This window comes from Cololabis saira, chromosome 1 (assembly GCF_033807715.1).
Source record: "Cololabis saira isolate AMF1-May2022 chromosome 1, fColSai1.1, whole genome shotgun sequence".
NCBI classification, from domain to species: domain Eukaryota; kingdom Metazoa; phylum Chordata; class Actinopteri; order Beloniformes; family Belonidae; genus Cololabis; species Cololabis saira.
The window spans coordinates 32,342,411-32,413,739 of NC_084587.1; the positions used below are offsets into that span (position 1 = coordinate 32,342,411).

At 40.6% G+C, this 71,329-nt stretch overlaps 3 protein-coding genes across 8 annotated transcripts; 2 read left to right on the forward strand and 1 right to left on the reverse strand.

Moving 5' to 3' along the window:
- The first annotated feature begins 221 nt into the window (after positions 1-221).
- Positions 222-12,628, forward strand: man2b1 (mannosidase, alpha, class 2B, member 1). The gene is made up of 23 exons (XM_061720646.1): positions 222-349; positions 976-1,078; positions 2,528-2,701; positions 2,780-2,973; positions 3,091-3,223; positions 3,305-3,450; positions 4,335-4,534; positions 4,645-4,765; positions 5,986-6,064; positions 6,325-6,434; positions 6,612-6,719; positions 6,945-7,061; positions 7,248-7,430; positions 7,598-7,695; positions 7,790-7,910; positions 8,016-8,134; positions 8,718-8,819; positions 9,008-9,095; positions 9,259-9,339; positions 10,270-10,494; positions 11,369-11,518; positions 11,611-11,713; positions 12,389-12,628. Exons 1-23 carry the CDS (start codon positions 239-241, stop codon positions 12,490-12,492), a joined length of 2,970 nt encoding a protein of 989 aa, XP_061576630.1. The 5' UTR covers positions 222-238; the 3' UTR covers positions 12,493-12,628.
- Positions 12,629-13,278: 650 nt separating this feature from the next.
- On the reverse strand, positions 13,279-32,598 carry trmt1 (tRNA methyltransferase 1). Its single transcript, XM_061731621.1, has 16 exons — positions 32,440-32,598; positions 30,739-31,087; positions 28,940-29,129; positions 25,127-25,314; positions 24,722-24,837; positions 23,936-24,048; positions 23,259-23,407; positions 20,353-20,436; positions 19,790-19,859; positions 19,429-19,563; positions 18,801-18,886; positions 16,985-17,093; positions 16,792-16,868; positions 16,454-16,573; positions 14,520-14,634; positions 13,279-13,573 (listed from the first exon to the last, which is right to left on the reverse strand). The coding sequence occupies exons 2-16, from the start codon at positions 31,074-31,076 to the stop codon at positions 13,496-13,498; spliced, it is 1,968 nt and encodes a 655-aa protein (XP_061587605.1). The 5' UTR covers positions 31,077-31,087; positions 32,440-32,598; the 3' UTR covers positions 13,279-13,495.
- Positions 32,599-35,295: 2,697 nt separating this feature from the next.
- On the forward strand, positions 35,296-58,463 carry nacc1b (nucleus accumbens associated 1, BEN and BTB (POZ) domain containing b). Of its 6 annotated transcripts, none has more exons than XM_061720642.1 (8): positions 35,296-35,554; positions 46,033-46,183; positions 47,091-47,333; positions 48,914-49,120; positions 51,590-52,043; positions 54,256-54,553; positions 54,992-55,089; positions 55,738-58,463. In XM_061720642.1, the coding sequence occupies exons 2-8, from the start codon at positions 46,058-46,060 to the stop codon at positions 56,067-56,069; spliced, it is 1,758 nt and encodes a 585-aa protein (XP_061576626.1). In that variant the 5' UTR covers positions 35,296-35,554; positions 46,033-46,057; the 3' UTR covers positions 56,070-58,463. The 6 variants fall into 6 exon arrangements, with proteins under 6 accessions (XP_061576626.1, XP_061576628.1, XP_061576629.1 ...); XM_061720644.1 differs by having other exon boundaries at positions 35,444-35,554; positions 51,593-52,043; XM_061720645.1 differs by lacking the exon at positions 35,296-35,554 and adding an exon at positions 36,663-36,780 and having other exon boundaries at positions 51,593-52,043.
- Positions 58,464-71,329: the final 12,866 nt, after the last annotated feature.

The following is a 71,329-nucleotide window of genomic DNA, read 5'->3' on the forward strand; positions in this document are numbered from 1 at the left end:
CAATAGGCATAGATTTACTTTAAATAAGATTTTCCTCTCGTTTTTCTCCATGTGGGAGGAAGTCATCTTACAGCAGATACACTCTTTGTTACGGTTTACGCGTTTGGCCAGAGGTTCTTGCCTGACAGCCCTCACTGAGGGTATAATAGGCAGTGCTTTTTATGTCGCTTGACAGTTTTCGTCACGTGACCAGCTCACGGAAGTCTGCTGTCATATGACTTTCAGTTTATTTTCCAACATGGCTTGCAAGGAGAAGACGTGCCTGGTCTTCCTCTTGTTTATCTTCAGCACAGTTTTAAGTTTTCCTCTCGGCCAGGAGAAGGAGGACTCCGTCACCTGCGGATACCAGGTTTCAACTTCCTTTACGGCTTCATGTTTTCTTATTTCTTCTAGTCAAAGCTCAAAATATTTTCAGGCGTGTTTGTTGTGTTTCAGGAAGCCTGAGAAATGTTTGTTTTTTTGTGTGTGTATACAGGACTGTCTCAGAAAATTAGAATATTGTGATAAAGTTCTTTATTTTCTGTAATGCAATTTAAAAAAACAAAAATGTCATACATTCTGGATTCATTACAAATCAACTGAAATATTGCAAGCCTTTTATTATTTTAATATTGCTGCTTATGGCTTACAGTTTAAGATTAAGATTCCCAAAATATTCTAATTTTTTGAGATAGGATATTTGAGTTTTCTTAAGCTGTAAGCCATGATCAGCAATATTAAAATAATAAAAGGCTTGCAATATTTAAGTTGATTTGTAATGAATCCAGAATGTATGACATTTTTGCATTACAGAAAATAAAGGACTTTATCACAATATTCTAATTTTCTGAGACAGTCCTGTATGCTTTTTCTTTTTGAACAGCAGAGTTTGGGTAGTGGTAGTGCAGAGGGGTGAATAGTTTGTGTTCATAGTGTCTGTGTTTGCATCTATAGTGTCTGTGTTTGTATCTATAATGTCTGTGTTTGCATCTATAGTCATGTCATGCCACAAAAGCCAACATGCTGAATGTCCACCTGGTCCCTCACACGCACGACGATGTAGGCTGGCTCAAGACTGTGGACCAGTACTTCTATGGAGGTTGGTAGTCCCATACACATCACACACAATTTTCCCTGATCCGTATTGGTAGTTTTTAAGTTTGAGACAAGCGCAGTTTGGCAGCAAGATTGATTTAGTGGATGTCAGCTGTCTGCTGCAGATCGAATGTTATTGAGCTTGTGCAAAGTACAACCTGACTGAAAGAAAACGTAAAGATCAGGTACCCTTTCCTCATTTTTCTGATTGGTCTTTACATGACGCAACTGTACTGTAGTCGTGCACTGGTACCAAAATAAATACAAGCATACATAATAATAATAAAGTCAACCTTGTCATCTCAATGCCGAAAGCCTGTATCTCTGTGGTATTGACAAAATGATTGTTGTTTCGCTGCCAAATAGATCCTGCAGCATTGTTGACGTGGTTTTGGGAACCTCTGTGTTTGATTATGGGACAGAAAACTTGAGTGAACAATTTGATTTGAATACCAAACACAAACCTCGACCTTTTTCAATCATTGACAATCGTTAAGTAGAGATTACGCCTGCTCGGACTCTGGGACGCCTCACAAAAACAGGAAAAAGGGGGGGTGATTGAGCACAGCAGTGACATGAAGGATGATACACCTGGCAATATGAACCAGCCCCTCTACTAAAACATTTTAATGAGCCCTAGCCAGTTTTCTATGAAACTATTACAAATTCACAGAAGACAAGAAGCATCAGATTATCAGAGATATTGCTAATAAGGCTTCTTTTAGTCATTGCCTCTAATGTCAAAATAACCAAACTACTCGACACTACAGCAACAAGCCGCCTGCTTTCAAAAGGACAAAAGGCCTTTATAATCTCTGTTACAAATACCAACCCTTCAGAAAACTACCCCACACCTTACGTAAAAAGCAGTATTCACAAGCAAACCAAAGCCGTTTTATGGTTTTACTACAACTGTGTGACGGCCTTGCACCTTTTACGCTGAGCTGCGCTCTGCACGTCTCACTATGTCAGCAGATATTGACTCTGCATGGTTAATTGTCTTATTTTACCATGTACAATTATCTTAACCAGAATAATGAATCAAATGTATGTATGTATGTATGTATGTATGTATGTATTCAGAATAATGAATCAAGACAGAACTGTCATCAAAGAGAAGGCAGAAACGGGTAAATCCAGTTGCATACACCTGCTACTTGTGTCACTTTATTATGTTGGGCTGTTTGGGGGACCCTTTGCAAGATTGTGTTTGAGGGGGGTTCCCTGTTTTGTGAAACTACGGTGTGATTGGGAAGTTTCGGAGGCTTTCAGAGCCTTCCATGGCATTAGTCTGGCCTCGTACCTTGGGGCCCCTGTAGTGGCCACCGGCGCCCTCTGCACCTTCCAAGTCTGCATGTAGGGACGAAATGTCACGTTCTGGTATACTGTAAAACCATGAATGTGTAAGCAAAATGATGATTAAGTGTCTGTATTTGTGTATATCTGTGCGTAGATCGTAACAACATCCAGCACGCCGGGGTTCAGTACATCCTGGACTCGGTGGTGGACCAGCTGATGAAGAATCCAGACAGGAGGTTCATCTACGTGGAGACTGCCTTCTTCTACCGCTGGTGGAAGCAGCAGACCTCTGACATGCAGCAGACAGTCAGACAGCTGGTTAATGAAGGTTCATGAAACGGTGCTGAATGTTGCGTTTATGCCGAGAGCTCTCGACTCCACGCTCACTAAACACTTGCGTCTGCAGGGCGTCTAGAGTTTGTGAACGGGGGCTGGTGTATGAGCGACGAGGCCGCCACCCACTACAGCGCCGTCATAGACCAGATGACGTTGGGCCTAAAGTTTCTTAACGACACATTTGGACTTTGCGGTCGCCCCCGTGTCGCCTGGCACATCGACCCCTTCGGCCATGCTCGTGAACACGCCTCCCTTTTTGCACAGGTACCCTTGGCGTTAAGCAAATCCTCATGTAATTCTAATCAGTATTTGAAGTGTTTATTGATTTAATCCGCAGAGAAACGGGCAACCTTCTCTCTTTTAACATGTGTGTGTTTCTAGATGGGCTACGACGGGTTCTTCTTTGGCCGTCTGGACTACCAGGACCGGGATCGCAGGAAGAAGAACAAGGAGCAGGAGCTTCTGTGGAGAGCCTCCGACAGCCTCCCGCCACCGCTGGCCGACCTCTTCACTGGTGACGTAACACTCTCACCACACCTTTTGTGAGCGGGAGCCCTTTTAAGTCCTGACACGACCTTCTCCACCTCACGGACAGGAATCCTTCCCAACGGGTACAACCCTCCCGAGGGATTTTGCTGGGACCAGCTCTGCGATGATGCACCAATCAGAGATGACCCCGACCTGGAGGACTATAATGTTGATGATGTGGTGAGGCGCTTCCTGTTCGCCACCAGCAATCAGGTTAGACCAATACTCACTTTTCAACTCGTCTGTCTTTGAACTTTATTTCCATGTAAATCCAGTGTGTTTGATAAGAACTGTATTTTTCCTCGAGGGTGTAGAAACAAGAATCTTTTAGTAATGTTAACTTACGTTTGTGTAGTTTATGGAACAAAGCATTTCAATAAAATATCCATCTCTGCTTAGTTTTATTGCCTTTTTGGAGAAGCGTTTACATTGTGATAAAGACGCCATACTTTATTGTATTCCTGCCCTCTCAACACCACTTAGTTCCCAATTAAATCTGCTATGAGTAGAGAGAGCCGTGTTATTGGGGAAAAACCCAATTTTTTTTAATTTACGCTAGAAAACAAACAAAACAAACAGACAAGCAAAACGGTAAAAACAACAAAATCAATGTTTGTGACCGTGTAAGTAGGTGTGTGCATGCGTGTGTGAATGCGTTTATATTAGCAAGCACGTGTGGTGTGTATGAGTATGATGGTTTTCTGGAATTATGGTTATTTTAGGAAAAACGACAGCAGCCACAAAAAAAATTAATTAATTAATAACTAATAAATAAAGTAAAAGAAGGGGGCAATCAATCAATTAAATAAGTAATGTAAAGTACTGTATAATAATACATATCTATCTTCATCAATATCCCAATCCTCTTTGAACATAGCAAAGCAGTAATAATGGCGATCTTTAAAAAAATACACATTCATTCAGAAAATGGAAAATAGGAAAATAAGTAACAATTATGATAATGATATGATTGATTGATAATCAATTAATAATACAATAATAACAATAATGACAGAAGTAATAACAGTAATATTCTATCAATTGTTTTAACAGGGGAAAACCTTTTTTAAAAGCATCTTTTCTCCTTCCCCGCTCAGGCTAAAGTGTATAAAACCAACCACCTCATCATGACCATGGGCTCAGACTTCCAGTATGAGAATGCCATTCTGTGGTACAAGAACCTGGACAAGCTGATTCGCTACGTGAACGCCCTGCAGGCAAATGGAAGCACAGTCAATGTGCTCTATTCCACTCCGTCCTGCTACCTCCAGGAGCTGCACCGAGCAAACCTCACCTGGTATTATGACCTTTTCTAATGAGGACAAATTGTCAAAACTGTTGCTGTACGAGGAGCCTTTTGCTGCTGTTGTTGACAAATGTCTGACATAAATAATCTTCTCTGTCCAGGCCTTTGAAGACGGACGATTTCTTCCCCTATGCAGATGATGCTCATGATTTCTGGACCGGCTACTTTACAAGCCGACCAGCACTGAAGCGTTACGAGAGGATCAGTAACAGTCACCTGCAGGTACTGAAAAGATCAGGAAAGGTGCAAATTTGCATGTATTGGGTGTAGTTTAACTTAAAACCCTTTTACTTTGTGGAATTGCTTCAGTTTCTTAAATGAATGGTACATTTGGATTTGACAGCATAACATCAGATAAACCATTTAACTACGTCAACAGAAGATCACATAGTCTCTAACTTTACCTGAGGAAACATGCTGAGTTTGCTGATTTCTGATCAGACAAAAGCAGAAGATTCACATGGTTTTAACCAGTTTTCTCTTGTTTTTTTGGCTCAGATACTCAGGGGATAAAAAAATGCTAAGTGGTGCTGCTCATTGTTGTGGCTAAAATCATGAATTGTTTTTTTTTTTTTTATATATTTAGTCATCGTGCCTTTTTCCGTACCTGTGGTGGTAACAATAATAATAATACATTGTATTTGTAAGATGCCTTTCTTGGCACTCAAGGTCTGCCGATCAACAATCAAAACATAGAAAACACAATTAAAACAGAAAACAGCAGAGTTTTCAGCAGAACATAAAAGACAGATATTATAATTCAAATATTCGTCTGAACAAGTAGGCTGAAACAGAGCCAACGTTCCAGACGTCAGGGGTAGGGACATCTAGAGACGAGGGGCAGAGGCTGCAGGCTCTAGACCCCGTGGTGGACGTGGACAGTCATGGAGGAGGCAGATCTGAGAGACCGGGTGGGGATAGACAGACAGACATGCATGAATATATGCATACATGAATATATGGATGCATGCACACATGCTTGCCTGCATACATACATACATGCATACATATATACATACATGAATATATAGATACATATATGCATACATACATGAATACATGCATACATGCATACATACGCACATGCATATATGCATACATTAAGAAATGGTCAGCCATTGCAAAATGTCATGTAATGTTCAGTTTCCTCCAGAATCAACAAACACAGGTTTTATCATTATTGGAGTGCTTGATGTTGCTGCAAAAGCTGAGAATTCTGTCCTTGCTAGTAATTCAGGACTGCTGGACGTCGCAGTACATCGTCACTGGCATTATTAGGCTTTTTAACACTATAACCCTCCACAAGGACGGACCCACCGGAAGATGATCAGACCTCGCAAGGGGGGAGTTTTCAAGAGTCAACAGCATTGCCCGTCTGCTGACAATAAATCAGCTGGGTTTGATTTATTTCATTTATATTTGCATTTTTCTTTATATCTCAGACGTGTAACCAGCTTGAAGTGCTTGGGGGTCCAGCTTCCAGGAAAGGACCTTTTGGAGAGGGTGACAGCCAAACCTTAAGTGAGACTATTTTTTTTTTTTTTTTTTACTAAAGGTATATGGTTGCTGTTGCAATAGCTTATTGTGTTTCCTCCTAATTTAAAATTAATTTTGAATTAAGGTAAATCTCCTTTTTTTTTTTTTTTTTTTTTTTTTTTTTTTTTTTTTTTTAAATCTTTCTTACGGTAATTAGTCATGTATGGGGTTATAGAGGCATTCCTTCTTAATAAATGTGACAGAAAATACTGTTGACTGACATGTATTTGTGCATGGACGTGCAGGGGAGGCCATGGCCGTGGCTCAGCACCACGACGCGGTGTCGGGTACAGCGAAGCAGCACGTCACCGACGACTACGCCAGGAGGTTAGCCGCGGGCTGGCAGCACTGTCAGGTATCCAAGCTGCAGCTCACTTTATCTTGCTCATATTTTCAGCTAGTGAAGTCGGGCAATCTTCCTGATGTGTATAAATATGTATAAATGTGTATAAAAAGTAATAATCATTTGGCTGATGCAACTATTTTATTTTAAAATAATTTTGAATCAACTTTCTTTGTCTGTTGTTTTCAGGTTTTGGTCAGTAACAGCCTGGCGTCTCTCAGTGGATCCTCTGCTGAACGCATCTACTGTGATCAGCTCAACGTCAGCGTGTGCCCTCTCACTGAATCCAGCAAAAAGGTGACGCGCTCATAACTGCATTTGATATATTCTTCATTTTGGAAACTGCGTTTCTAAAAGTCTTAACAGCTAAATGAGCAGTCCATGTTTTCTCTACATGCAGAGGACTTCAAACGTTTGCTGTTACTACATTTCAGTCTCTATCGTGTCCTCATCCGTCATCTGTCCTAAACATCCTTGTTTTAGTCTTAAAGATGATTTAGATTTCACTTTTTTGTTTTTCAGTTCTCAGTCAACGTGTACAACCCTCTTGCTCGGCCTGTCGTGTGGCCCGTCAGGCTGCCAGTCAATGGAACCGCTTACATCGTCACCGACGCTGGAGGCAAATCTGTGGACTCTCAGGTCTGTACGTGTTGTGGCCACATACAAAACACTGGTTTCGTGCTCATTTACAGGTTCCTACAGATTGTTTTAAATATTTATTCAATGGATTTTTTTTGTTGTCGGATTATATGAAAACAGGATGCATCATATTCAAAGCAAAGACGTATAACTACATGACAACTTATTTATTTCTGTACTACAAAGGTGGTTCCAGTGTCCAGAATGACCCAGGAAGTGAGGAGGAATCGGGGCTTTGCTGTGAATGACTTGGTGTTCCAGGTTCAAGCTCCTCCTCTGGGATACAGTATCTACTCGGTGTCGCTGCGTCAGGATGGAGGAGCAGCAGCCCGGCCCCAGCGCTCTGCCCCCACAGTGATGCAGAACAAGGTCTCACCAGAGCAGGATGACAGGCTCGCTTTATTTCTTACTTATAAAGTGGACGCATAAAACTTTGTATATTCTTTGTAATCCTTATTTTTTTTTCTCAAAGCTAAACAGCAGATTGCGTTGTTGTATTTATTTGTGTTCCTTATTTTTATGTCCATGTGCTACAGTTCCTGCGAGTGACCTTTGACCCAGACACCGGCCTCCTAAGCAGCCTCAGCAACCTGGAAACTTCACAGAGCATCAAACTAACACAGAATTTCTATTGGTTAGCGTTTCTAAAGAAGCAAAAACACTTTATGTTTTTGACCTTAAACCAACCAAATTACTATATTACTGTGTGTGCGTGTTGCATATCTAAGGTACAACGCCAGCGATGGTAAGAACTCTCAGAGCAGACAGCCGTCTGGAGCCTACATCTTCAGACCCAACTCCTCCGTGCCGATGGTTGTCAGCAGGGTGGCCAAGACGGAGAGCGTTCAGGTGACCGGGAGTTGAATCACTGCCGTGTGCTCTTTCGGTTTAGTAAACGTCATCTCGTGTCTTTTTTTAACTCAAAACTCCTTTGTAACTCCCCTGTAACTCCAGACGTCAGTGGTGCAGGAGGTGAGGCAGTGGTTCTCTCCGTGGGTGTCTCAGGTGGTCCGTCTCTACGCCGACAGCAGAGCTCTGGAGCTGGAGTGGACAGTCGGGCCTCTGCCCACAGAGTGAGTGTCAGGCGTTGGTAGCCTTGCAGTGTTTCATTCTTCCTGAAATCTGGTGAAATTAAAAGCAGCTGTCACCTGATTTATTTTTAATCTGTGACAGGGTACAGAAGTATGAAAAAGGATTTATTATATCTTATTAAGTGAATTGGACAGATTTGTTGATACCTCTAAAAATGACTGTAAATCATTGCATTATAGTCACGTTTTAAGCCGTTAAACCTTCATTTGTTTCACCTCTATGTTTCTAATCAGTGGTACAGCCGTGTTTGAGGCTGCTCTGTTGCTCTCGGTATAAGAATCTTCGAGTCTGAGCAGCACACTTGAACTTTCAAGACATTTTTGCCATCCTCGTGTGAGGAAGTCCATCCTCAGTCAGAGTCACAGGTTCTCCAAGGGGATGATGGCCCAAAACACGCAGCTGAGAATAGCTAATAAAAAAAATAATTGGACAATTTTTGGATGTTCTTCAATGAGTCCTTATCTTCATAAAGATACATAAAGATGGGTTATAGCTGACAGAAATGTCCAAGAATGAATCTGTTTTGTCTTAATTAAACATCACAGTGACCTTTCTGTCATCTAGGGACGACCTGGGGAAGGAAGTGATTACTCGTTTGGACACCGACATCAAAACCTCTGAACTTTTCTACACCGACTCCAACGGCAGAGAAGTGCTACAGAGGAAGTAAGCTGAAAAGCTCCTGAAGTTGTGGTTTAACTATTTGAAAATGTGGTGGATGCTACAATATTTGAAAAATCATTTGAACTAAAAAAACAACAAAAACAGAATCGGGTTGTTGTTGATCTGAATGTCTTTTCATTTGCTCACTGTTACACGGACCTCTGCTCAGAGTGTGGGTTTGTTTCTAACAGGAAGGATTTCCGCCCAACCTGGCAACTGAAGCAGTCAGAGCCCATTGCTGGAAACTACTATCCCATTAACTCTCGTGCTTTTATCAAGGTGTGCTTGCTTTTTTGTACCAAAAGGACTTTCCATTTTGATGAAGAGCTATGATTATTCTTTGGCTTTTCCTTCTCCAAAATGAACATTTCTTTCCCCATTTTTTCAGTATTTCATTAGCTTCTTAATACTTGTAGTTCACCGCCTGTGTCTGTGTCTTCAGGATGATGACAACCAACTCACTGTGATAACGGATCGCTCTCAAGGAGGAGGCAGCATCCAGAACGGCTCGCTGGAAATCATGGTGGGAAAAGTGTTCTGCGTTCTTTAAACAGCTGAAAATATGTTACTGGCGTCTGCAATTAAATATAGTCTCAATATATGGCAGCGATTTCAGTATCCAGGTGGATTGTGAGCATTTGAACTATTCAGACTTGTTGGGCAGTTGTTTGGGGGCACACAAAATGACTTATGGCTTATATAGCTAGGGATACAAAGTTCCTCGCATATCTTTCAAATGAGGGTGTGACATTTGCAAAATGAGAGTATGGGACAGTTATAACTGCAAAGTTCACAACAGTCCAGAACACTGGTGATAAAGTTCTGAAATGCTTCACATCATTGAACTGCTTTCTCTCGTATCAGCATGTATTTTATGGAGATTTGATCCTACATTTAGCAAGTAGAAAATACTGTTTTTAAAAGGGGGTTAAGAACTCAACATTTTGCTTTTGGTTCTACTCAATTCATAGCGTCTATTACAACCGAAGTTGTCTAGGTGCTTTCCAGAGACCCAGAGCAATTATTACATGAACAACGGCAGGTAAAAACTCCCCTAGTGGGAGAAAAACCTTAAGCCAAACAGTGGCAAGAAAAACTCCCCTTTAGGAGGGAAGAAACCTTGATCAGGACCTGGATAATAAGACTCTTTTGCCCATCATTAATAGGTTCCTCAGTGGAGTTTGTTGCTCTTCATACAACTTTTCACAACCAGACTAGTACATTTCAGTTTTTTTTTTTTTTTTTTTTAATCTTTCCTTGACGCGTCTATCTATAGAATCACAATGGCGTGGTAGTTGTGGGTCAGTAGCAGCTGTGGTTATGAAGAATACAAACAGAAAGCAGGATTGCGTTCTGAAAACTGGAGACTCATCTTCTATTTGCATGAGCTCAACCTTGACCAGACTGGTCCATTTTGTATGACTGCGTACACTTTCATGTCATTCCTCCTCAGCTGCACCGGCGGTTGTTGTATGACGATTACCGGGGTGTGGGCGAGCCCCTCAACGAAAGCTCTCACATCTACCCAGAGGGGCTGGTGGTCCGCGGCTGCCTCCTGCTGTCCCTCGACCGTCCGGCCAGCGCTGCTGATGTACATCGTCCACTGGCCCAGGAGGTCGTGCTGCAGCCACTTTTGTCATTTACTGACGGAGATCTGAGCCCAAACACGCGATTGGAGGTGAGTCGGGCTCGGCCTCAGTATTACCAGAACCTTTTCTTCATCCTTTACCAGTCTGGCCCGTTGCAGTGGGATTAGGGTTGCCACCCGTCCCGTAAAATACGGAATTGTCCTTTATTTGAGAAAAAAATGTTGCGTCCCGTATTGAACTAATACGGGACACGATTTGTACCGTATTTTCATTAACTTTTACACCATATTCTAGTTGAATTATTGAAATAAATGAACCTTTACACCATATTCTAGTTGAATTATTGAAATAAATTAACTTTTACACCATATTCTAGTTAAATTATTGAAATAAATTAACTTTTACACCATATTCTAGTTGAATTATTGAAATAAGTTAACTTTTACACCATATTCTAGTTGAATTATTGAAATAAATTAACTTTTACACCATATTCTAGTTGAATTATTGAAATAAGTTAACTTTTACACCATATTCTAGTTGAATTATTGAAATAAATTAACTTTTACACCATATTCTAGTTGAATTATTGAAATAAATTAACTTTTACACCATATTCTAGTTGAATTATTGAAATAAATTAACTTTTACACCATATTCTTCACCTGTAGGCTATATTACATTTGGGCTGATGTGGACATACATAGCATAGGAGGATATTTCAGTTGCTAGTATGGTTGTCTGTACAGTCATGCAAGTTCAATGCTATTAAAGCACTTTAAACTTTAAATCAAAGCATTTAGTTTTTTCATATAAAATAAACACATTTTTATTCAGTTTAGAAGTTTTGGGGCTCTTTTTTTGGCTCCTGCTCTGCTGAAATCAGGGCATCCCTTATTTCTATTTCTGAAAGGTGGCAACCCGAAGTGGGATGAAAGTAAATGTGCTGTCCTGTTTCTTCAGTTCTCAGCGCTGCAGGCTGCACTGCCCTCTGCTGTCCACCTCCTCACCCTCAGCCAGTGGGACAAGGAGACGCTGCTGCTGAGACTTGAGCATCAGTTCCAGAGCTGGGAGAGCAAACTTAACTCAAATCCTGTCACCGTCAACCTCCTGGTCCGATATTTTACAATCATTAGCTTGTTTCTGTGTGTCATTCTCCTGGATAATTGAAGTGAATATTCACTGTAGCCCATCTGTCTGTGCAGAAACTGTTTTCCACTCTGGATGTTCTGGGCATGTCTGAGCTGAACCTGTCAGCCAATCAGTGGAAAGATCAGATGAGACGCTTTGAATGGACCTCTCAGAACGGTACAGTATATGCAGGGTTACCTAACTGGTAACAACTAGTTGTAAATTATTTATTACATTCTTAAACTGGTCAGAAAACACATCTGTCCTAGTGAGATCACAAGAATATTATCTTTTATACTTAATTGGCATTTCCCTGTATTTGCCCTCTTATTTAATTCACAGGGAATACGGTTTTTCCATGAAAGTGTCCAGATCCTCTGAGGGGTAATAAACATCTAGAAAACATTTTAGATTTATTTCGCAGTGTAGTTCCGGCTTCTTTGGAAGCACGTCTCAATACTTCCCGTTAAGGTAGGGGAGACACCCAACGTAGATGTTCACATGGACAACTGTCTGTGTCGACGCTCTGTATCAGCGAGCAGCCGAATGCTGGTGAGTTTCTTATCTGGCAGCTCCAGCCAGTCCCAGAGGGACGACTAGGTTGATAGGAGACGGAGGACAATATGGTCAACAGAAACGTCCATTCTGTTTTATTTTATATCTACAGTGCCATCAGTCAGCTGTACTCTGCAGACCATTTCCCTGCAGGCACTGATTGAGCAGAGAGGAGCTTTATGGATGTTTTCTAGTGGTTAAACAAGACCTTTTCTATTTGGTTAGATGCAAACTAATCAAGCAGTTTCACGTATTTTTAACAGTAATGTGCTCATGCATACTCATTGTCTTTTTCAGAAGAGAAACTGCTGCTGAAGACTCGTGAGGACCCCTCTGTATGGGAAGTGACCTTAAGGCCGATGGAGATCCGAACTTTCCTACTCAGGGTCAGCTTTAAATAAGAAATCACATCTTTCAAATACTTTTAAGATACAAATTAATTATCCTTGGTCAGGAACTGAGGGCTGCTCGAGTGCCACTTAACATGGAAGTAGTTTTTAATGATGAATATGATGAATCGGGGGGTGCAAAACTCTGGGATTGGCAGCAATGCTTACTCACTCACACGGATGTGTAAGCAGGGATTTTTCTGGGAAGAGATTTGACTCCATTTTTACAGTAAAATGAACCTAACCTTTTGTACACACTGAATGTCTTCCCATGATTCTCTGAGACGGAGGGCATCCGTATGATTTAAAACAATATCAATATTGAACACATTAGTAAAGTCAACTTTTATATTGTTTTACTACAAACTGGTACCAACAGCTGATGTGTGCAATATGCAATGTCTGTATTTCTGTCAATGATTTTTGTACTGATCCAACATGTAATTAAAGTCCTATTTCCTTCCGAGTTGGCGTCATGACTGCTCAATATCACAACGGATGTCACGGCTGACTGACGTCCAAACCTTTATCAAACATGGCACATGTGACTCCCAGCTGCAAATTTCTTAAATCAAGGGTGAAACAATTCAGTTAAAGTCTCAGATTAGATTGAATTTTAGTCTTTTGTTACTGGTAAATGCCTACTGGACCCAAGTCTTTTACAGACTCCTGAAATCATGAAAAATTAACCGGTATCATTTAAGAAGATGCTTCAACCCAAATGTGACAGTCCTAGTTGCATGAAAAGTGTCCTGGTCGGAACTAGCACCTGGTAACTTAAAGATGAGTCAGAGATCATGTAGTCGTACTATAGAGTTTATTTGTGTGTAATGAGTTGACAAACCAACGGAGGGGAAACAAAAAAAAAAATAGAATAAAACTGAATAATGGAAACATGAACTTCAGGTTTTTGATTGTTCTGAGCGATGCAAGAGGATGGTTCAGCAAGCCTGCGCTGAGACATTCAAACTGCAGAAATAAAAAGTTAAAAAATAAAACCAAAAAGGAAAACGAGTTATTCCATTTTCTCTTCATTTGTCTGCTCCCGGCAGCTGTGGGAGTAACGGCATTCGTCTCCCAGCGTGCACGATCCCTGGAGGGGGAAGAACAACAGAAAAATAAAACAATCTCTCATGGAAGCCGGCGTGTCCTGAAAGCTGCTGATAAAAGCGTTTAGCTGCCGTACTTAAAAACGGCAACAGCAGGAGCCGTACAAGCGTGATTAGCGCAGAGGTAATGGTCTGCCTTTAATCTTGTGGCACATTTGTGCGAGAACATAACTTGGCACGATGAGGCTCTTCTCTGCTGTAAATATTTTACTTCATTAACTCCATGTGACTGACCCTGGTCCCTGTATCGTAAAACACATAATGGCTGCTATATCTGTAAAGATGTAGAGGACAATTTAGGAGGTAAAAAAAAAAACAACCTGGATGTACAACGGTCTTATACATTTCTATGTCAAACACACTGGCAAGCAGTTCCCAACACTCCCAGAATACAGTACATTATTAGCATTTATTTGGCTTACATGTCTTTTTTCCTCTCAGTGGATCTAAGTCCACCTTTTAGCATCCAACCAGCCAAACCCATAAAGTTCAAGGCCCTAAAAGCAAAGCCGTGAGAGGAGCAACAACAGTGGCAGGACGCTGTAAAGAAAGTCGTATCTTTGTTGTCACACTCATCCGAGCATTGTGATTTGAAGCTCTTTTATTGCCTATTGCCCTGTAAAGTTTGCACTTGTTTAAAGTTATTATTTAGGGCTCTTGAAATAAGATGAGGAGGAGAGGTGCTGTTCCTCGAGACGACCGTTCACCCCAGACCTCTGAAGGTTACGGCTGAGCCTCGGCATTTCTGTAAAGGGTACTAAATCCTCCTTTTTTTTAACCTAAGCTGCAAAACCTGCTGCTACTGTTGGTTTAAATTAATTATTCAGTTAATTAACCCTGGGATTCACTGACATAGTGTGAAAATACATTTGCTTTTATATTACCACTGACACATGAGTACCAGTCTTTAAAAAAAAAAAAAAAACTGACCTGTTTAAACTTCTTGCAGGGAAAGCTCTTTAAGTCGGAAGAGTCTGTGATGTGGTTCTTTCTCTTGTTCTGGAACTTCTTTCTTCTGTCTTGCAGGCTGGTCACAACCCCCCCGCTACAGAAGACAGAAGGTCAGCAGTGGATTAAAGTCAGAGAGGTGAAAAGAAACCAACAAGAAATTACAACTCTGAAAACGGATCGTTCTCACTCGCCAAAGTCACAATTACAGACAAATTAAGTAATAGTGGTTAAAGTCAATGAGTGCACACTTAGTACAAGCTGATTAAATCATTTCTAATTGTTGGTTGCAGCGCATTTAACCATCCGGTAAGACCTGCCTCTACAACGGGAAGGACGACGACTTACACCTGGATGGGCCATTACAACAATTTAGCTCTTGTCCGCAGCATATCATGCGAACTATGTGGACGAATGCAAAAGCATCTTCAGTACATGGAAATCAGTTTAGTGTTAAAGTCAATTTACAGTTTCCACTTCTGCTTGTGCCAGTGTGATGAAAATGTTATCTGAAAGTCTTGTCTTTCCCCCTCTGCTGCTGACTATATGCAAAAATGTGTACGGTAACTTGTTTTCAAATCAGGAATGTGACAGTGACCAGGATCAATCGGGGGGTAGGTGGGGAGGAGCAGAAGTACAATGTTAAAACTTGACTGCAGGGAAAATTGCCTCTTATCCAGACATCTACAATGAGCTGCAGACAAATTACAAGCCTGTGCATGAATAAAAACAGTGGATCCAAAAGGTAGCGTGCACAAGACCTTATGATGGGAGGAGCCCTAACCTAGTCACACGACTCTCAGATCACATAGGGGGTCTTTGGAGAGAATAAATCCACTCAAGTCGTATCTGAGCACGTCCTGTGGTAGAGATTCAAAATTCTTGTAAAAACTCATTTCTGCTTAAAGGGTCGGGAACATTTGATAATTAACAGGAGTACAAAACTTCAGTTTAGCCTATATTAGGGAAATAAAATGTAGATGGAAAAAAATATTTAGGCGCTATCTTCATTAAAAAAACCAAACAGGCAAATGTAATACCCTTTAAGTTGAGTTTCTACCCTGAACATTCCTTCATCGTATGCACAGATCATGTCTAGGATCCTTCACACGACACCAGGACTACCGAGCACGTGAGCCCAAGCAAACTCCCAGTTAAAGTATGGTCTGGTTAAATTATGAGAATAAATATATTAGATATATGATATTACATTTAACTACAAGATATAAACATTAACAGTAGCGAGGCAGCCAGTGAATTAAAGCAGTAAAAAAAACTGCTAGTTTTCTCTTAACATATAAATAGTTTAAACTTTGATTAGGCATGATGAATGACACGTCACCTATTCATCCACCTGACTTCTATTTATTTGTTCAACATCAATTGTAAAATCATTTCAACCCCTTCAGAATTTTCCAATTGTTTAGCTAACTATCCATCTATGCCCCGCACTCAGTTTATTTTTTATTTTTGGAGTTTTATTCCTCATCTCCTATTCCATCCATGTTCACCATGTTAGTCCGAACTGGAACATTTCCAAAGTTCCTCATCTCATCTTCCCATGGAAAGCTAACTCCCAGGAAAAGTTCTGTCCCCTTGCAACCCTATCCTTAAACACCAACATGCTCTTTCACGGTTATAAAGACGACATTTTATGAGGTCTTCCTTCTCTCCTAGAGACATCTTTTGTTGTATTAGACGCTATATAAATAAAATTGAATTGAATTGAAAACCAGCTTCAGTGAAATTCGGTCTTGTAATTGTTTTACATCCCCACTGGACCAAGCAGCAGCTCTTGTAACGAAACGCTGCTACAGAGCCTCGCAATCTTGACACACAAACGTGTTTCAGTTTGGACAATACTCAAAACTGGAGGTATTTGTAACTGCATACGTCGTGGGAGTTGTGTCATTTACCTGGCTTGGGCACGAGCTTTTGGTCCCCAGAAGGCCTGAGGATTCTCCTGGAACCGGGTCAGGTGGCGTTTACGGGACTGAGGGTTAGCGTCCTCTCTGACGGTGAAACATGCCTCCAGGCTACACAAACGCATCACAAAATGTCGACATTTAATGAGGTTAAAATAAACTTTTTTTTTCCCGTTACTCAGCGAGAGACACAAATAAACTGTTTTTATAAAAGAAGGTCTACACCACCAACTCTTTCAAGAAAATAGGACTCCTCATTTTTCAAAAACAAAGTCAATATCTACATGCATCAGATTCGATCATGTAATCATTGGTAGGCTGGCGCTCACCTGGGCTCACTGGAGAGGATTTTGAATGCAGGGCTGGTTGGAGACAACTTCTCCCTCTTCACAGGGTTTGCTTTCTCCTGCAGCAGATAACCAATCAAAAAGGTCAAAAATAGACTAAATGATTGATTTTTATACGATTATTGGTATTTCCCTTCACAACACGACCAGAACGGGATCTTTTTTCTATATCTACCCAGCATCTCATGATGTCCCAGATGATTGCAGGAGGAGCATCTGTCTTGATGGCATTTTTACAGGCATGGGAGAGAGAAACCCTGTGGCCAGCATGAAGGAGAGCAGACCTGCAGAGAGAAAAACACAATAATGTCATTCAGTTTGAGATAAATGTGGGGTTTAACCATCCAGGATGTGTTAGGGTCATTCAGGCTCCTCACAAATTATTATAGCTGCAAGACGCTGGTTTTGGCTGCGTCCCAATACTCCCCCTCGCCCTCGTTTTCTTCACTAACCCTAACTTTTGCGCGTTCCCGTGAAGGTAGTGGTGTCCCAATTCCTCTTTTCACCTAGGGGGAGGGGGCATAACGAGGGCTAGGGGCTGAGAATAGCCCCTTCAAATCGAGGGATTTCAGATGCTGACTTGGCGAGCGAGGGGGTATGAAAATTTCCCAGAATGCTTTTCGTCGTCATTTGCGGACTGAATCAAAAAAAAAACATGGCGGACATTTCTTATTTTTTTGGGAATAAAATCAATATTTTGAGTTAGTTTCTGCATAAAAATGCATTTTGATTACATTTCTCGGCGCAAACCAATATTTTACTTTCATAATATTCACTCAGTGAATGTACATAATCCCTTTTTTGTCCGTTGTTCGCTAAGATCGCGCCGGAATATGGTTACGTAACCTACGTAAGCGACGCCGTAGGTTACGTAAGCTACGCCATAGGCTGCGTCTATTTAACGCGGACCTAAACTCCGGAGCCGGCAGACAGAAATCTCTAAATTTCGGAGCAAATTTCTTAACAGGCGTAGCTACAACTGTTAGATTTCATCTATTAAACCAACATCTTCCTAAATGATTTATTTCAGCCAGTGTAATTCTCAACAGAGCTGCGTCCCGGGAGAGAGTTTCTCTCCCGGGACGACGCAGCAGCTTGACCCGGCGGACACGTCTCTTCTCGGGCTGTGAGCTGCTGCTGCTCCCCGGGGGCGGCGGCTCTTCTCATCTCCGAAAACATCAGGTCAAATTTCTTAACAGGCGTTATTTGGATAAACTGAGCCCCGGTTGTGGATCTTAAGGTTACCTTTATGCCTGAAAAAATATTAAAACTTAATAAAGTGGCATATTAACAGCGCTACAGCTGAAATTAAAACAGCTTTTGGCTCTCAGCTTCCTGATCAGGTTAGGGATGAAAACGAGGGGGAGTAGGAGAAATGGGACAGGCACCTGGGCCAAGTGCCCTAGATCTCAAGTGCCCTAAAATCTCCCCCTTCTTTTTTAGGGCTTAGGGAAGAAAAGAAGGGCGAGTGGAGAAAAGTAGGGGGAGTATTGAGATTGGGCCTTAGCCTAGCTAATTAGTATCAAACTATAAATACATTTTCAAAAGTAAAAGAGCAGAGTCTCCTTCAGGAAACATTATCTGTCATTACTTGCAATGAGATTTTGAACATCTTCAATAAGAATGTGGTGGACAGAGCAGTTTTAGTTGCACCCATTTGTTTTAGCAGCAGCATCAGAGCAGACTGCTCTGGGGCTTCTAGAGCTGCTTGTGCAAAGAGGAACGTTGCAGAGGTTACTAAACAATGCACAACGTTGCACTTCTTCCTCACAACACATTGATTAAACAACAGAGTGTCTTCAACCAACAGCTCCATCAGCAGCGCTGCATCGATCACCAGCCCAGAAAGTCGTGTCTGGCAACAACCACCTCCCTCACATAATGACTCTACAGTAAGTGTGTGTTCTTTTTTTAGGTCACTGTCATGTCTTCTGATCTGATATGGACTGCGTGTGTGTTTGTGTGAGTGAGTGCATGACACCAGTGCATACCTAAACTGGAGCAAGGGTGGAGTATTACAGTGTATTGTGCTGCTCAGGTTGTCCACAGTGCAGTAAAGGGGCACATCTTCCAGCTCCTGAACAAAAACAAGACAAATCCAAGGTGGTAATGTGTTCATCTTGCACATAACAGCAGCTAAAGTTGCCAGCAAGTAAGGTTTCAAAATGTAACCACAACCACATGACAATAGGAAAAGGTGGCTTTAATCCCCATTAGGAGAATACAGGACTGTCTCAGAAAATTAGAATATTGTGATAAAGTCCTTTATTTTCTGTAATGCAAAAATGTCATACATTCTGGATTCATTACAAATCAACTGAAATATTGCAAGCCTTTTATTATTTTAATATTGCTGATCATGGCTTACAGCTTAAGAAAACACAAATATCCTATCTCAAAAAATTAGAATATTCTGGGAATCTTAATCTTAAACTGTAAAACATAATCAGCAATATTAAAATAATAAAAGGCTTGCAATATTTCAGTTGATTTGTAATGAATCCAGAATGTATGATTTTTTTTTTTTTTATTGCATTACAGAAAATAAAGAACTTTATCACAATATTCTAATTTTCTGAGACAGTCCTGTATATTATGTATAAAAAGGTAAATGAATACCTCTGTCACCATGCTGAGCATGCCTTCAATACGTTTAGACGTCCCGTATCTGGAAGGGTTCCCCGACACAGAAGACAAAACTTTCTGGACGAACGGCAAGTCGTGGATGGGCTCAGCCCACATAGGACCACCCAGCTAGAAAACGAGCAGAAGGACTTCAGCTGACGTGTCGTAAAAACAAGAGTAGTCGGCAGTAACAACAAACTACCAGAGTAAATAGCACATAGACGACGTCAGATATGTTAAAATGACAAAAAACAACAATCATTTAACATTGCACCCTATGACAAAAAGGCATATAAACATATAAATGCCCTTCATTTGTTACATTGGTGTGGTGGTGTGTTAGTCTGTGTGTAACCTGATGTCTCTGTCCACAATGCTCACACTCTGGTCCAACTGGGGGTCCGGTAGCAGCAGAATACTTCATGCTGAAATCACATCAAATTCAACTTTACCACACACGGATACAGTGAGCCTGCAGCACAGAACACAAACAGAGATCTTATTACAAGGAAAAGAAACTTCACTGTGACTTTCATTTACCGGTAAGCCAAACAGATAAAACACTGCAGCCTGTCCCTATAATTTCAATAATTTAGTCGAAAACCTTTTTCTTTCTGATTGTCAATCCTGACATTTTCCTTTAATGTCTTGAGCTCTGTCAAACCAAAAGGCAAATAAGATTTGTTTTTCAAACCTGTTTTCTCAAGCAAACTCCCCAGACTACTACAGTATATGTCAGTAAAAAAAAAAAATTTATTGCTGTCCAAATCATTGTGGATAATATTTTTATGTGCCAAAAAAACATCTTCAGACCAGTCGTCGCAACAAGACCTTAATACCGACATATTTAATAATACATCACAGAAAGTACTGGTGAATTTTAATTCGTCTCTCGCTGTAGTATTTGTACTGTCTTACTGTTTTCCATTAGTTGTTCTCCTCCCCATCCTCTGCAAATGGAAAGACCCGCAGCCAACACAGTTGTACACTAGAGCTTGTTTACTGCAACACAAGAAAATTGTAATTTTAGTAAAAAAGTCGGAATTTCTGTTATTTTATCAGCACTTTTGCCAGATAACCTTCATTGTGAGCAAAAAGGTACAAAGTAACAGTTGATGGACAAAACTTGCATGCATCTACATGTTAATGGAGATGCATTATGTTTCATTTACTTGCTTTAATAACACTTATTTAGGTTTTTCTGATTCTCAATATTAATCTCAACAATTTAAAAAAGGAACATCTTACTGACAGACAGAGACGTTAAATGTGTGAACGCATCCGTGACATTTTCCATTTCTGTTGCTCCCACGTTTCACCAAGTTCTGCAACTGATGTTACTTTCAGATTTTGTTACTGCAGTGACCCAGTTTCCGAATCATTCATCTTTCATCATACAATGTTATCAGCCTTTGTTAGGAGACAATGTACAGCCATGTTAAAAGGAGAGAGCACATCTTCCCTTGAAGCGACGGATTTATCTATCAAAGAGTCATATCTGGTCAAAAGAATGATACAAATACAACAATGTGACAAATTAAACTGTAATTATTTAACAAAACCTAAGCCAAAGTGCAGAAGCAGTGTGTGAAAAATGGCTTTATTGACTTGTACAAGCACTGCTCTCAATTTTCCTGGTACGACTATCGGTTTCTCAGCTCTTTCTGCTGGATTCTGGTCGACTCTTCTTCACACTGTTGCTTCTATTCACTGAGGTTTGCATGCATCAATGTATGCGTGCAAACCTGCTCTTAAGGTCCCCCCACAGTGTTTCAATCAGGTTGAGATACGAACTTTGACTGGAACATTGTACTACTCTCGAGTCCTGTTGTACTGCCTGTGGTGACGGATTGTCCTCCTGTTCATGGTTGACTCAGTGATTCACTCAAATCACCACCTATGTGCTTTCCAGTGCAGACTGATCATTTTCCTCCTGTGGATAATCTTTCCCACTGCAGAATCGTGGACTCAGCTTTGTTTGAAAAAGATCTTATGATCTCTCCCACAATGACTCAGCAAAAACTGACAATCGCTGTCGGTTGCTTCTCTAATGGCGAGTTACAGGATCAATGGCCACGCTGTACGACCTGGATCTGCTTAATCTTGAGTAAGCTGCCGAGAACGGTGTGTACAGGCCGTACGATGATGTCTTGGTGTCGCAGGCTACAACTTGATGTGGCAGGATGTAGGTTGCATCATCAGTATGCGGAGCGGTAAACAAACAAAAGGGTGAAAATTAACTGCTCTATAGTACCCTTTAGGTGTGCCGAAAATGCTTTTTAAAAAAATAAGTGGAGAACGTGTTTCCCCAACTTTGGATGTCACTTTTGCAAAGACAGCGTGTGGTAAACCGTGACGGGACTCGGGCTGCAGAAACAAACGTCATGTGTCTTCATGCTGTTCTGTTACCACAACTCTACCAAATCTGATCCTTCTCTTACTTTTTGTTTTTGAAGGAATTGCGTCACATCGTCATTTTAAATGACTTGTCAGGAGACCGAGTCGTAGCATTTCTGACACGGCCCGTCCCGATATTGGTCGCAGCCCGTCTCTGGTTCCATCTTTCGTCTTTGCTCCCGTGTCACTTACAGACTGAATATAACAATGGGTCACGTGACCCATTGCTTTCTGAAGAGTGGAGTTTTGAGAGAGTTTTGAAGCGTGTTTTCTTCATGCGGGGCGTCATTGCTTCGGCAGCCGACAGAAACACGCCCACCACGCCCAAGTTAGCTGTGCTCCCACCTTTCAGCCGAACCGCGCCGAAATATCTGCAGAGCTGCCAACAGACATTTACAGTGGGATACACCGTTTAACATGTTAACTTGACGGTGGTATAAATAAATGACAGTCGTATTTACTGAGGCTGGGTTAATACAAACAGCTGGTTGCTTCGCTAAGCGCAGTAGCATGATGATTAAGTGTGGGCAAGTGATAACGACTCGCCGTTGGCTGAGTCGACTGTCAATCAGTCATATTAGAAATAAATTTAATACTTCATATAAACTCTATTCTAAAACGTAAGCCCTGATAACTCAAAAGAATGCGCATCTTTCCCCTGAGACGCCCAAGGTCCCACAGTGTGAACTCGGCCTGAGTTCATTACTTGTGTCTTTCCCCTTTTGATGCGCACGCACGCACGCACGCACGCGCCTGACAAACGACCAAAACTTCCTTAAGCAAGTGCATTAGTGCATTACATTAGCAGCACCTGGCTGCTATTTACATAGAGATTATTATAGAATTTTAGGCCACGTTTACACGTATTTCCCCCCTCTACATTTTGAAAAATACCATCATTTACACAAACCCGCATGAATACGCTTTTAAGGGGCTATGAGCAGCCAAACCTACAGGCGACAGTGTAACGAAAAGCATAAAGTCAAGCTAGCCAATCGGAATCCTGGAAAAAAACAAAAAATGACACGAGTAACTACAGGGGCCAAACAATTTGTAAACATAGGTCGCACACATGGCGCTGGTGACGTTTCTGAAGCCTAAATGTCCGTTTCCCTCCGTTTACAAGCAAATGTGAAGACGGAGTTTTTTGCAAATCTCCACTTTGGCCGGAGTTTTCAGAAATTATCGTTTTTGGTGACTTTGAGCTTCGTTTTCGTCTAAATGAACGGCCAAAATGCATGAAAACACCACAGTTTTTGCTACGTGTAAACGGAGCCTTAGTTTTTATTATCGTATATAATTTCTTCTGCAGCTTTTTTTGCAAATATGTAAAACTTTAGAAAAGAAAGATGCTTTTTTTTTTTTACACAAGTGTATATACACGTGTGTGTGTGTGTGTGTGTGTGTGTGTGTGTGTGTGTGCATACCTGACTGAGTTTTTGACCGTGGCCTGTCCCGTGAAGACGCGCACAAAGACCCGTATATAAAAGTCAGCACTGACGGACAGCAACGGCTGGATGTATCGCTGGTACACCGCTGCCCGTTTGTCCAAACTGTGGAGAATGATACGAAGAGCCTATACATTTAAAAAGAGAAGAGGAAGGTATTTATTTTACATCTTATTTTTACATGAAATAAAGAGAATCAGAAATTAGGAAAGCTTGCATCAAGTGTAACTTATCAAGTCAACACACTCCCACACAAAAAGCTAAGCCTTTAATCCAATTAATCGTCTTTATGTTCTGCTGTTGGATGTAAAACTACTGAAGCCATGCAAATCGTGAAATAAGATGATTTGCATGTTGTATACATTTACCAGATGCCTTTTTTTCATGTATTTCTTACACAGTAAGTGTTCAACATGCAGTAGTATCAAACAACAGTTGCTGCCCCCCCGTCCCACCACACCACTTTACCAACTGTGGGCCCCTGAAAGAATCAAAGTAACACCTTTACTTCGCTACCGTTACTGACTCAAACATCTAATATGTACTGTCCTGAACAGAGCATTAAGACGCTGTGAATGTAAAATAATGGGCATGTCTGCACAAGTGCATGTTTATTTACATATTTTTACGGAGTTCTTAGTACTCTGGGTTCTCACCATCTCGTGACAGTATTTCGCTTTAATAGACACTGAACCATATTTGCTGTAGCACGTTTCCCCACTGTTGCCTGCCATCACGGCCATGTCTGTACATGTTACACACAACAGACCTGAGAGAGAGAGAGAGAAACATACGCAGCAACATAACTTTATTGCGGTTCGAGGGAAAAAAAAAACAAACAACTGTATACTTAAACAGGAATTGCATAAATAGTTCTGGGTGCTTTGACTGTGCTGCCAACCCACACACACTTTCATTTCACACCCATAACAATGCTGAGAGGTGTGATCACCACTTTTGCTGCTGCAAGTGACTCAATATTTTATTAAAGTGGTTAAATGCCTCACTTGTACTATTGGGAACAACATTTTTTTTTCTCCTTCGTGTTCCAATTTTTTGGAGCCAATCTTATTCATTTTGAACCATACTGGGATACTGTATGATGCACTTTTTTCTCTACAATTATATATAATGGGGGCACTGTGGGGTTCAACGTCATGCTGATGGTGACTTATAATCTGTAACCCATGACTTCTGGATTTAATTGAGACATTTCAAGCCCTCTCTATTAAAAAAAAAAAAAAGTTAGAAACAATTTCCTGAGGTATTTATGAATAAACCTTATGAATAAACCCCAAACCTTATGCACCCTGAAAAAAAAATACAAATAATTTTGTATCAATTATACATAATACTTTAAATTAGTTCTATTTCGAAAACCAGCTTTTCAAAATGCATTAGAAATGATCAGATTTAGATGATTAGCAGACTGAAGTACCCACCTCCTTCACTGACAGCCTGCACAGCAGCATCCAGGAACGAGGCGGGGCTACCGTAGGGATCCAGATCTATGACATCAAACCTCTCCTTTTTCCCTCGCATCTCATACATCAGCATGCTGAAAACCAGGAAGACAAATATCTACTGACACTGAAGACATGGGATTCTACTGACAATTTAAAGTATTTTAAGGAAATAAAACAAGAAATTATTTACACAAAAAGTTACATGAAGACTGGTAAGTCGAAGGGAAAAGGGAAGTTGTTTTTTTTTTTTTTTTTAAGTTGTAGGACTGTTATGAAAGAAGAAAATGAAAGTAGCATGAATGGGAAAGACCAGAGCAGGAGCAATGGAGGGAACAGAAAGAGAAGTCAAAGGTGAAGATGGGAGAGCCTGCTGCGTCACACCTGGCGTCCCTGCAGCTGGCCTTGACCAGGTGATCCACTTTGTTGTACTTGGCATTTCTCGCTATCAGGGCTGCTGCCTTGGAGGAGAAGTCGTTGGCGGAGACACTCTTCAGGCCAGGGACCTCAAGACCAAAACGAACTGAACGCAAACCAGATGCTGCCAGGGCCTCCAGGACGCGAAGACCTTGCTGAAGCAAAAACATTAAAAGAATTTTAATGAAAAAAAAAACAATAAAAAAGGTGGCAAAAACAAACCATAACTCCTCAAATTAATTCAGCGAATTCCCCCAATATTTTTATCCCCAAATTTTACCCATTTTTTCCCACCCCGTACCCCTACCTAAGTCAGTCCTGGGCATTGCCATCCTGCACTGAGCTCAGGTCTCCTCCTTATCCTGAGGAGTGAGCAGGCCGCTTCTTTTCACCAGACAGGGTGGTGTTTCTCTGGCCAGACGTAGCGCGTGGAAGGATCACATTATTCCGGCCAGATCCCCCCCCATCCCATCATCAGGACCTTCTTGCTGTGAGATGGCTGCACTACCAGCTGCGCCACCGTGCCCCCAATGATGCATACAAAACCGAACAACTTTTTATTTGAAGGTATGGAGGATGTTTGTTGCTAACTGGCTGCTGAACTGGGAGAGCTGCTATCAAAAAAATGGGGTAAAGTTTAAAGATTCTGAAAAGCTCCTAAAGCTAAAGGAAACTGCAAAAGTTTTCCACTGATTTATTTACTGATTGTTCCAGACAAATTCTTTTCACCTACTTGTCACTGACCCATAACATTGTGATGAAACTACTGTTTAAAGCAACTTCAAGAACATTTGTCAAACTGGGCTACAGTCACAGTAAATAAAGCATTATCCTTATCTTCAGTTCAAGTAAGATAGTTTTTATTTTTCTATGGCTGGTCAATGTCAGAATGTTTTATCTTTAATGTGGTGTAATTGACTCCGGCGATAAATGTAAAACGTGCTCTGTTCAGAAAGGACGGGCAGTGGCACAACAACACAAACTACAGTGAACTAAGAAAAATAATTCTATTCTTGTGTCTATTCACCTCTTGAACTAAGGTATTAAAACTATCTGGTTTATGATTTTTAATTGGCAAAACAAGCCACACTTCTATAAACAGACAACATAATGCATTTCTCATTTACACACCAATCAGCCATAAGATTCAGGCCACTGGGAGGTGATGTGAATACTGCTCATCTGGTTACAACCTGACATTGGCATGGAGGTTACTTTGACAATTGCCCAAACATTTATTCATTGTTGTGCCTCTTGTGAAAAGTATCCCCTTCCAGTAGCAGCCTCCCCCCAGCTGGGCAGCAGCGAGCTCCACAAAAACTGCTGTGGAAAAGCTAAAATAACACGACAAATAGCCTGAAGTATTTAGCTGACCTTCAAATTCTGCAGAAACCACTCTGATCAAATCTGACCACATTTATGGCTAGCAAATTCAAAGCAATAAGACCCACCCTAAAATAATTTATTGCCAATGTCCAAGTAGATACAACAGGATGTTCTTTGTCCAGAGCCTTGAATGGTGGCATTATGAAGGCAGTAATAGTGTTGTGGCTGATCAGTGTATGAACTCTATACAGTATATGAGGGAGGTTTTTTGAGGGGATGAGAACTACAGGAAGACGAACAACCACACTGGGGTACAAACACGCAATGCCAGCCAAGAATTGCACGGAAAGGCCCGATGGAAATCAAACCAATAAAGACACCTTAAACTACCTGACTTTCAAAGTCAACAGACACATGTACTGTTCAGACCACATGACTGTCTTGTACCTGAGTCTTGAAGTCACTGCACTGTTCACAGTACGTGACTGATCTGCTTTAGGGGTCATACATCAGATTGTTTTTTCATAACACCACTTCCTAATTCGATTTTGTCCCTAAACATTCAATATTTATTACATGTAATATGCCTTAATACATTAGTCTATAGTTTGTCAACCAAAAACACTTAAAAAGTGACACAAGAAAGGCTTTATTTGACAATGAACCCAAAGAAATAAGTAGTGCAAGCAGTTTACATGTTGATTTATAAAAAAACAAAAACAAAAAAAAAACAACTTTGTTGTCCCTCCACGGACAATTGTAAAGCGTTACCTCCTTTTCCTCAAGGCTTTCCCCTTCCTCACATTTACCTCACCCCATGCTTTGTTCTCTCTTTGGCTGCGGCTTTAATCTGAAATCACCATCACTCCAAGACATTTAGCGTTCTAAATGTATATCTGGCTCAATTAAAATCTCCGGAACCTTCACACATAATGATCAAAAGTAGTGATGAATAATAATCGTTTGCCAACAAGCCTCTTAGGCCCATCCCAATACTGTCCCTACCCCTAGATTTCAGCCCTACCCCTAAATTTAGCGCGTTCCCGTGAGGGTAGTGGTGTCCCAATTCCTCTTTTCACCTAGGATTAGTGAAGAAAACGAGTGTAGTGGCTATGAATCTGTCCCTACGGATCAAGGGTTTTCCGATGGTCACTAGCTGAACTAGGGCCAGAAAAATTTCCCAGAATGCTTTTCGTCGTCATTTGCGGACTGAATCAAAAAAAAAAAAACATGGCAGACATTTCTTATTTTTTAGTGAATAAAATCAATATTTTGAGTTAGTTTCTGCATAAAAATGTGTTTTGATTACATTTCTAGCGAGAAGTATATATTTCACTTTCATAATATTCACTCAGTGAATGTACATAATCACTCGTTTGCCCGTTGTCGCGAAGTCTTTTTCAAACCTCGCCAGAATAAAGGCTGATTTATGGTTCCGCGTTACACCAACGCAGAGCCTACGGCCTAGGTTACGTGGCAACGCGGCTCTGCGTCGATTTAACGCGGAACCATAAATCAGCTCTCAAGCCGGCAGGCAGGCAGAAATCCCGAAGTTTTCGGAGGAAATTTCTTAACAGGCGTAGCTACAACTGTTAGATTTCATCTATTAAACCAACATTTATCTTCATAAATGATTCATTTAGCCAGCGGTAATTCTCCACAGAGCTGCAGGTTTCTCCGCGGGACGACGGCACAGGTTGACCTGGTGATCACGTCTGTACGTGAGCGGCTGCTGCTGCTGCTGCTGCTGCGCCCCGGACCGGCGGCTCTTATCTCCGAAAACATCAGATTTCTTGTTAGGTGTTATTTGGATAAACTGAGCCCAGGTTGGGGATCTTAACGGTTACTTTTATGCCTGAAAAAATATTAAGACTTAATAAATTGGCATATTAACAGCGCTACAGCTGAAATTAAAACAGCTTTTGGCTCTCAGCTTCCTGATTAGGAGTAGGGATGAAAACGAGGGGTAGGGGGAGTATTGGGACAGGGCCCTGGGAAGATTTCAAGTGCCCTAAAATCTGAGGCTTCTTTTTTAGGGGTAGTGGTAGTGAGGGAGGGCTAGTGGTAGAAAGTAGGGGGTGTATTGGGATTGGCCCTTACTAAAGGATTTTTGTTGCCAGCTTGGCAACTTGCAAAATCATGTAGTGTGAATGCGTCATAGCTGTGAAAGTGTTGATGCTTCACTCCAAGCTCCAGAACCACTCACAGCATTTGCACGGCAAGTCCTAATCACCATTGACCCTGCAGAACCTACCTTATTGCATTAAACTATTTTCACATTCTAGTGAAAGCCAGAAGGATAAAAACAAATTAACATTGAACACATTTCCATTCAAACTTGATAAGTTGCAAGCATACGCTTCATTTTTATTCATTAAACCTTTCTGTGGGAATTCTTTGGCAGTTGCAGGAATAAAATCTGCTGATGGCCTCTGAAAAATCAGCTTTACACACCTCGCATTTCTCTCCTACTGTTGCAGTACATCTGGGCTCCTCGGTACCATTTTTCTCCTCAGTCTGTGCGCTAGTCTTAGTCGTCTCCTCCGACAGAGAGACCACCACTTTCTCTTTTTCTTCAGGTATCACCACCTTCACTCCACGCTGAGCCAGGAAATCTCTTGCGAACTCTGTGATCACTGCACATCTGGAAACAAGAAATAGGATTCTTACTTTTTGTACCTGCATCGTGCACAGAAAAATGAGGATACAAGAACAAAAAAAAAAAAAAACAGTCCTGACAGAGACTATCCTCCAAATACAGTAGCTCTTTTTTTTATATGAAATAACATTATTTTTAAAAAAAAATTACAATAGCAGACTTTTTCAAAATTTTGAAAGTAAAGTTTTGATCTGGTCTTTGTTGTATTTGACAGGTTCAGATTGGCAAAGATGTTCAAAGCTTGTCTGGCCCACTCAGACAGCCACACCAAAGGGGTAAGTGTTGACCAGCCCTGCGATGTCACTTACCAAATCACTGAGCAGCTCAGGCATGGGCGGCGGGTAATGAAGGCTAGGGAAGGCTAAGCCTCCCCAAATACAATGCCAGGTATTTTGCAAAAATGATATAATATGTGCGCAACATTAATAAAAAGCTGCAATATTGAATGTGCGTTGTTGCTTCAGCCCCACTAGTGACAATGCGGTGATAATTCCTCCTTCCCAAGGCTTTAGTTAAAAAAAAAAGAAAAGTAGCCAGTCACACCCCCCTGGTCTGCGGACCGCTTAGGTGATCAGAACCGCAAATGTTGTTTGTAAACATCCACATTTTTGTCCGCCAATTACAAATGCACAGCCAGCAGCGCTCCTTTCAAAACACAACACAAAGCTCCAAGTCAAGACCAAGATGGATATACGTTCATTTTTTAAACCAAAAGAGAAACAGACACAAAACATTGCCGAAGCTGCTGCCAATGTGACAGCGAGTCGGAGGAGAGCGACTGCACCGATGCACTGCCTGCAGCCACTGCGTCAGCGACCCCCCCAGTGTCTAACACCGGCTCACCTGATGGTGCAACCGGCCATATGAGCAGCGATGACCCGGGAGGAGGAGGAGACTGCACTGCCGGTAATCCTGCTATTATATTGGTCAAATCATTGTTACGCAACTGTTTTGGGTGAGAAAAAAACTCAAGATTTTTGCGCGCCCGAGGAATTCCTCCCTATATATAGCTTCACCAAATATTTCAGTCACCCGCCACCTATGAGCTCAGCCATTAGAAGAAATATGTTTACAGTATCAAAACTATCACTTGAGACCATTTTCCAACATTTTGTCCTGATTATGGGAAATATCTGTTAGTGGGATGTTTTTCATGGCTAGAAGAATATCTTTTTGTGTGTTGTTCCACAAAATGTAATACTATTATAGATTTGTGGAAATGTGAAAACAAATTAAGTTTCAAAAGCCAAACAAGATTCAGATACCGATGCTGACCTGAATATATCCAAAATATTTTCTTAAATATATACTTTTATTGGGCAACTTCCTGTAATTTCAGAGAGAAAAATAACAATTTTCACACACGCACGCACATGCACGCACTCAACACGCGCCAACAATCGGTCTGCACAAAAACAGACACGTACTGATATTGTACTTTTATGTTTGGCCTTTGAAATTTTCATGTAAACTGCAACTCATTGTCACGCTGGCACCTGCTCAGCAGATGTCAGTCCAACCTATAACATATGTAAAACAAACATATAAATGACATGGGTCTGCACTTTAACAACCACCGCTCGAGTTTACTTACGTCAAATCTCTGTTAAACTCCTGGACAGGGTTATAAAACACCTCATTGGCGCTCGGAAACAAAATAGTTGCCTTTCCCTCCTTGACCACAGTCTCTCCAGGTAGCAGTCCCACAGGAGACTCCTCCTCCTGGGCGTCTGTAGTGTCAGAACTCATGCCTGCCGTAGAAGACCTGCCAGGTGTGATGGTGGGAGGCTCAGGGTCCATGAGTCTCAGTCTCTTACTAACACCACCGCCACCAACCCCCCGCCAAAGATATTTTCCAGCTGAACGAATGCAGGAAGGATGCAGGTAACAGGAGACGGTGATGGGAAACAGTCGGGCTGTTCGGACCAGCATAAAAGTGCAGTCTGAAAGAAGACACGTGGAATCCAGAATAAATACCGTGAGGAAAAAATAGAATCTCTTGCAGTGTGACAATAAAAATACATCAGCTCAATAGTTTCTTTAACAGAACAAGAATCTTAGAAAAATATATAATTGATTTGCGAGTAAAACGCAGAGTCGTCGTAAACGACCCCCTGAATAAACTAGTTGGTCATTTCACGGTGTACAAGACATCCTCAGTAGCTTCTAGATAAGTAGGAAGTACCATATCTTTTCTACATTTACTGTCTCTATAAGTCTACCTTGCACTTTGTTTTCATTGGGATCTGACATGCTTCTCTTTTCATACTTATTTAATTGAGTTTGCATTGAACACCTAGTTCTCCACCTGTACAGCAGCTAAATTCCTGGTCCTCACTTATACGGCACTTTGGATAAAGTGTCTACTAAATGAGTAACTGGAACTACTGTAACTATTCCTCTTTGGTTCCACAAGTAAACATGAGATAAAACATTAATTACATACGTCGACAAACATAAATTTGACAATGTAGTAACATCATTGTTATATAATACTCAGCATATTTCAAAAAAACAGATTTATCCAAGACTGCCCTGACAGATCAGACCCACATCTAGAAAGATGTAACTGCAAAACTCATTTAAATTTGCTTGCAGTACTTCTAGATTTTTACACTAACTGACCATCCAAAAATATTAAAAGGAGCCAGTATTGTTTGCAATAGTTTCCGGGTCACCTTCAGCTGATCGTGTTGACTAAGATGATAAAATCAGCAGTGACATCATTACTTGCATTGTTGGTTGATCTGTGGTTGAGCAGTTGGATGCTGCCAGTACAAGAGCAACACTCATATGTACAGGTGGTACGAACATTTGTAGCAAAAACTGACTATATGGGACCTTCTCAACTATAAATGTAGTTAATCCGAGTCCATCATGACTACTGAAAGTATACAATTATTCTGTAATGAATGTAAACTAAGAAAATCCTCACATTTTCAAAGCTGGAAACAGGCAAGGGTCTGTAGTTTTGTTTACTACCTCACCCAAACCTGCAGATCGACTCTATTCATTCACCATCATTTGAACTCCATTTGAGGATTTCCATCATCTTTTGCTGGTCATGAAACTATACCATTAACTTGGCTTTAGGGAGTGAACAACTGAGGAAACTTGTACTCGTAGCAACTTGAAAGTGACAGTTGCCTCCGGTTAACGAGAACAAAAAGACTGCCGTACTGCACATTTAAGCCGATAAACACGAAATAAAGTCGACACACGGATCACAGTACATGTGTTAACAGGTTTTTGCTAGCTGGGCCAAACAAGTACCGGTAGCAGTAAACACCTTTACCTGTGAAACCTCCACGACCCGGACACTGCTTTTTTGGACCTCTGTAAGGTATTTTACTGCGTAAACAATTCTTGCGGTCTTGTTTTGTCTGTTTATTTGCTGCTATGATCGACTTTCAGCTTAGCACATGGAAGCTCCCATGTGTGCAGCGCGTCTACGGAAGCTCACAGCGCTCAAATGAAGCCTCGGCCGCCCCGCCCCTCCCGCAGAGCGAGTGACGTCACAGGACGGTGCAACATATATACAAAAGTGTCAATCAGTCCGCCGCAGTGCACATACAGTATATATGACCCATCAGCTCGCTTTCTTGGATGATAATTTATTATCCTGGCACTTGTGTTTGAAGTTGGTCATATTTTCAAATGGGAGTATTCAATTTAGCAGATGGTTTGTCTAATCTGACAGATTTGTGAACAGGCAAAGCTTAGTGCTTAGTGAGTCAGTGCTGTGCAGCAGCTGGGCTCAGGAAATATACAGGAACAATGAATGATTGCTGTTCATTCTGACATGAGGCAATACTTTAAAACTGACAATGTGGCCTGAGTAAAAATAAAAGTACTGGCAACGGCCAGTTTTTATGCTTTTTCCCATTTCTTGCATTGACTTTTGTCATACTTTAATTGAACTGTATGATTTAGGCTACTATGGTAAAAATGCAATCAAAACTCAAAAACACTGTTACAAGCAAATTTACAAACCAAATCTGTAGATATACTTTTACAGAAATGTGTGAATAATGTAATAAAACTTTAGTCACAAATCATAAGGATAGTCCTTGTGACTGTTAGATTATATATTATTACATAATAACCATATCTGTATTCACGCAAAACCTGTATAGTTATGCCTAGGTTAGGGAAGAGCTCATTTAAAATTTCTATTATGCAACTGCAACTTTTCATGATGAGGTAATCTGCTGAATATATACTGTATCTTACTGATTGGTCTGGTTTTTAAATCTACACAAGCTCATGAAAAATGTAGTCTCATGTTTTCTTCACATTAATCAAAATAGTTCCCAGAGCTTGACACATTTTTAAATTAACTAAACTGTTTAACTGTGACATATGACATGTCTAAACTGTTAGGTGGTGCCTTATTTTTGGAAATTATTGTGTAAAATATTATTTGTGGAACAACTATTGGATAAATGTAGTCTGAGATACAACTGAGAAAAAGTTAAGAGACATTTCAAATGAATTAATTAAAACTTCCTTGAATATAATTGAAATAAATGGGCAATATTAAAGAATTGACTTTTAACAATTGAGAAGAGCCACGTTTACGATGTTCAGAGGATAGAAACATCAGATCATTGTGTTTATGATGTAATGTGTAACAAAAAGATGTGGTCTTACAGTTTTGATTAGAAAACATATCCAGCTTCTACATGACATCAGTAACCCTGAGGACACTCACTGTGTCAAAACTCCTTACCAGAGCTTGTTATCATTGTGTTGTGGTTCTGCTTTGCAAACTTCTAAAAGTTTTGGCTTCATAAAACCACCAAACAAAAAACCACTGAGGCTTCCAGTGAACTTCAAGGAAGTTTGGGATCTTGCTTTAATTATTTCGGGAACTTCATGCACGTATAAAATTGTCCAACTAACCTTGACCTCCTATTTTATTTGATAATAAATATTAACGATTAGCAGGAACGCAGGCGCAGCTTATCTACCAATGTTATCCATATAAAGACACCTTTAATATGAGATATTTCTACATTTTGCTGATAACAGGTAATTTTAACAAAACCAGGTCCAAACAATAACAATAAATGAATACATTTGAGTTGCAATGTTATAATGCTGATCCTATAGACTTTTCAGGTCAGTGTGTAGACTGAAAATCATAAACATTTCAGTGCCTGGTCTCACCCTACTTTTCCTCTATTTCAACTAGCTGTAGATGAGACATATTCACATCTAGAATACATCTAGATGTATTCTAGATGTATTTCTTTTAAAGGGGTCCAGCCGTGGAATAGTGTTGATCTCAAACTTTAGCAATGTACTTCCTTTGTTATGTTCAAAAAATAATTATGTGTATTTATATTTGGGAGTTATGGCTGTAATTGAAAAAAGGGGAAAAGAGATATGTATGTGTGTGTATATGCATCTATGTGTGTACATGTATGTATGCAAGTGTATGTACAGTATATACAGTATTGTACAACAAGGCCTGCTCTCAGTAGCCAGTGGACAATAATATGTGCAATAATATCACATGTGCAATAATATAAGATGTGCAATATCTGTCAATCTGCCAGTCTACCTCACAACACTCCACCTGCTTTTCTGCACTGTTTCTATACTGTATATACTGTTCATATCCTGTGTTTATACATATTTTATACGTATCTTTTTTTATTCTTTATATATTTTTTTATTTCTGACTTTTCAGTCTTTTTACCCCTCCCCTACATGTGTGTGCTAAGTGTACTGCTGACAACAAAATAAGTTTCCCCACTGAGGGAGAAAATAAAGGATATCTTATCTTATCTTATCTTATATGTTTATTTTATGTTTGTTTTTTTGTTTGTTTTTTGTTCTTTTTTTTCCACACTTGACACCATGTATTGTGTAGCTTAAGTTGTGTAGTAGGCGGGCATTAATAAGCTCTGCTTCTGCCTGAGCCTTTTTCAGTCAAATTGTAAAATTAGTTTCTTCTTTGTTGCCTTGAAAGGTATATATGACTGAAATAAACTTAAACTAAACGAACTAACTCGTTGGCATCTATTTAGCATTATATGGAAGATTGCATGCAGTGAGCAGCCAGTGTGTGAAAAGTACCTGTCTCTGCTGCTGCATGCCTGTATGCACACTAGCGTGAACATCTGGATGGGGGCGCTGTGACAATGAATGCCCAGAGAGCGTGGCGCTATACATCTGACACTGGAGAATTATAGAGTTAATAGTATTTGGCATGACAGGGAGGGAGAGCGGGAGCGCAGTGCCGTGCCCGAATGCAGTCTCATCCTGTTTAGTATTCACTGAGCGCAGCGCCTGGAGGCCCCGGAGGGCTCACCTGCCCGGAGTCTAGACGCACTTCCACCCCGGCACATCGAGCCGCTGGCGGGCAGCAGGGAACCGGAGCCACGGCCAGCAGACAGCCGGTCAGTGGGAGCGGGTCCGGGTGGGTGGGGCTCAGACAGTCGGGTCGACTAGGGACGCTGCCTTGCCTGGCTTTGCCTGTCTACCTGCTTCCTGCAGTTCCTCCTAAAGCCTGCTTTATGGTTCTGCGTTAAATCGACGCGGCGAGGCGCAACGAACGGTGCGTCTCGCCGCGTACTCTACGCCGTAGGCTCTGCGTCGGTGTAACGCGGAACCATAAATTAGCCTTAATCCGTTATTCTTTTACTTAACTATGATTCGGTTTAATATTTTGCTTTTTTGTTTGTTTGTTTGTGGTTACATTCCCGCCAAAAAAACGATACTGCACTTTGCACTTAAACTGTGATTGAAAAAAAAATAGCCGGGAAATAATAATTATAATAATAATAATAATTAAATTATAATTATTATTTCTCCGTCGTTTTGGTGAAACACAATAAATGCATAATTTTTTATTTTTTTTTAAATCAAGTCAAAATGTTGAGACACATGGTCAGAAAAACTTGTGTTATTGAGTTTAGTGATACTTTAGATAACATGCAAGCTGTTAAAATGTGTCCTACATAATAAATATGACACAACATCCATCAATGTGATGGTTTTTACCGTTGGCTATATTGATGGAAAGCTGCTGAAGTTTGTCAGTCCCCATTCGGCTGCAAACCCGTTTTATTTGGGGAAATCAAGGCAAGGCAAGGCAAGGCAAATTTATTTATATAGCACAATTCAACACAAGATAATTCAAAGTGCTTTACATTGACATTAAAAGCGGCAAGACATAATAACAAATAGGTAAGAATAAGAAAAGAAGTAAAATAATAAAAAGCACAAGCTGTTAAAAAAAAAAAAACACAATAGGTATGTAGTGTTAATTCGTTACAGTAGCTGCAGTTGGCGAGATGTTTCCGACAGCCCTCTTTTTATCAGTCTGTCTACTTGTCAGACTGATCAGTACCTCTGTGATCTGTCTGCAACCCCTGGGAGGGTTGGAGGAAGAAAAAAAAAAAAAGAAAAATCCCCACCACTCTGCTCCTCTGTGTCCCCTCCTCGATAGCTCTGCGCTCCTGTCCTCGCTGGTGTGTTTGGTGCGTGTGTGTGAGTGACTGGTTCACAGCACACAGTTACAGTGAATGAGTGTCTGTGGCGAGGCGGAGGGAGACACTAGACCGCTTCTTCTGCGCCGCTCCTCCATTGAAATCATTTCCAGCGGAACGCGGCCGAGGGGTGAGTCCTGAATGTGCTGGGTCAGCTGGTAAAAAAAATCTAATTAAATTAAATTAAGAAAAAAAAAAGATCAATAATAATAAAAAAAAAAGCTGGTGAGACAAATGTAGATGCGAGTGTGGTGTTGGAGAGGGAGCCGTCTCTAACCCGGACGCGGGTGTAGTGCTGTGGTGAAGTGGAGGCTATTGTGTGTGTGGGGTTTTCTCTTTTTTTTCCTAATTTCTGCTTTCTTTTATTTTTTATTTCTTTCTGGGAGGGGGTTTGGGGTGTTAAAGTTATGCTGGCTTCAATGGGGGATGGGCACATGGTGACAGACCAAACTTTAACCACTTCACACCGGCTTCATACCTTCTCCTCCGAGATCTGCGTCTCTCTTTATAACCCGGAGCAGGAGAGTTCATCTCTCTCTCCCGCATTCCTCAACTTACACCAAACTCCCCGGTGTGTTGGTGAAAGTCCTTTTTTTTTTTTTTTTTTTTTTAATTCCAAGAGCCACATCCGTAATAAAAGCTCCAGCAGTCGCTGAATCGTCTATAATCACAGCGTTGTGTCGGTAAACGGGTTAAGATTTCACAGCCAGCCCCTTCACTTTCCTCTCCCCTCCTCTCTGCTCTCGCCATGCCGGATCCATCCCTCTGTCTCGCCTACAGTTACAGCGCATTTGTGTCCCTGGATGACCTGTTGATGTCGGTTAAAGATGGAAAGCCAGGACCCCCCCTTCCCTGCTCCTCCTCTAAAATAAATACAATAAAAATATGTCGTTTTTCTGAGTTCAGCGAAGTGAAACGTGTTTCATTGCCCGATGCCGTTTTTTTTTTTTTTATTGGGGGGATGTAATGAATCATTTAATATCTGTGACACAGTACGAGCGACATCTTGGAGAGGAATAAAGCCTGAATTATGGTTTTGCGTTAAATCGACGCAGAGCTTATGCTGCGTTCCATTTACCTCGGAAGTCGGAACTGGGAGCTGGGAATGACGTCACAGCCGAGTTATCAGCGTTCCAGTTACAAAGTAGGAAAACAAGTTTGTAGTTCGCTTATACCACATGAAAAATGTAAATTACACTATAGCAGCACATATATGCCAAACAATACTTGTATACGACTGATTTAGTGTGACCAAAACTAGAATGAAGTGCTACGAATTTTTACAGAGCTCTCTTCTACTGTTTACAACCGGGGCAGCCATCTTGGAATGTGAACTCGGGGGTGGTGAAGACTCTCCCACTTTCCCAGTGGGAAATCCCACTTCGAGGGGCGTTCCAGTTGAAAATTACGACTGGGAACTGGAAAATCCCCCCTTCCGAGGACAAATGGAACGCGGCACCGTACGCCGTAGGCTCTGCGTTGGTGTTACGCGGAACCATAAATGAGCCTTAATAACGCGTGTCTGACCCGTATCGGTAGCTGCCATTGGACCGGTGGAGGAGGTGGAGGAGGGAGTTTGGTTCAAACCATGCTGGCACCGCTCAATATTTACCCCTTTTATTACCACCTTTCCGTGCCAATGTACATGTCCCCGCGTTCTCGGACGACAAACAGTCGGGAGTGACATCCAGCCGCGGCCCGGGCCGGCCGGCGGCCGGGACTCCCGCACTCTGCCGGGCACCGCGAAGGGCACACGGCGGGGCACCGAGGGCTCCACCGGGAACCTCCTCCCCAGGGAGCTCCGCCGGCGCCGCCGGCCATTCTGATAGACTTTCACGTGAGATCAATTGATACATTATCGGCGCTTGCAAAATTATATATATTATTATTTTTTGCTTTTGAACTTTCCGCTCCAGCGGCGCTGAGAGGGAGCTACGCCGTAGCAGCACTGGGATGTCCGGGTTTCTAGGAGTCACTCTGAACGCAGCATTTCGGTCATACATGTATAAAGCGCAGGCTGTCATTTATTACATGTAATTAAAGGACGTGCTGGCTGCGGATATTGCACAGGTGAAAGAGTGTTTTTATGATCAATATTAGCTCTGGCGTTGGCCTGCTACGTGCTAACAGGCCACCTTTAACCCAACTAAAACCAGGAAACTGAATTTGATCAGGCAGTGATTGATGTTGAGATCACAAGCTCAGGTTGTCACTAAAGGTCCAGGAAGCTCCAAACCAATACTCAAGCAAGGGCGTAGGTTTGCATAGGGACGGTAGGGACATAACACTACCAACTTTTCAGGGGGCTCAAATTGTCCCCACCAACTTTTAAGCAACCTTGTTTGCATTATATAATGAGTTCAGATATAAAGGTAATTTAGATTGTCTTCCCAAATGTTGTAAGGATAGAATTGACCCTACCATTATTAAGTGAATTATTTTCATTATGTTGAGACTTACATTTACCCCTTTTCACTTGCTGAATTTGCCGTTTTTTTTTCCTCAAACGCACGTTTGATTGGCTGATGACTTGACCATTTTTTCCATAATTGCTCAACCCACTGATGCATTTTAGAAATGAAAATAAGGGAGAAGAAGGTGAAAGAGACAACCAATTAAAGCAATGTATTACTCTTGTGGTGAAGGACAATGTAGGCTAACATGTAGTTCCATATATAGGTTAAGTAGTAGGTAAGAAGCTATTAATAAGTTTGTATTTATTGTGTATGTTAATATAATTTAAGTTATGTTCAAATATTGCAATTTAAATTGCTAATAAAATCCTGGAATATTCTGGAAGTTTTCAAAATGTTTCTTTAATAGTTTTTGAAAACAAAGGTTTGAATCGAACCGTGTATCAGGTGAACCAATACACATGAAAGTTAGTTTAAGTCAATACAGATTTATTTTGCATTGATCATTTAGCCTATCAATTAATTAGGTTCATATTCGTGACAAATGTAGCCCTGACCCCCGTTCACCCAATCTGTTTGATCTTATTAATGTCCCGTCCCCAGCAAAAAGTACATGCAGGTTATTCTGTTATATCGTCTCTACCAATGTTGAGACCAAACCTACGCCCTTGTACTCAAGTATTGTTTCTTCTCTTTTTTATTTAATTTATTTTTTGTTTTTATTGGGGTGCTGGAACAAGCGTTAAATTAGTCTGCAAAGTTTGTTGGACAGAGATGAAGTGAACAAGCTGCACACATACACAGATAGAGCCACACACAGAGACTGAGCGTGTAAAAGGCACATGTTGACGGCAGGGCAAGGGTCAAGTGGTGTGAATTAACTCCCCTTTATGTGTCTTGGAAGTTATTGTGACCTCTGTGACCTGTGAGGAGGGAAAGGTGGCGGGCAGGCTGTCCATGGGGCGACATGTCAATGCTCCCCAGGGTGAGATGAAGTGAAATCAATCAAGAAGTGTACTGGCCTGGAAGAACATGTTGACCTCAAGATGAACAAAACACACTTAAGCAGTTTAAACATTCATCACACATGCAGGATTGTTATTAAGATTATCACCATAGCCACTGCATTTATTTTCTATTTTGAGGTGATCGATGCAGTTTACGAAAGGGGAATTTTCTTTCACATGCTTTGTCTTCATAATTATTTGTGTGATTTATCGCGTTTACAAATAAAAACAACCCCAGGCATTACTGTTGGTCACTCAGAAGCTCCCCTGCATTCAAGTGCTCACTGAAAGTCATGGAAACTAATATAGTAGGTAAGAGGCTGAGAATATAAAGTAGTTCTTTTCCCCTGGCATTTTTCTGTTTAGTGTAAAGATTAGGAAAAAAAGAGAGTGAAAGAGGACTGTCCTTTTAACTTGGATCTTTCCATTGTATCTGTGTGTTTAAGTTCCTTAACAAGGGGGACCATACAGTGCTTTTTATCAGTGTTGGAATGTATAGTATATTATCATACGAATGGGTAAATGTGTATTAGAGAAAAAACCTAATTTCCCTAGATCACAAATGTGATTAATTTGAATTAAGAGGCGAAGAAGACTAAAAATAGCTATATAACTTACATTTAGCTTATATTGTAATAAAAGGTTCCCCTATCTGACTGTCCATGTGTGACTTTAATAGTTGTCTGAAGTCACGTTTCCATTACGAGAAAATGTAATCTCTGAATTCGCGATAAAGGCAACGCTGCACGGAGTCGGGAATGGTGTTTTTCAAATAAGTGTAATTCACATAACTCTCCGTATCTCGTCCTGCGAAACTTCTCTTCAAAATAATGAAAAAGAAAATCTAAACATTGAAGAAGATGGACAAAAACATCTTTAGTCTTTCACAAATTATTGAGATTGTCGCTACCGCTGTGGAGGAAATAGTCAGATGATGAAGGTAGCAGATGATCATTCAAATGGTTATTCAGAGGCAAAGCCCTTATGTAATGTACAATGACTAATTTGTGTTACAGCACAACTACATGTATTAATGAAGCCAAAACCTGATGGAAACTAGATTTTTTTATTACTTTATATTGACTGGCTACGTCAGACCCAGATGCTGCCAGAGATGTGGAAATTCGCAAAAAGCGTTTCCATTACACTTCTATGAATAAGCGGATAATCAAATTGCCTGAAAAACCACCTCCTGGAAGCGAAAAGGGATTTATTTGATATTTGGGAGTTTTTTCGCATTAGAGCCGTTTCCATTACAGGAATTCTTTTTCAATATTTGGGTTTTGCGCAAATCTAGGGGTAATGGAAACACGACTTGAGACAGGGCTGCCCAACCAATGAAGCATGGTGATTTACAACAGCACTTTACACAACTGTTACAGATCCATAGTAACCATCTGCCTTTGAGCACATCTTTAGGTCATAACCCAAACATACATTAATTATGGAGATAATAGTCCAACTGCCAACTAAAACACAAAACAAAAGTAATGGTTTGTTTTTGTTTTTATATCGCCCAATAATCCTCACTGTACACGGTGCATTCATGAATCAAACGGAATCAGTTGTCGTAAACCTGATTATGAATCTAATGAAATGCTGATGAACCCTTATTCTCAGTGCTGTCTTTATGAGGGTGTAAGACGGGAGCGCAAAACTGCTTTAGCACTTTTTCTTTTTCTTTGCAACATTTATTTTCCAGCTGAGGAGAGTTTGCTGAGTAAGCATGCCACAGGACCCTGTTTTACAATCCCACCTGGAAGCATCTTAATACAACTATCTTTTGCTTTTGGCCAAGGAGAGGCACTTGTGAAAAAGTTGTTTAAAGGGAAAATGCATCTTCAGCAGGCATTTTTTTTAAATGTCTTATAACTTGAATGATGCGAAAAGGTATTGTATTTTGGAAATAGTTGTCATTTTCTTGTTTTATTAACTTTAGAGTGGGACAACCCATCTGGTGTTAGCTTCACATAAGGATTTTGGTTTTTGGGTAATGTTTGTGTTGTATATTGAATTTTGGCTTCCATGAAATGACACTATTTCACAGCCAGACACATTGTCATGAATTTTCTTGGTTTGTTTAAACTAAATTTGAGTTATCTGCCCCAGTCAAACAGAACTAAGGTATTTCTGCAGTGGACAGTTCTGATCTGTGCGGTTGTGCAGAAATCTGCATTGCTGCTCATTTTACTCTCTATTATTATAAAAATGGTAACTGTTCAAAAATCCCTTTGTGGTTTGTGAGAAAGATGTGTATACGTTGGTCTTTAAAACCTCACTGTTCTCAGGAGTCATTATGGCTAAGCACATGATTGACTAGTAAAACTGTCTACAGTCACTGTTTATTATAAAACACTCGGACAAATATATTTGTCCTTGCCAAGCCGGGTTATTGTTCATGTTTTGTTTAGCTTCTTTTCCTAATTTCTGAACTGTATTTTCAGTTCATTCCACTTTCCAGGCCTTTGTGGTGGGGGAGACATTTTCCTTTCGGTCACCTGTTTAATAGCTTTTTAGGGAGAAATTTTCTTTCTTTCTTACAAGCGCGAGGTTTGTAGCTGTTGAAGGATTTATCTTTTTCATTTTCCTGTGAATACTGATACAACTGAACTTGTTACTTTTTCCAGTAGAGCACTCAGATGACTTTAGCTGTGAGTTGGCATTGTTCAAATAATCTAAATATAATGCAACTGTACTACTTTTGCAGTTGTGTTGTGGATTAATTGCTTACATTTTTTTGTAGCCATCAATGTCAGAGTCGAGTTAAATACGATTGTGGCCACAAACTGTCCTGCGGTAGGAATGGCCTCCAGAGTGGTGCCCCTACTTTGGTGGGCTACCAGAAGCTGCCCGCCATAGTGAGAGCGATTACAATCGGCCTGTTAGAAGACAACAAAACTGAAGTGTGGTTATCTGACAAATTTACATCTGTGTTTATTTCACTTGTGATGCACATTTTGCGCAGTTTTCTATTTGGAGACGCATTGTGTTTCCTCTCATCTGTCCGCTTTTCCTTCTCTCTCTGCTGAACACTTAACTGTGATACTACTGTACATATCTGAACCAGAATATTAGCGATTCTTGAATTGGTAACTAAAGTTATTCGATTGAGGTCTATTGTTCTCTTGTGTCATTATGGTAAATAGAGGTGTTAGACCATTTATCTGCAACTGCAAATAAAAGGGCACATGCTTAACGTTGGAAGTACAACACAAAAAGCAGGTTAATAAAAAAATTAAATTGTTTTGTTAAAAAAAAAACTTTTTTTTTTACAAACCTCTCGTGATTTTGTTCCTGGGTTTGCAATATGCCGTATAATTCTGAACTGGGAAGTAATTATACAGTCAATACAAAACAAAGTTTTGCCCAACTGAGAATGTTCAGAGTAGCAAAACCTGCCAGTGAAGAAAATCTGAAAACAATTATGTGTGCAAAACACCCGACATTCGTACCAGACATGCCATATACAGTATCTGCAAGGGGATTAAAATAGCCTTGACCTGCTGTCTTTGAGCACACCCTCAGTTGATAACCCAAACCTACATGAATTATGGAGTTAAAAGAACTGCCAACTGCTATTTAATGGTTGTTTTTTGTTTTCATCACCCAGTATTCATTACTGCACTATTCTTTCATGAATCAAAATGAATTAGTTGCCATAAACCTGAAAATAAATCTAATAAAATACTGATGGAGCCTTATTCTCAGTGCTGTCTTTATGAGAGTGTAGGACAAAAGCGCAGAACTGCTTTAGTCCTTATTCCTATCCAGGATCCTGGGATAAAGGAAACAAATGAAATATGTGCATAAAATATATGCATTTAAATTAATTTATGGGGAGAATTTATGCTTTTATTAACTGAGATTGTAAATTGGGACTTATATATTCAGTGGAGTACATCTGTCCTGTTTGTTTTTAATTAAAAAGAAGATGATGTATCCTGGTGAAAATAACTTTGTAGAAGGATTCCATCCATCCATCCATCCATCCATCCATCCATCCATCCATCCATCCATCCATCCATCCATCCATCCATCCATCCATCCATCCATCCATCCATCCATCCATCCATCCATCCATCCATCCATCCATCCATCCATCCATCCATCCATGGAGCCTCCCCATGTTGTCTTTGGGCAAAACAGTTGGAAACAGGCTGCCAGTCCAGAATGATAATATTTTGAATAAATTAGTATTTTGAAATACAATTTAGTGTTTGGAAGTCACATTGTAACAAATTGTAATTAAGTAAACAGTTAAGCCAGCCATCAGTTAGTATTTTGTGAAGAGTCAGTAGTGGCATTAAAATATGTTTTTCTTTGTTTTTTAATTATTGTAGACCAGAGTTAAACATATCAATAACTATGTTTCCTCTTAAAAAAAACAACAGTATTTCTTTGTAGGCAGTAAAAGAGATTAGTGAGAAACTATTTAACTTGGACATAATTTGAAAAGTGACAGTCAAATATTTAGTTTATTGAGCCGTTCCTCAGCTCTAGTGTCTGTTAACAGGCTTTGAATGACAATGGAGAACATTGTTATAGATGGTTTGACATGATGTTGTGTGGATATTTTCTTATTGTAATGAAGTTTGCATTTCCAGTCAATCAGGCACATGACAAAGAGATGTTGCAATTCTACAAGACTGGAAAACGTCCCCAAAGGTGTGTTAAATGTTGGATGAGAGTTGTAAAAGACTGATATTTTGGCTGACATGCCTGTTCCGCTGCAGCATCTGTGTGGAAGTGATTTGAAATCCTCCTTCTTCATTATTGGGCCTTTTAGGTTATTGGGCTTGGCCTGTTAGTCTTCTTCACAGTGGAGGAACACGGTTAATCAGTTTAGTATTGTTTCAGATTAGTAGGTTGTGTGGGGTTGTTGCCAGGTTACAGTGGAGTATATTATCAGCTTTTCATTACAAGCTACAGTCCAAATACTTGTCACGTCAGCTAAACTTGGCCAGCATCCATTGCTTGGAGGCCACAATCCTGTGTATTATGTATTTATTCAATAGAGTTGTGACTCACCTTTGTACTCTCTGATGTTTACTTCTGCAGCATCGCACTTGGCATTAGAGCAGTTCAATGTGTTTTGTTGTGCTTTCATTAACAAAAACAAGGGTGTGCTCAAAAGTGACACCTTTTAGTCTTAATAAAATTGTTGTAGAAATTGATTTTTCTCTTTGATTTTTCTCTTGTAAATTGGACAGTTTCCTCTCTTTTGATCATGGTCTTCTATATTGGATGGTGAAAAATACAACTGAACTGAACTGAATAGATGCATGAATGAATAAATGCATGTATGCATACATACATACATACATACATACATACATACATACATACATACATACATACATACATACATACATACATACATACATACATACATACATACATACATACATACATACATACATACATACATACATACATACATACATACATACATACATACATACATACATACATACATACATACATACATACATACATACATACATACATACATACATACGGTTAGGAAGAAGAGAGAACATTCTCTTTCATTTGAAACAGATGGATTTTGATTTGATTTGAAGTTGTGTACCAAATATTACATTCATTAATCATCATATATGTAAAGTTCTCTATTTCTTTATTTTATTTCTCCATCTTGTGCATCTCCAAGTCCTTTTCTACTACTCTTACTTTTTAACAGTTTTTTGTACTCCTGTGCTGCTGGCTTATCCTCTCCTCTCCTTCTCGACACGTCTTTGATATTTCCTTATTTATTGGTTTGTAACTTACCTCACCCTTTTCTCTGTTATTTAGTCGGAGCATCCCATCATCTGCTCACTTCTCCATACTATGCAATATATGGTTGTTTATATTTTTTGTCATATATGTCATTCACTGCTTGCTCTAACTTTTCATCAAACTCCTCTTATCTCTGCCGTAACTTTGTTGTTTCTGTTTCCCGCAGACCCTGTGGTGCTGGGCTTAGCGTTATGGCTCAGACACTGCAGATGGCGATCCCTAACTTTGGCAACAACGTCCTGGAGTGTCTGAACGAACAGCGACTTCAGGGCCTATACTGTGACGTCTCTGTGGTCGTCAAGGGTCATGCTTTTAAGGTCAGATTTATGAATTCATATGGAATTTAAAGCCTAATTTCTGAGTAACATAAAGTAGAGATACACTGATAGCATTTTATTGGTCAATTCTGATTTTCTTCAGATATTCTTTATTCATTTCAACTGAATGCATTTAAAAAAGTTGTTTTATCATTAAACTTTAAAATTAAAATCTCCATAAATAACTTTTACATTTTCATCAAAACTGCAGCAGGATTTCTTTATCACTAGAAATGCTATAAAGTAACTGCTTCTGGTTGCACAATAGCAGCGTTTGTTTAAACCCTTTAAACAGTAAAGTAATTGCGGTAGATTCCTCTTTACACATCAGATTACAGATCCTGATGTGTTTATCTTCTTTACTTATATCTCACTGTTATCACTCATCCCAAGCCTTTAGACAGATAACTATGAATGGCGGATGACGGAGGCTGCTGGCTGTGTGTCCTGCTAGCTTTATATTTAGTCTTTTAGCCTTTGTTAGCTTTCTTGCATGGGGCATGTAAAGTGGGGCTTTTTAAATTGTTATGATTCTTTCTTGTAATCCCTCATGCATTTGTTGTTATTCCTCCGTGGGTGATTTTCCCTTTACAGATACACATTGATGTCTGAGTATTCTTTACTCAAAGTGAAAACATTTCAAATCGAAACATGCTTGGGAGTTTCGTGACGCATTTAAGCTCTAAGCCCCCCTCACAGTTAGGCTGAAAATCAACCGATTTCAGTCACCACCTGATCATTCTGCACATTTCTGTTTTAAACTAGTCAAGTTTCATAATTTTACTTTTTAAGTGCATTTCCTGCACATTTTTTAAGTATGAGTTGCCTGTGAGTTGTAGATTTTGCATCAAAATGCTTGTGTTTTTAAGCCTTGATTAATTACTTTTCTTTGCCATGTGCCCCTCAGGCCCATCGCGCAGTACTAGCAGCCAGCAGCTCTTACTTCCGGGATCTGTTCAACGCTGGGGGGAAGAGCTCGGTAGTGGAGTTGCCTCCAGCTGTGCAGCCTCAGAGCTTCCAGCAGATCCTGGCCTTTTGCTACACGGGACGCCTCAGCATGAATGTTGGAGACCAGTTTCTGCTCATGTACACCGCTGGCTTCCTCCAGATCCAACAGATAATGGAGAAAGGAACAGAGTTTTTCCTTAAGGTAACCGGATAATGAAGCACTGATTCAAGAATCCCATTTATTTTAATGCAGGACCACACGTTCACAGCCTGTATACTTGAAATATATGTAAGCAGTCATTTATCAATGTAGTTAAAGGAACCAATCATTAAAATAAAGGACCTGCCAGTTTCACCATTTGTAGTGTCACAGTGTAAAAATGGATTGTGTATTCTTGTGACTCAATAATGCTTGAAACATTGTAGTGACACTACAGCTTTCATCCGTAGTGTCAAATGATCTGATTTAATTTGGATTGCCTTTTTCCATAAATTTGCATATTAATGAGGAAGACTAATTCTCATTGAAGATCCCTTTCACACTAACAGACACCACATACTGTTTAATGTGAAGCATGTAAAAAGAACCAAACAAACAACCAAAAAAGAAAACAGAATAAAAACAAACCATTTTCCTACTGAAGGATGTTTTATTTTTTCTGTTAAAATATATGAACACTTCCAGTTTGTGGTATAACAGAAGCTTTAATCAACTTATGAATACATACATACATACATACATACATACATACATACATACATACATACATACATACATACATACATACATACATACATACATACAGGGCCGCCGCAAGGGGTGTGCGAACCGTGCGACCGCACGGGGCCTCGCGCCCCAAGGGGCCTCGCGCTATGGGCCGTTTTTTTTTTTTTTTTTTTTGGCAAATTTTTTTTTTCAAATTTTCAAATTTTTTTTTTTTTTTTTTTTTTTTTTCGTTTTTTCCCTTATAAATATCAACAGTCACGTTCCATTACAGACCTAAATGTGTACTAGTCTGTGCATATCAATAAATATATGTGCAATGATGCGCGTGTCTGTTGTTCAATACAACTGCGTCAGACCAAGCGCAGACACAAGGTGCTCTGATCCAGACGGGTGGAGTTGGAACAAACTGTCACACAATGTCGAGAGAACGAGACAGAATCAGGAAATTTCCATCAGGGGATGAAAAAAGAAAAAAAACTAAAGAAAATGGAAGAGTTTAATGCCTCTCTGAAAGGCTCGTTTGATAAATTTGTTACAAAAATCATCAATCCGACCAGGTCTCAAGCAGCCGTGGGGCCCCGCGTCGAGGCAAGCCAAATGATGATGAGACAGGGGAAGGTATCCAGTATTTTGCTAATTGGAGAGTTAAAATTGCGCATATAGACACCCGATCCGAAAAACGAAAAAAAAAACCATTCCGCACAGGGCCTCGCAAATCTCCCAGGCAGCTCTGCATACATACATACATACATACATACATACATACATACATACATACATACATACATACATACATACATACATACATACATACATACATACATACATACATACATACATACATACATACATACATACATACATAAATACATAAATACATACATACATGTGTTGAACAGGAACAATGCACAATTCCAGTAGTAAACCACATCAAGCTTAAAGCTCATTTCAGTATGCAAGTGTTCGTGTAGCAGGGGTACTCGGAATTAGGAATGTCAACGTAAACTGTACCCACTCCTAAACGTTGAACCTTTTTCACACATCCTCACATTCAGGTCTCCTCTCCAAGCTGTGACTCCCAGGGCCTCCAGGCCGAGGAGGCTCCTTCCTCTGAACCTCAGAGTCCCGTCACTCAGACGGTGGGAGGGGGCGGAGTGGGCGTGGGAAGACCTGCTCCGTGTCTGACGCCCCTCTCACTGGTGTCAAAAGTGAAGATTGAACAGACAGCTACGACACCTCAGCCAGTTCCTCAGCAGCAGCAGGTAGAATCATCCAGTAGCTTTTAACTGGAAGTGTTAAACAGTGTTAATACTGACAAGCACTCACACTGTTGTCTTTTTTTATATAGACTTTTTTCTATTTACACCAGCCTAAATCTGTTAATACTAAAGAAATGCATTAATTCAATGCATATTTATATGTTTTACTCAAAAGTAGTATTCTTTATTTGTTTGAGGTCAAACTCTTAGAAACTATGTAAATAATTCTACAATTAAAAAAAAAAATGTTAACGGCAGATATTTTAACGTACAGACAGAAACTATGCTTTTGTATTTCAATTTCATGCGAAGGTTCATCAATGAACTGAAATGCAGTGTTAGTAGTCCTTGTACATTAACAGTAAATCAGGATTTGTGCTTTCACTTCAGATCCACAGACAGCAACTGCATGAGCAATCATACTTGTGCAATATATGTCTGCGTCAATTTGCCATTTAGTTCCCCAAAACCTTTGCTGGCAGCAGGGTTTTGCCGGTGTTCCAGACAATGATGATTAAAAACAAAAGTTACTGGATAAATCACCAGTCCTGTAAGTGTGGGGGGAAGCTGACAAATGCTGTAGACCTCTATTTTTGTACTTAAACTATTGCAACACCAGAGAAGAAGGGAGATTTTAGCTCAGCTGTTACTAGGACCGGTGGAGCTGTGGAAGGAAGCTCACAGCTGCTGGCAGAGTGATAGTTATTATGTTAGTATTATGAGCAAACCTGATTCAATTGGAGCCCGTTAAATTTTACATGCGAGTTCCAGAGGGCCACGATTTTTGAGTGTGCCTTGTAAACACATGCCAAATGGATAAAGCAGTGTGTAGTTAGCCTAATGTGCTCTTCCACTTCTAGGAAAGTGCACATCAGGCTCTGAGTGAGCCACAGCATAAGCTATGAAATAGGATACAAGTCAGTGCTGTAGGCTCTGCGTCAGTCTGACGTTGAAGGATACAGCTCACTTTACTTTTAAAATGTGGAAACCTCTTCTCTTTGTCAAATTTTTACTCCCATATTTTTCTGTTTATTTCTGATTAAGAGAATATTAGATACAATTTCTTACAAGAAAAATATATTTAAACGAGCTACTGAGATTCAACTTGCTACTTAGTGTTTCAAAAAGAAAAGTATCGATAAGTCAGATTTATCTTGAATTAATGGCCAGATGTCTTTTCAAGGTTGTCTTAAACAGTTTTTTATATGAGATGACCAAATCGGAACAGATTGTGTAGTTCTGTAGTTTGAATGTAAATTTGTAGTTTTTGTTATGTTACTTGATGACTGTTAAAACAGGCAGATCCAATACAGTTTGGTTCAGGAGTATTTAAACAATTTCCGGGTTTGTTGTGGATTTATGAATTTTCTTGGCCACCCACATTGGATTTAAGGTGAAACAATCAAAAATGCAGTTAAAGTGCAGATTTTCAGCCCAAACTCAGTGTTTCCTCCCTGGAGATGCTGTGTCGGAGAAGCTGTGCCGGGTCTGCACTCTAGAGTTGCTGCTTTTTTGTGGGCCTTTCTGGCTTCAGTTTTGCCTTCAGAAACTGCAAAGCTGCTCTGTTTGGGTGAGATCGGGTGACTGACTTGGTCATTGAAGAATGCTGGGATTCTTTGTTTTCATAAAGTCTTGAGATCCTTTCACCATCTACACTGTAGTGCTGTCGTGTCCGTTTTGTAACACTTGACTGAATGTGAGCAGACAGTTTAAACCTCCACACACCAGAATTCATCTGGCTACTTCTGTCAGTAGTGACATCATGGACAAATGCCACTGAGCTCGTTCCTTTGGCAGCCATACATGCCCCTACCATAACACTGCCTCCACCATGTTTGACGCATGATGCTGTATGCTTTAGATCATGAGCTGTCAGTTTCCTTTTCCATACTTTTCTCTACCCACCACAAGTTTATCTTAGTTCAATTTGTCCAAAGACTCTGATAGCAGAACATGAGGAGCATTTTTAGATGTTTTCTGTCAAATTCAAGCTAAAGAAAAGATTCTGTGATCCTCCACTTTAGTTGTCTTCCACGGTCTATCTGGCCTTTTGATGTTTTTGAGCTAAGATAATGATCTTCTTTTCAGTAAATAGTCAAAGTACATTTGGGCACATGAAAATTGAGGTATTTTGGTTAAAACTGCTGTAATTCTTGCGGTAAAGTGGTAAATATAATTTTTTTTTGTGACACCTCTAAAATTAAAACTTTAATTGCATCTTGATTATTTTATTTCAGATCTATTGTGGTGGCAGGAAATATAAACTCTGTCACTGTCCAAATACTTCTACAGAGCTAACTGTATTTGGTTTTGTGGTGTGAACCTTTGTCTACGCCCGTTGATGATGAACGATGAAGAAGAAAGGCATATGTTAGACTTGCACATTGTGCTTCTTTATTGTTGTTGTACTTTTAGTCGACAGCTTTTTAAGAGCTGTTATAATTAACCAGCTTTTCCCTCTTTTCTCCCCAGCAGGAGGGCTCACCCTACTCTGTAGTCTGCACCCCCGTGGCCAAACGGTTATGGGAAGGGGGAAACCGAGATGGTGGAGGGGGGTCTGGAGGAGGCGGCGGAGGTGGAATGAGAAAGGCTGCACGCTACTCTTCCTCCTCTTCTTCTTCCAACACAGTAATGCAGGATGCCTCTGGTCGTGGACAAACAGCTAATGCTGGGATGGCGGGCAGTGGCAGTCAAACGTTAGTGGGAGGAGCTGGACTCAACAATAACCATAACAATAACAACAACAATGGCGGCACCCCTGAGGGCACGAGCCCGGGCACACTGAGTATGTATACCAGCGACTCGCCCATCAGTTACCATGACGATGAAGAAGAGGATGACATAGCAGACGAGAGTGCTGAAGAGCAGTACAGACAGATCTGCAACATGTACACCATGTACAGCATGCTGAACGCCGGAGCAACAGGTGAGACAGCGAATGACTCCATTAGCTTATGAGTTTCTTTCAGTGTGTCTGTGTAAATCTAAAGGGTTTCCTTGTCTGATCTATGTGACTCTTGGCTACAGTGTGTTTACAAGTGTAAGCACTGAAAGTTTGTTTATGCAAACCTTTTCGTGAGTGGAGGATGTTAAAAAGAATGAAGGGCTCAAAAGAAACCGCTGAAAGTTTGGCTCTCGCTTTGATCCAGATAATTTGATGGTTGTTTAGAATTAAATGTCCAATGTGGTTGGTTATATGAACTGTGGTTATGTGAAAAAGCAAAAGAAAATATGCATAAAATAGTTTGATATAGTTTAATTAGAAACTTACATGTAGTTTAGCATAGTATAATCTGGAGTGGGACAGCGTTTTGTGTTTGTGTGTAAAATGTCATTTTCATTGTGAAATTCAAAAACACCAGAATTTCCCAATGACTAGAAAAAAATACTGAAAGTCTTTATTTTACCATATCCTTCTTCTCCAGTTCAGCAAATGACTGTGGGTTCTGATACTTTAGTCACAGTCTTATCACTATTCATATGTTAAACTGCCCCAAGTTGTTAAAACATTGCATTTAAGATATGATTGCCGAAGTTAAGTAACAGGCTGTCAGAAGTTGGTAGAAAAGAGATGAAATGTGATAACTGTTGAACTGACAAATATCAGTTCAACGGTTAAACAAGTCTGGGTTTAGCTGTTTATTTTTGTTTGTTTGGACTTTTAAAAGCTGGCATTATAAATAACGACGTTTACGCTAATAGCAGTTTGTTAGTGCTGTGCAGCTGATGTTGCATTGCATTGCAAAAATGTGAGAGCTGGAAATTTCTCATTTCTGAATGGAAAATAAAAAATCTAATATTAAGTTACATTGGCTAATCCTGAAAGCAAACATAAAACAAATTAAAGCTGCATGCAGCGATGAACGGGCCCTCGCACTCATGGCAACCGCCCCCCATAAGCATATCAGAAATGACACCACCCACGACTTCCTATGTCAAACCATTCAAAAGTTATGTCAGAAAATAGGAACTATGAAATATCGACCAATCAGAAGAAGGGGCAGGGCTAATTTGCACCATTTATGGTCAATGACTCAAAACCATGTCCGATTACACCACCCACAAGTCTTTATGTCAAATCATTCAAAAGTTATTGCAGAAAATCGGAAGTATCACATATCGACCAATCAGAAGAAGGGGCGGGGCTAATTCATGCCAATGGAGGTCAAGTACTCCATACTGAGTCCGATGACACCATCTACGAATCTTTATGTCAAACCATTTAAAAGTTATGGCAGAGAAACGTTTTCTAGGGGGCGCTGTTGAGCCATTTTGCCACGCCCATTAATGCAAACCATGAAATATCAAATTTATCGCTAGGCCTGGCTTGGGTGAAAAATTTGGTGACTTTTGGGGAACTATCAAATATGGACCAATCAGATGAAGGGGGGGGCGTGCTTTTTGCCGTCTAGCGTCGCCACGGTAACGCTTTTCTTTAAGTTGCGACATGATACAGGTGTGTACCGATTTTCATGCATGTACGTCAAACCGTATTGTGGGGCTTGAGGCACAAAGTTTTCTAGGGGGCGCTGTTGAGCCATTTTGCCACGCCCATTAATGCAAACCATTAAATATCACATTTTTCGCCAGGCCTGGCTTGTGTGCAAAATTTGGTGACTTTTGGGGCACGTTTAGGGGGGCAAAAAGGCCCTCATTTCGTCAAAAGAAAATATATATATAAGAATATTAAAAAAAAAAATTCCTACAGATACAATAGGGCCTTCGCACTGTAAGTGCTCGGGCCCTAATTACTTGCAGAGCATTGTTAGTTTATTTATTTTCTATGTGCACGTGTTCTTGCTGATGAGAATTTGCTGTTAAGAAACATAAAAGGAAAAGGGTTTTGCCTTCCCACTTCTGAAGGCCACATCATTTAAATTTGAAACTAGGTGCAGATAAAGATGTCAAAGCCCGATAATGCTGTGCTTAGCTATGCTAATGATATACCATTATCATTAGCGTCCCCAGAAAATTTGAGTTGCTCTTTGAATGAGAAGTTGTCAGGCCAAGTCTGCCTTAAACAAAAGGTTATGTTGTTGTTTTTGAGTTGGTTGTCACGTCAGACACCCAAATATTTGGCCTCATACATCATCCCATCCCCTATATTTCAGTAAATACTATGTCTCTGTCATCTTCAGTGGTTGGGGAGCGGGTGGAGGCTCTGCCAGACATGGCTCCTGATTCAGGAGGTGGGCGAGGGGGCAGAGGAGGGCGGTCCCGGCAGGACCTGGCATCGCTACCCGCCGAGCTTATCAACCAGATCGGGAACCGGTGCCACCCAAAGCTGTACGAGGAAGGGGACCCTGCCGAGAAATTGGAGTTAGTGAGTGGCACCTCCGTCTTCATCTCCCGCGCACAGCTCATGAACTGCCACGTCAGCGCTGGCACCCGCCACAAAGTGCTGCTCCGACGGTTGCTGGCAGCGTTCTTTGACAGGTCAGTGTCTGAAATCATTTTTGTGTGCTGCAATGTCATGTCCTTCATTGCTTTAGAACCTGTTGGAGGAAGAATAAAGCATGTCAGGGGTAAAGGAGAGCCTGAGATGAAGCAGATGTTGACAAAGGAACTGATGGAAAGCCAAAAGAGCTCATAATCTTTAAAGTATCCCAAAAGAATGTCAATTTAAAAAATGTATAGCTTAGCTTAGCTTAGATGTTCCTCTTTTCTTCTGATTATATCTTGATGAATGGGTAGTTTGTTGTTTAATAATTCAGCTAGATTCAGAACAATTTGTTAATCTAGGTTCTGGTCAGCATTTTTTCTGGAAGGAACAATAAGTAATTGGGAGGGACTTTGGTATTATATAATTAGATATTCTGTTTAAAATCATCTCACATGCTAGTTTTCTGTGTTTTTACTCTTTTTGCTTTTTAGGAGCACTCTGGCTAACAGTTGTGGAACTGGTATCCGCTCATCAACTAATGACCCTAGCCGTAAACCTCTGGACAACAGAGTGCTGCATGCCGTTAAATGTGAGTCACACAAGTCACGTTTCCATTACCTTTGTATGCTTCCGGGAGCTGGTTTTTCAGGTGATTTAAAAATCCAGTTTATGGCAAAAGTGAAGTGGAAACGCTTTTTTGCACATTTCCACGTCTCTGGCAGCGCTGGATGTGACATAGCTGGTCAATATAAAGTCATCAAAATCCAGTTTCCAGCTGTTTTTATACATTAATACATGTAGTTGTGCTAAGACACTATTTAATCGTTTTGCATCAATCGCAATACTTATCAAAGACTGAAGATATTTTTGTCCATCTTCTCCAACGTTGAGATTTCCGTTTTTGTTGTTTTGAATAGAAGCTTCGCAGGATGAGATAAGGAGAGTTACGATAACTATGCTTGGGAGAAAAACAGTTCAGTGGAAACACCGATCCGCTGCAGCGCTCCCTTTATCGCAAATTCAGAGATTCAATTTTCTTTTGTGAACAAGTGTCATGGAAACGGGATTAGAGACAGTTTTTGATACAAATACTCAGTTTGGCAGTGAGTTTCCCAAGATAAAGCTTTCACACTTAGACTAAGATAGATCATTCTTCTGTTGCCTACAATATTTGCTTATTGGACTGTTTTTTTTATTTCATAATCTTCTTTTTTCTTTTTATCCTCTTTGACTCCAGTCTACTGCCAGAACTTTGCACCGAGCTTCAAGGAGAGCGAGATGAATGCCATTGCAGCCGACATGTGCACCAACGCCCGTCGCGTCGTCCGCAAAAGCTGGATCCCCAAGCTTAAACTGCTGATGGCCGACAGTGACGCCTACTCTGCCTTCCTGGCTGACAGTGTGAAGATGGAGGGCGACGCACTGGGGGCGGAGCAAGGGTTTGACCCGGCTTCGCTGGAAGCTGTTGCAGCAGCAGCAGCAGCTGCTAACAATAGTGAAGCAGGAAGTGGAGCCATGCCAGCAGACAGCATCCCAGGGGCAGGAGGAGATGGCAGCACTTTGTTTTGAGTGAGTGATCAGACAGATGGATAAAATGGACAGATTGATGGAAGGAGGGATGGCATTTCTCTGGGATAATGAGTCGAGAAGGTTGGGCACTGTGGTCCTGATGACAGTTATCACTCCTCATCCAGCTGCCATGTGTTTGGGACCTGTATCTTCTCTTACACCTCTTAAGGTCACTTTGTTGTGCTTTCTTTCCTTTGTTTTGTCGAGATTTCGGTCTCTCTCTACAGCCCAGAATGTTCCTCACTGTGCTTCTGGTGGAGAGAGACGGAAAGACATGGAGTCATAGAGAAAGGAGTGAAGAGGTCAGAAATAAGTCCCCCTCACCTCTTCATTCCTACGCAATCTTTTTAGAGCTTATTGTTTCAGCCTATTCTTTAATGTTTTGTTGTGTATCGTCACTAAGGCCCTTTTTTCTTACCATAATCAATCACAGACATTCCCTGGGGAGGAGGGCAGTAATCCTGTTTGAAAAAAAGTGATATTTCCTCCCCGAAACTCCGGTAACACTGTTGTTTTGATAGTTGAATGTATGCGTGGCAAGGCATCCAAACCGCAGCGTTGTAAGTCAGCGGAGACTGAGTGAGAATGTGCTGAGCCCGTTTCGTTTGTTAATCGTTTTCCTAAATATCATCTGAACATTGCGATGAGAGCTTCTCTGAAAGTATGGTGCTGATGAGGTGAGGGGTTAAAATAATTACTGATATATTGGCATAGTTCATGATCTCCTGGACCTCCGCGTGTCCCTGCCAACTCTAGCTGGGAATGCTGGGAAACTGTCCCACCGGTCTCAAAACAATTTGCTACTGAGTTCTGATTCAGGCAGCAGCATTTTTATTTGGCTGATGTGTTCTCAAATTTGTCAGCCAGCTAAGGAAAAAGTACAATTTGCTTGACTGAAAACTGTTCCTTTCAACCCTTTCCGTGCTTTGCAACCCTTGAAAAAACAAAACAAACAAACAGTTTGTTTACTTTTTCAGTTCCAAGGCTCCTGATGTGAGGGGAAATTTGTTACTCGCCGTTACTTGTCAGAGTTTGCGTGAGATAAATGCACTGTGTTATTTCTTGCGATATGAGTACAATCGAAATAAGTTTGTGTACGTATCAGAAGAAGAAAAGGGTGTTTTTATTTTAAAAAGATTTTTTTTAAAGGAAAAAATAGATATAATCCTATTTCTATCTCTGTTTATCATGCTTTTTTTTTTCTTTTTAAGAAAATCAGATGGAAAATCAAGAACTATGTATAATCAAGTTTCTTCCTGTGAGCTTCCTAGCTAGGTTTATGTGTGTGCGAGGATTAATTTCAGATCATGTTTAAATTGATTTCCCTGATAATATTTGCACCATACCGTTCCCTCAGCCGCTGCTGCCTTGTTCTGTGCTTGCCTGGACTTGACTTAACCGCTAATTCAAGCAATGGTAGATGGCAAAGAATACAACTGTGTGTGTGTGTGTGTGTGTGTGTGTGTGTGTGTGTGTGTGTGTGTGTGTGTGTGTGTGTGTGTGTGTGTGTGTGTGTGTGTGTGTGTGTGTGTGTGTGTGTGTGTGTGTGTGTGTGTGTGTGTGTGTGTGTGTGTGTGTCGGCCAAAGAGAGAGTGGGACGTCAGACAGTGTGTTTTCACGCACGCTTAGTCGATTCATTCTCCCTTCAGTGCAGTGAGCACGCTTACACACTAATACGCATTTGAGCGCCGTCAGCTGCATCGGGCATGGCGCACCAGAGCAGCGTGGGAATTAAAGAGTAATTACACCGGAGCATACCTGAGAGGCTGCAGTGCAATTCATGTAAGCAATCAGTTCAAATATAATGGTGTTTCCGGTGGCTGCAGAATTTAAGAGTTCCTCTGAAGTGACTGAAAGTTAAAGGTCATGGCCTTAAACCAGGCTTTTAAGATTTCTTTTTAATGGTACAGATGATATCTATAAGGAAGATGGTACTTGATAAAAATAACAGACAATAGCATAAAAACAATCCTCTTAAGTCAATCTAGTCACATTCCTATTTAATCTTTTTTTTGGCCAAATGGTAGAATTTATAAAAAAGAAGAAGGAACAAGGACACAATATTAGATATTTTACTTGGTCGTTAGTAACCAATTTAATGGTTTTAACAAATGATGAAATTGTCTTTACACCAGATTTAAGTAGGATTCCCATTTTTTTTTATGTAAGTTATAGCACAATATATAATGCAAGCCAAATGTATGCAGTCTGGTCCTTATTTGAGATTTGGTCTTTGTTCACACTTCCTGCTACCCCTCAGTATGTATTTGCGAAGAAGACACTACGTGATTCAAATTAATATTTCGTATTTACAGTATTTTAATGCCCTAATAGTGCAAATCCAAATCAAGGACACTGTTTCTAATTTGCGGCAGGACATTGTGTTCCCTTCTAAATGGATTTATTGTTAATTCATGACAATCCCATGTCTGCTGAGGTGGATCTGGCAAAATCAGTGATCAAGTGAAATGTGTTTCTGTCAGTTGATAAAAGAAAGTTGCTCACAGTACAATCAAATGGGAGTTGTGAACTGGGGACAGCAGTAAGCCTTCAGTAACTAATGTGTTATAACAGTTATAAAGGGACTGTATTGTTATATTATAAAGATCTCAGAGTCGCTTACATCCATATATCATTTCTTTTACCTTTTATGTATGATTTTCTTTTGTATTTAAGTTTAGAGCCCAACTAATGCTCAAGTTTTCAGTCAAAAAGAATAATGTTGCGTTGGCAGAAAATCTTTTTATACTCGTACTATATACCATATACGCAGTAAACATCTTGTATATAAGGGCTGTATTGAAAAGGGAAATTTGAGTGTGTGCTTTAACTTCCCGGGAGTTTATTATACAACTTATAACATTTGTACTGGCAGCAATATATATTTGCGATAGGTCAGTGAAGTGATGGATTGGAAAGGCTTTACTAAATTGTCATATTAGAAATGTTGAACCAAGTAAATTATCAAATCAGACTACTGTTGCCATAAAATGTTGTCCTGAAGATTATGATGCTTTAAAAATAGCAAGATGATCCTTTCAAATCCTTTTTTTCTGTTTTAATAGAAGTTTTAAGCACCTTATTACCTGTTTAGTGTCTAATAGGATGTATGGCTGGAGCGCTGAAATGCTTAACGCCAGAGTTGACTCCACACTTTTACACATATTTTCCCTAGGCCAAGGCCAAAGAACCAAAGCTGTTAAACTTCAAAAAAGAAAAACATTGATATTGTCTTCTTTTCTAACAATTTGGCCCTGCTTTCTAAGAGCTTATGTTTGTGAGTTTTTACGTTTATGTTTCGTCAGAGTACCTGCCAGAGTACCACCTCCAATCCCCTCATCTGAAGTGTTTGCCTTTTTCATACTTTGGACACAAATTACACTCCAAAACACGAGGAGCAGCTTCTTAACCATGGGGACTATACTGTAACGACTTGCCACACTGACCGCTCACGCAAACGCACACCAAACTGATAAATGAAATACTCGATTGGCACTTTTGTTCACAAATGATTACAATTTCTTTAACTGCAGTGGACAGTTGTTACTGATTCTTCTTTTTTCGGCGCCCCCCTCCCCCCTTGAGTCAAATGTTGAACTGATCTGGGTCGTTAAAACATCACACTGTGAATAGGAAATCTGAAGTAATGTAACACATCCATAAACTGGAAACACTGACACATAAAACAAAAAAGGTCTGATTTCTTAGTTGGAATATGGAGTATTAAACAAAGCCGTTGTAGAGCTTTATTAGTTCATGTCTTTCGCAAGTGAATTATATAACCATTGATGGGAAATTGTTCATGATAGTTAAAAAAAAAGGTTTTGACTTCCTGCTTGTAAGATACAGTGAATACAGATGATAGGTGGAGAGGCTGAATGAGTCTACTCTTAACGTTACCCTGAAAATCTGAAAGAAATAAGTTAGTGCCAAAAATGTATTCAATTGTGCTTTTTTTAGTTTTTAGATGGCACCCAGATGCATGCTGTCAAGCGCAGAAAAAGCAATGTTGTTCATTATATGTCCACTTTACTGTAAGTAAAGCACAGATGGAGTGCTGCAGAAACACCCTTAAAGAACAGAATAAAAAACAAACAAAAGCTTCAGAGATACAGAAGCCCCTTTCACACAGCCAGTTCGAGGCGGGAACGTTGCGCCTTTAAGCCGCCTCGCTGTTCTGTGTGAAAGTCACGGAGGCGGAATGGGGGGGCCAAGTGGCCCCACCAATAAGCCGGCAGCGGAGGTAGTCACAGAGCCGTCACAGAGACGAAACGGGGTCTGTGTGAATGACACAGCCGGCATGCCGCTGACATGACGGTCGGACTGACGCTGTCGTCACGCCTCTGATTGCGGAACGCCGGCATGCTGTGTGAATTTACAGACGGGAGCGGCGTTATGCCGGCGTTGTATGGTTCTGTGTGAACCAACAAAGGCGGCGTATTGGCAGGACTTCTTTACACCAATATTGCGGAATCTCTGTGTGAAAGGGGCTAGATACTGTCAGATAACATGAACTGAACCAGTTTTGTACATCAGTGTTATAAACAAGCCAACTTATTTTGTAATACATTCACATGTTTATTACTTTTTATTATTTCTTCTAAAAATGACTGTTAGTCCAAAATAAAAATCCTCAGAGAAGAGCACCTAAAGAACAAGAGGAGGAAGAGGAGGCTCATGCTACACATCACAAAGTTCAATACCTGCATTCAGACAAGTTTTAGGTGTCAGTAGGGGGGGGGGGGTTAGAGCGATAATGGGAGAGACTGTTTGCACAATATTTTATTTGTTTACCTTTATAAAAATAGTTTAATTCAAGTGCTTTGTGTTTAAGTGCTGCCTTCAATGAGGAAAAAAACTGTGAGGGAAGAAGAGGACAGTCTGAGCCTCTCCGGAGAGGAGGGACGGATGAATAGGGGGGATGAGGGGGAGGGGTTGGTAGCTGGAACGCTTGGATGATTTGGTGTGAATGCATGCATGCATACCGGTGTGTGTGTGTGTGTGTGTGTGTGTGTGTGTGTGTGTGTGTGTGTGTGTGTGTGTGTGTGTGTGTGTGTGTGTGTGTGTGTGTGTGTGTAGTTTGGTATGTGTGGTTTGTTGCAGGGTTTGGGAGCTGTTTGTCAAGTGTGTGTGCGTGTGAGAGAGAGTGTGCATCTTTGGGCGAACAATGTGTGGATATGTTGTTAGTGTGTGTGTGCGCATATTAATGTATGTATGCATTTTTTCTCCCTCTCCGCTCGCTTCCCTCTATCTCCATTTATGGCATGTTAATGTCTGTCTCCTCACTATAAAGAGCTTTCGACAGCGGTTCTGTGTGTGTGCGCGTGTGTGTGTGTGTGTGTGTGTGAAATGCGCAGGCCTGTGCCAGGCTGGGTCTGCGTCTCGATCTATGTGCTGCATACGTGTGTGTCTGGCTTTATACAGCCACTGCGCATGTCTATCACTGTGTGTGGGTGGTTTGGGTGCTCGGCTCTACAAGGTCTGTGTGTATAAGTGTGTGTGTGTGTGTGTGTGTGAGAGAGAGAGAGGGAGAGAGAGTGGGTGGTATGTGCACAGAGGTTGAGATGAGTGGCTGTTTTTTTTCTTTTTGAAACAACCCAAGAGAGTGGCATACCTTTCTTTTCCAGCCTGAGACATGCACACACACACACACACACACACACACACACACACACACACACACACACACACACACACACACACACACACTCATGGTACAGTGTGTACATATGTGTCATGTCCAAGCTTCAAAGTGCGTTGTGTCCAGCTCGGCATGTTCCATGTTAGCAGTGTGCTGGTTCTGTTCCTGTACTGATGCAGAACAGTCATTCTGTCATTGCTTCCCTTCAGTCTTGTATGTGTTTTATATTTTAAAGATGCCCTCCCCTAAAGAAATGTTGACACTCTGTCCGCTACTCCTGCACGGGACAGCAGCACAACTGCAGTCAGGACACTTTTCCCCTTCCGTCTCTTGTTTCTCAATCTCCTTTCCTTCCCTCCCGCAGTCCTTGCCCTTCTATGCCTCTGTTTTCTTTGTTTACATCTCTTTCTGTCTCGCCTTTTTCTCGACGCACGTACACACACACACACGTACACACACACACACAGGAAAGGAGCTAAATAGTGTCAGTCCCTTGTTGCTTCATTACGTGAACCATCATTTCCATTCACCGCTGCTTCGTTTCTGTCTCGACTCCATTTTCTTTACAGAATGCAAATCTCTGCCAAACTCTCCCTCCGTGTATGTTTACCCACTGAATGTGCCTGAGTGCGTACGTCTTGAGTGTGTGTTCACGTGTGGGTGTGCTGTATACGACAACAGATGGGGTGGTTAAATATGTTGCTACCTGTCTGTGTGTGTGTGTGTGCATACATTTTAGCTATTTGAATGCAAATAGGAGAGTGGTTGGGCGTAGGTACGTCTGCACATCAGAGCTAAGTGAGTGTGATTGGAACTCTGTGACCTGATGATTTTTTTTTTCTTCTTTTTTTTTTTTTGCTTACTGCACCTTTAATAATCAGACTATTGATGAGGAAGAACTGTCTGTCCCTATATTCCCCTGGCTGTTGCGTGGCCGACCAATCAGACAGTCCACATGACAGACGCAGCCAATCATGAGGTGAATATCAACCGCTGTTGAACCAAGTAACCATGTGGGTTTAGAATATAATTCTAATTATCTTTTGACTTGAGCAGCGAGGGGAAGAGGAGGAGGTGGTGCGCTTCTTCCTGAGGAGGGAGATGTTTAAGAATCTCCCAGAACAGGCGAGGCATTGCAGCATTGTGCCGTCACAGCAAAGCTTCAGTCCAGACAAAGACACAAGAATTGAGAGGTTAGAGAAGAGACGAACGGCAAAGAGGAGGAGGAAGTGAATTCCCCTCTCTTGCACCGTATAAGCAAAAGGAATACGTTGGTGCTTGTTTCTTAATGCAGTGCATCATTTGGAAACATTTGGGGAGGGGGCAGTAAATTAAATTTAAGAAATAAGTAACTACATAAATAAAATGACTCCTGGAAGTCAGCCACCACGTGGACACTGATGGGCATCCATGTAGAGACTAAAGCTTTCAAAACTTATGCCAAAATTTGCTGGAAACTGGTAAAAGTTAAAGTTGCACTAAGTATATTTGAGGGGAAACACATTTTCCAGGCCATCTAAATGTAAAAGATAAACCAACCCATCACATCACGTTTTAACCTCAACACTGTTCTTCTTTGACATAGTTTTAATTTATCATATAAGACACTCGATAAACAGCAAGAAAATTAATTGGATTCTCATCACTGATTTCTTGTTCAGGTCGCTGGCACGCACTTCCAAATGTAAATATTTACGTGTTTTGTCCTTCTGTGATGTTAAACTGATTGTCGTACAGTGTTTAGGCTGTGGGCAGAACACAAGTTATTTGAAGGGCTCAGTTTCTCTTGAGATGTAATCAGTAAGGTGTATCCCCCAGTAAAAAAAAAAAAAGAGATCCACATTTTTTTGAGAAAAAGCAATAATGCGTGTAAATTTTATGTAGCAGAAATCACAAATTAACGTCACAAGTGCTGACCAAGGAGTTGCAGGTTGGGAGCCACGGTGACGGCAGCAGACCTCGGTGTTGTTTTATAGATGGCATGCACGAAGGATTTAATAATCCAGGCCAGGCAGGTAAATAAACCAGAAGTTGAAGGCTTTTCAGTTACATACAGGTTATTTTTTGCAGCCATTAATAATAAAGAATGTGATTAGAGGTTTGCTTTTATTTTACTTTTTTTGTACGTTTCTGCTGCCTGTTCGTGCTCGGCCCGATCACCTAGAGCCTTGGGCCTGGACTGTGTTCAAGGGGCTTTAGAAACCAGGGCTTTTATGATAAATTTATTGTACTTCCACTTCTTCTTTGAGTTACAAGCCGGTTGCCGAGACAAAAGGAACAAATGTTTTTCTTTGCAAAGACCAAAAACAAAAGAAGACTAGGAAAAAAAAAACTACGAAACTTAACAGTAAAATTTGGATCTCCCAGTTTCACGAGCTGTTTTGTGACATTATACTTTTTTATGAGATGTAAAACTTGCCTTTGCCCTTTGACTTTTTAAAGTGTTCCCATGTGGCAGTTTTTGCCCCTTTGCAGGGCGGCCATGTGTCTAACGGTTGAGTGGAGCCAGAGCAGATAATTTGTTATTTGTTTTACAGTTCCATGATATGTTTATTTTTATTTTATTTACATCATAGCTAGTGTACTGTAGTTCTTTTAAAGTTATTTTAAAGGACATGCTACTAATACATCATCATTAACATCTGTATGTAGAGCTGCCAAGTTGTGTAAAAAAAAAAATGCTAAAAAGAAAGTTGATACATGGTTTAGCTGTAAAATAGTTTAGAGAAAGAGAACCACATATTTTTGCATTTCAATTGTTGTATGACTGAGATGCTGTGGGGCAGGGAGGGAGGGAAGGAGGGTGGTGGGTGGGGGATTTAATGCTGGACCAGATGTTTAGTTTTTACTGTACTGCAGCTGTTGTCGGGACAGGATCAGCGGCCAGCTGACAAATGGATGGACGGTTGAGGCAGACAAAATGCTGTCAGGCTCACTTCATTTTAAGGCTACAAGTCTGAATGTCTGCTTTTAAACAAATCTATTCATGAATGAAAATGTACTCCACTAACTCAAAAATTCAAAAACATTTCTTGCTAAGTTGCTATTTGCTTATATTAGAATTTAACCAAAAGCAAGTTTACTTGACCTGGTTCTTGAACCAGCTATTCCTCAAAGAATAAGCTACTGCTGCTTGATTTTTATGTTTTTTTTTTTCTTCCACTTCAGACGCCATCTGATGGCTGGATGCAGCTGCTGCAGCCCAGGGGGGGGGGGACTCTGCAGCTGCAGCAGCTGCCACCGCCACCAGGTGGCGTGATCCCAAGAAGCAGTGACACTACAGAAGCTATGATTGTAATCCAAGAGTCCTCATCACTGTATTAATGGGAGCACCTTAAAGGCAGAGTGCTGGAGGCTTCTGCGACTCACTTTCCAAATCTGACACAACATGCAAACTCCTCCAAAATATCCACAGAATGCGGCTCCTGATGATAAAACTGTCAGGGCATTGAAAGTTACTGACGAGACTTCAAAACGGATAGGGCTCTGCAGCTTTGGTTTTTGTGCTTCGACTCCTCCATGCAGTCAGCCCGCCTGCGTTCCTGTCCTGACTTCTTCCCGGCTGCCGATCCACAGAGATGAATAGAAGTGACATGCAGAGTGGAATAGTCTTTAAGCACCTTTGGGTGGACGCTCAGCTGACCTGTTGAGCCAAAGCCCTCTGCACCTTTCTGATCCCACGGTGTCACTTCCACTCTGTGGTTTGGATGTTGGCCTTTGCTGATCTTTTTATTTTTTGGGGGGGAGGGGTTATGATTTTTTTTTTAAATGGTTTTCATACTTTTGTTTTTGTCTTTTTATACTGTTGCTGCCTTTTTATTTTATTTTCTCTTCTATCAAAGATATTTGTTATTTACTGTAAGAACGATGAGGATGTACCGATCAAACTGATCCCTCTCTCTCTGCCTTTTGGGGTGGAGGTGGTCCAGTTGGGTCAAGGCTTGTGTTGTTGTTGTACATTTGTACAGGGTTCCTACACAGAGCTGGAAGTATACGCTAAGTGAACAATAGAAATTTACCCCAGAAAATAAAACTGTGAAGAAATCACAACTGCTCTGATCACTCAGCAAGCATTTGATGGCCAAGTGGTTAAAAGTCATGCCCAACACAGCTTCTGGAGGCCAAATCTGTCTTCAATGATTCAAAAATACATTTGAATCAACAAAGAAGGCAAGGGCTTACACCTTTCAAATATCAATTCTGTCTAAATGCTTGTGATGTTTTCAAACAAAGTAGTCGTACTTCTCTCTGGATTCATCATTATGTTTGACAGTTTACCCACGAAAGTGGTCTTTAATCTACGGCAGATTTCAAATATGAACAAATATCGAAAAGCAGTTTCTTCTATCTAAGCTTGTTATAAAACTAACGTACAAAGCAACTGGAACATGTGGAAAGATAGAAACATGCCAAGATGGGTGAATGTAAGAAAAAAAAACTTTATTTCAACATTTGATCTCCGATTGATATACACATTAAAAGAAGATGGATTTTTTTTTTCTGTGTAGGGACTCTGCTGAATACCAGGACAAATGTCAGCTGTTGTGTCATCATGTGTACAAAAACTGGCTTCATTTCAGAACAGAGAGTGGGAATGGGGATGCAAGACCCTCTGGAAGCAAGAGCCTGGGGGTTCATCTCTGCCTCTCCATCCATCCCACTCTGCCCAGCAGCCTTCTTCTGCCTCTTTCTCCTCATCTTCCTCAGTGTTTTTTTGGCTTGACCTCCCCTCTCCCAGCTTCCCATGAACTCCTCAAGCTTCACGGGTCTCTCTGCTGGTCTGAAACGTTTACTCTGCTCTTTCAGAAAATCCCCACACACCAGAGACAACACACACGCTTACACACACACACAGACACACACATATATTATATATATATACATACACACTGTATATGTATACATAATAAGAAAAGACCTCTGAGATACAGAAGCTTGCACCCACACCTGCAGACTCTCAGGATGTGTTGCAGGATGTGTTCGCGTCTTTGACTCACTGATGCAGTTTTAAAAAAAAAAAAAAATAACAGTTTACCTCGGGAGCTCTCAGCCATAGCAGACCCTAATTCCCCACAGATATCTCAGCGCTGCAAGCGGCTTCTGAACTGCTGCCGCTGCTCTTACAAAGCAGGTTCATACCTTTTTTGTTTTTCAGGAACAAAACCTGGGAGCCTCAGCAGAGTGCTCTCGGCCCATTTCCATACAGTGCAGGGTTTTTACACAAACGGGACGCAAGCCGAGAGTCCATGTCAACAGTCTTACCTCAGATTCATACTACAGAGCAGCGTGTGGGGCGGGGCTTGCATGTAATCACACTTAACCATGAATGCCGACGTTTTATTTCCTTTGGTTAAATTGTCTCTGGTGTCGTCGGGTGAAAATATCCTGCAGAATCCTTGTTTTTTTTTTCTCCTTTTTTCCACTATAAATATATAAATATATAAACTGTACATTACGAAATAGAAGCACTATCAAGAGTTTGGTTGTTAGATGTGCACTCGCAGCATGAGGTATTCTTTATTATTCTTCATAGCCCAGAAAAAGGAAAATATCAGCTTTTGGAAGTTTCAAAGAAAAAAAGGATTAAAAAAAATGCAGTAGCATCAACTGATGTCAAAGATGATACCTGAACCCTCACCCCACTCCACACACACACACATACACACACACACACACCCCATACCTCAACCCAGCCCTCACCCCTTCCATCCAACCGATTGCCCCGATGCTCCCCCTGCACCGACCTCCCCGCCTTGCCCCGTGTACATACCAGTGTTTCCCTCATGTGTTCCAAGTGCCAATAACTTTGTGAATTCCTAACTGTGACCCAGTAATAAAGATAATTGCACATTAACTACTGTAAAGAAACATACAAGATACCAGAATGAGGAAAAATGAGGAAAAAAAATCTGAATATCTTAATAAAAGGTTTGTAACAAACAGGATTGATCGTTGGCTCTGGTTTATCTTTACTTTGTGTTGTCTTTATTGAGAATAATCACCAAAATCTTTAGGATGTATTATAATGCGGGAACCACAAATGCCTGCAGGAAATCACGTGCCATGTCTTCAGTATTTGACCATACAGTTTTGACCTCCTGTCACTGTTAAGGAGACGAGGTGGAGCTGCCCCGATGATGGAGCTGATGGAGCTGATGGCTCGACGACGGCGGAGTTCACAGGAGCTAATCCTCCTTTGTTTGAAGCGCCACCGAGCAGGCAAATGTGGAGCATGCAGATAAGTAAAGGAGGAAAACGCTGCAGCACAAATGATGCGTTGTGACAGAGCCTTGCATTTCTCTATCCAAACCTTTAACTTGCATAAAATGCAATATAAGGAGAAAACACGGAAAACCAAATAGTCTGCGATCTTCTCTATATATATATATATATATATATATATATATATATATATATATATATATATATATATATATATATGTGAATACGTGTGTAAGTAGATATATATATATATAGATATAGAGCAGATGGAATTAATATAGAGATAGTATGGTGTAAATAAGTATATTTATATAAATATTTATATGGGCATGTGTGTACAAATATATAGAAATACTCAACTGTGTATGTATGTATAGGTAAGTGTGTGAGTATAATTATAGTATAGTTATTATAAATACGTGTTAAATGATTAGTGAATGGGGGTAGGATTAAATAAGTTTACACTTCTTCCTACTCCTTTTTACATATGTAAATGAAGATATTAAGTGTTAAAGTAGGAAATTCTTTGTTTTGTTGTTTTGTTTTCTTATCTTCTCTTTTATTGTTTTTTTATATGAACAAAATAAAATCTTTTTTTTTTTTAATGGCACACATGAAGGGTGTAAACTTCTCAAGACCACAATACCTCATGGGTATTTTTTCACACTGAACCTTGAACATGTGAAAAGTTAAAGCATCCACGCTCACTTAGTGCATTTCTTTTCTGTATGTTTTTTTCAGTGTTATTAGTTTCAGTCTATTGGTATTTCTGCAGCTCTTTTATAATCCTGAGACCATACACGCACGCATCTCAACAATAAGCACGCATAAGGGAAAAAAGGTTTCTAGTCTTGCCCAGGGACTGAACTACCGACCGAGTTAAAGCTGTGTAGTGAGGTTAGTTTGATCAACTCCTCGGCCATAGAAGAGTCCAGAAAACAAGTTTTAAACCCAAAACAATTTTCCATTATATTGTGTCCACTGCGATCTCTGAAGAGTTAGACAAATAACTAATTTTCATGTCATATCATCCAGTCTTTGCGTTTGCATTGGATGAGCAGTTTTCTGACTGCACACAAATAAACCAATATAATTATTTCAGCGTTGATGTTACTTTGAACGTTATATTTTAAAGTGTCAAAGACTCAAGCTGAAGCCCTTAAAGCAGGTCAAAGCGAACTGGGAGCCACGTGCTGCTGTGCCCACCTGCGCTTCAAGGCTGGTTTATGGTTCCGCGTTACACCAACGCAAAGCCTACGGCGTACGTTGCGCGTCGCCGCGTACATTACGCCGTACCCTACGGCATAGGCTCTGCGTCAATTTAACGCAGAACAGCATCCTGCAGCATCCAGGATGAAGTGGCATCTGTCTCTCTCTAATAGATCCATGGTCTCTCTCTGCACGAGTGCTGTTGAAGATTTGCTCAGCGTTTAAACAATACACAGGTTTCGTTTTGAATCTCAGCAGTCAGAATTGTCCTGAATGGACGCAGACATTAAACACAGTGACCGATTATGTTAGTGTGATAGTCTTTTTTTTTTAAAGACAACAATCACAATGAGTCAGGTTTTACACCTTTGTTGGGGAGGTGGAATAAATTTGATCATGGATAACATGCCATCACTTTAAGATACGGAAGAGTATTAGGGCCATGCAGGAGAAAAAAATATTTGAGTTTTTTTTTATTGTGCACTTCCGAGGAAAAAGTCAAAGTTTCGAAAAAAAAAGTCGAAATGTCAAGATTAAATTTAGCGACACTACGTAACTTTTCCACCTTAATATCATATTTCCAGAGTCATTGTGATGGTACATCAACTTCCAACAGGTTTAATGACACCTCTGTCATGGTCTGAGGGCTCTGTATCACCTTCACTGGCACTATGTAACTTTGAGGAGCATGGTAGGAACCCTGGCACACTAAAAAACTACAAATCTTTACGGCTTTGACTGCTTTACGGCATACGTCACTTCCCCCTCCTTCCCGATTCGTAGTCGAGACAAAAATGGGCGGGGCGTGGAGCGCAGCTCCGCAGAAGCTGGTAACCCGTTGCTGTTGTGGCTGCAGCAGCTCCACACAACAGACGTGGGGAAAAGATCCTAATGGTTTAACTTTTCACCGGTTTCCTGCTCGGAGGCAGAACCACGGAGGCCGGCCATTTATCTGAGATAACAAATTAAGAGTAAAAGAGTCTTCGGCTCGGTTGGATCGCGGCTGTAACGAGTCCGACCAAACATAACATTCCTCAGTAAACAAACAAACACGCACTCAGACGGGCGTCGGATCAAAACACGGGTTTATTAAACCACAAACAAACACTCACAGACCGGGGTCGGATCATTCAAACGGGTTTTATTCCCCACTTCTCCAGCTAAACGCAGTTGCTGGCCAGCTCTCTGCGGTGCGATTAATTTTGTTGAGGAAAAAATATTAACTCTTATTTGTAGCTGCAGAGGAAAAAAATTATCTCACGAGGAAAAAATAATATTGCTCACGCCTCGGAGCCTCTTCAAAGCAGTCAAAAAAAAAAGAAAAGAAAAGTAAGAGTAATACAAAACATGTACTGTATGTTGTACTATTATACTAATTTATTGAAACACATGGCGAGTCAAACATTTACCAAAGCGGCTGCCAAACACTCCTAAACAAGGTAGTAAGACGTGGGTTGTGCAGAACTGCGGCAGTAAATCCTTCTAAAGAGTGGCGCTCCGACGAGGAGCTCCATTCTTCAGTAGGGATTTCATATGGATCCAGACCGTTAATAATCATTATTTTCTCCATATACCGCTCCCTGGCTTCCTTGTTTAAGGTATCCCGGTAAATTCCAGTTCATTTCCAGCAGTTTAACATCTTTTTTTTTGCGTTCTGTCTGTTCACTTGGTGAAACAGAAAAGCGTCCCGTCTTCTCTCAAAACAAATGCACGCAACGGGACAGGAGTTTTCCGGCAGTACGCGCTGGTGCTCATGGGAAACGTAGTGTTCTTTCTGGTAAAGCACTACCGCTTTTGTCCAAAAGATGCCGCCAAACTCAGAAAAGCTGGAAGTTACGTTGTGCTGCTTTAATGGTGAAGTACAATTTCGAGAAAAAAGTCGAAATGTCGAGATTAATGTTGAAGAACAATTTGGAGAATAAAGTCGAAATGTCGAGATTAATGTTGAAGAACAATTTGGAGAAAAAAGTTGAAATATGGAGAAAAAAGTTGAAATGTGGAGAAAAAAGTCGAAATATTGAGAAAAAAGTCGAAATGTCGAGATTAATGTTGAAATACAATTTCAAGAATAAAGTCAAGATTTCGCCTTTTTTCCTCAACATTTCAACTTTATTCACGAAATTTCGACTTTTTTTCTCGAAGTGCATAATGAAAAAAAAAATCTTCCTCTAAAATATTATTTTTATTT

Bases quoted from the DNA above. Each gene is read 5' to 3' on its own strand.
- man2b1 (XM_061720646.1), top strand. From the start codon at position 239: ATGGCTTGCAAGGAGAAGACGTGCCTGGTCTTCCTCTTGTTTATCTTC. The intron at 9,096-9,258 runs GTGTGCTTGCTT...CTGTGTCTTCAG, and splicing joins ACTCTCGTGCTTTTATCAAG to GATGATGACAACCAACTCAC. The intron at 10,495-11,368 runs GTGAGTCGGGCT...CTGTTTCTTCAG, and splicing joins GCCCAAACACGCGATTGGAG to TTCTCAGCGCTGCAGGCTGC.
- nacc1b (XM_061720645.1), top strand. From the start codon at position 36,683: ATGAGTGTCTGTGGCGAGGCGGAGGGAGACACTAGACCGCTTCTTCTG. The intron at 36,781-46,032 runs GTCCTGAATGTG...TGTTTCCCGCAG, and splicing joins GGAACGCGGCCGAGGGGTGA to ACCCTGTGGTGCTGGGCTTA. The intron at 54,554-54,991 runs GTCAGTGTCTGA...TTTGCTTTTTAG, and splicing joins CTGGCAGCGTTCTTTGACAG to GAGCACTCTGGCTAACAGTT.
- trmt1 (XM_061731621.1), bottom strand. From the start codon at position 31,076: ATGCTGGTCCGAACAGCCCGACTGTTTCCCATCACCGTCTCCTGTTAC. The intron at 18,887-19,428 runs GTATTCATTTAC...GTTTTTGTTCAG, and splicing joins TGCTCAGCATGGTGACAGAG to GAGCTGGAAGATGTGCCCCT. The intron at 17,094-18,800 runs GTATGCACTGGT...TTCTCTCTGCAG, and splicing joins CCACCCTTGCTCCAGTTTAG to GTCTGCTCTCCTTCATGCTG.